General features: G+C 38.5%; 2 protein-coding genes across 2 annotated transcripts; one reads left to right on the top strand and one right to left on the bottom strand.

Annotated features, from left to right (window-relative positions):
- Positions 1 to 49,587: 49,587 nt before the first annotated feature.
- On the bottom strand, positions 49,588 to 50,048 carry LOC115766323. Its single transcript, XM_030710213.1, has one exon. It carries the CDS (start codon positions 49,958 to 49,960, stop codon positions 49,667 to 49,669), a length of 294 nt encoding a protein of 97 aa, XP_030566073.1. The 5' UTR covers positions 49,961 to 50,048; the 3' UTR covers positions 49,588 to 49,666.
- A 949-nt stretch (positions 50,049 to 50,997) lies between these two features.
- Positions 50,998 to 52,003, top strand: LOC115766279 (WAG22 antigen-like). The gene is made up of 2 exons (XM_030710146.1): positions 50,998 to 51,779; positions 51,912 to 52,003. The coding sequence occupies exons 1-2, from the start codon at positions 51,068 to 51,070 to the stop codon at positions 52,001 to 52,003; spliced, it is 804 nt and encodes a 267-aa protein (XP_030566006.1). The 5' UTR covers positions 50,998 to 51,067.
- The last annotated feature ends 20,086 nt before the right edge of the window (positions 52,004 to 72,089 follow it).

The following is a 72,089-nucleotide window of genomic DNA, read 5'->3' as shown; positions in this document are numbered from 1 at the left end:
GCCACATTTTAAAGCTGCTGCCAAACTTTATATACGTCCTAAAGTCACAGCTCCTGCGGGCCAGCCAGGACACTGGTCGTCAGTCCGTGAGGGTTCCGGGTTACGGGCACTCCCCGTTGCTTAAGCTGTCCTCCGGTCAGCAAAAGCTTGAAATGCTTTTCCTTTTGTCGCCACACATTGTTCGAGCGAACTGACTGTAAATTGATGACTGCACACGAGGAGCATGGCAACCGACTCGACTTCTAAATGTTAACCTTTTCTTTGTTGTTGGTTCCTTTAAAGTTCACTAAGAATTTGTAGCGTTTCCAGCGAAAGCCGCAGCTGCAGTGTTGAAGTGACCCATGTAATCGATAAACAACATTACTTGCTGATTTTTATAATCAGTTCAAAGTGTTAGCTACACCCACGCATAATTACCCACAAACACACCTAAACACACAGCTGTTCATTCATGAGAATCTCGTGGCATAAACAAAACAAAAAAAATGCAGCCAAGAAGCGAAAATGAAATTAAATGAGTGTGTAATTTGTGTAATTTGGCTGGGCCACAAGGTGATGGAGGGGAGGGGGAAAATGTTTTGAAATTTATGTGCATAAATATTTGTACACTACGTTTTTGGCTTAGTTTTGCGGCCAGTTGCCAGATTTCGCAATAGACACAAATTGCGGCCCATTGTGGCACGGTAACGAAAGGCGCTAAACAGTTGGGACATTTAAGCGGAAACTCTTGTTGTTCTTGCATAAATCAAAAAGACATTTCAACAAAAGCCTCAGTCATTTAATTAACGCATACACAAACCCCGTTTCTGTATACTCTGTAGCGATCGTCGGCGACAGATTGTGGTGCGGGGGCAAAACAAAAAAAACAACCTTAATACACAATATTTGAACGTGCAACAAATCAATAACAAAATAAAAGCAAAGCTAAGTAAAAACAAAAACAAAAAAACTACCTTCAGCAATTCAGAGCAAGGCACAACATTTGATTGATTTGTGGCAGCAGCAGCAGCAGCAGCAACAACAACAACAACTGTCGGTGAGTAGCCACACAAATAAATAATTAATGAGCCGTCTGTGTGCTTAAACAATTGCACAAACAACAATTTAAACGCAAAGAAAACACAACAGAAAAAATTAAGGAAAACCCGTCAAATTAACTAACCAAAAACCAGCAGAAAGTGCATCAAAATTGCTCCCCAACAAAAAGAATTAAACACAAAAACACGAAAACAGCACAGAAAAAACAATACACATAGACACATAGACACACACATCCACAACAAGAACAACAATGTAAAGGTGCATTTAATTTGTGCAAAAAAATAAAATAAGAGGAAGAGCGCAACAGAAACAGGAGACAACTAAATAAATGATGTGATTATTTTTATTTTTTCTTGTTGTTGCTATTGTTGTTGCTTTCGGTGTTTCGTGCGGCTTCTTGTGGCAAGCTGAAATACCTGTTTTTAAGCATTTTAAATAGGGCCAATTACTTAGGGGATAATACGTATAATACCTATTATTGCTTAAAAGAAAGCAGGCATTGAGTATTTTTAATGGGCACAGCTTTCACGGCATTTGAAATGTTAATCCTAATATAATTTCAGAGTGTCGATATTAATGGAAAACAGTTTATTTATTAAATAAATATATTAGATAAAGATAATTTATATAAAAACATAATATATCAATATTTGATTTTATATAAATATTTATTTTTATACATTTATTTTATACAAATTATATATAAATTGTTTCTATACATTAGGTCCATCGACTGTTTCTTAAAACAATTTCCATCAAGTCTAGGTTTTAGGACTGTCATTTCGAATATCTAAACCCCTTACTTCGTTTTTCTTAGTTGATTCTTTAGTTTGAAAAACTGCGAGTTATAAATGAATTAGATAAATTCATGGAGTTGGAGCCAACAAATGGCTGATATCATAAATACATACACAATGGATGACATAATAATCTAAAAACGAGAAATAAATTATGTTTTCGACACACCGAAGACTCGATACCCTTGTAGACATTTGCCTTTCGCAAATGTGTGAGAATAGTGAGCCTCGTAAATGCTGAGTATCTTGGAAAACAGAATATTTTGCCTACTTTTCGATCTATGCCAGCTATATGATTAAGTTGTGCGATGTTGATAAGAGTTTGCATGTATATGAGGAGCAGAGTGAGGCTTATGAATGTCGAGTTTATGTACTGACTGGAAAAGAAAGCAGGACCTATGCAAGAGTAAGACTTATGAATGTCGAGTATATGTACTGACTGGAAAAGAAAGCAGGACCTATGCAAAGGTTCTGGTTCTGGTTCAATTGGACTGTTGATGCTGCTCTAGAATATATATACTCTATGGGGTCGGAAATGTCTCCTAATATGCGTTACTCATTTAATGACAAACTTATAATACCCTCTAAAAAAGTACAAAAAGATTAATTAAAGTACAACAATTGAAGTACTGAACTCAAAAAACAAATAAAAGTCAATTAGAAATTTACTTCTAAGTATTTTTTCTAGTCGATTTAATGTGTTTTTTGTTAAATATATTTCAACTACAAAACTTGTCAAAACGGATGAGTGTATAGCAAAGCTGGGAACTATTGGCTTAAATTGAATGCTTTTTATTGGAACTAACTAAAAAAAAAACACAAGTATATTTTACTGCGCAAAATATTTATTTGTGCGGCAAACGTATTAAAGCTAGAAATGTTTGCGAGCTTTTTTATTAAAATTAATTTATTTAATTTATTTAGAGTGATTTTGTTTTTGGGCAACAACACAGATACTTTTAAAATTTCAAATATAATTAATTAGTTTAATGTAAATAGCAAACGGAATGAAAACAACAACCCGGCCCGAAGGCAGGGCATTTGTTGTGAGCAATCAAATAAGTATTTGCTGTACATTTCCAAATACATACGTTAGAGAGACATCGAGATATATATGTATATATGTATATGGGTGTGTATGTGCGCGTGTATGTGTGTGCACAACACATCCGGAATCCGAAGTAAGCAAATAAAATAAAATACCTGCAGGCCATCTACTCAAATGTAATTTATAAATGCGACAGACATGTTTTTTGTAAATCTGATCGGAATAAGGCAAACAACAACATCAACAACAACGAAATGTTATTCAAAAACGAAATAGAAAGATTGGCAGAAGCCTGAATACCCTGCATTTGTTAGCTAATCCAGTTGCTAACCAACGCTCTTTTTCTTAGCTGTGTAATATTTTTTTAATATATTTAGTATTATTGTTATTTGAAATTGAGTTTAAAATTACAAAAACATAGACCTTCAGGCTTATCTATATCATATTATTCATAAATTGGAATCCTCAAGTTGAATTATCCGATGGTAATGCCTGTTCTAGGTATCTCAATATCTGCCACATACATCCAGCCAATTTCAGGTCCTGATTAAGAGGCTGATTAAGATAAATACACATACTAAACCACTACATATATGTTTTATATGCCTTATACCCATACTATACCTATACGTATATGCTTTTTGAAGTCGAAGATACGAATATCCAGACTTAACTTACCCAGACTTAACTTTACTAAAGCTTCGCACTCAGTTGAATGGTCAACATAAGAAACACTTATTTTTAAGGAGGGTATCATGATTTTGTGCTAACGTATGTAACAGACAGAAGGAAGCATCTCCAACTCCATAGAGTATATATATTCTCGATTAGCATCAATAGCCGAGTCTGTCCGTATGTCCGTTCGTTAGTCCGTATGTATAAACGCATCCAAGGATTTCAGAACCTATAAGAGCTAGAGACATGAAATTTTGAACATAGGTCCTCATAGTGCCCATGTAGTACGAGTTTGTTATATATATAAAGTTCGATTTCGAAATCCTGTTTCTTAAGCAAATCTTTTACTTTTTAAGAGCCATGATTAATCATAGCGCTTCAATAAGTTTTTTACTAAATATTTCTTCAAGAAAACTAAAAAAGAATGCAAACAAATGGAAGATGCGACTAGCTAATTATGCACTCAGTTTATAAATAAATAAAATATAAATAGAGCTGTCAACATACATATATATCCATATTCCCATCGCAGTCAATTATCAGCTTACTCTATACAACTTTTGAGATCTATTGAGTAGATTATGTGGTATATCATATACTAAGCTGACAACTGGCGCACGACGCTAGTGAAATGTGCAACATTTCCCAGCTGCTCATGAAAGAGCAGATGATGATGATGATGATGAGGAAGATGATGATAATGAGCAGGAGGCTTGAGGTGCTAAGGAGCTTCTCTCGCGAATTGGCAAATAACTTAGTTAAACGAATGCGTGCTTTCAATGCTAGTTAATGGGCAAAACGTCGAGACAGAGGCAGCCAGTACTAAGAGAGGAGAGAGAAGGCGGCAGAGAGAAAGAGAGAGAGAGACAGAGAGAGAGGGAGAGAGAGTTGGGGCACAGCAACAACACAAATGGAGAGCGACAGGCAGCAACAAATTTAATTTCGTAAGTGATTTTTGGCAAGACAGGTGAAGGCGTCTATAAATATAGGCGATGTCATTATAAATTTGTCTGCCTGGGCTGGGCTGCACGGCTGGGCACGAGGCGCGCTAAAATTACAAAAAAATAATGTAAAAACAAAAGGAAAATCAAAATCAAAGCGCGCTGAGCGACACATGAATTTCAATGCAGACGCAAGAGTTACTTGAGGGCGTGGCAGGCGCAATAGCTACACAGCACAGCAACTAAATCAATGTACATCAAAGAGGTTGACTCGAGGCATAAACCGAACCATACACACACACACACACACACACACACACACACACACACACACACACCCACACACACACGAACACACAAGCAAACATAACTAAATGAAATGCGAATTTTATAGCACCGAATTCGGCCAGACAATCGACGGTAAAATGGGGCGTATGCGCAACGTAAGCGCACAGTTGAGCAGCCACGCCTCGTCGGCAATGCAATGTGACAAAATGTCTGCATTTATACTACACAACAAGCCGAACCACGTCCAGAACGAAATATCAGTTTTATGAATGTAATGAACCCAAGCTGAAGCCAAACCTGGAACGAAGTCTAACTTGACAAAATGTGATCGGTGCTTAAATTTTCGCTAATTATATGAAAATATGATTGGCAAAGCTTTTGACATTGATATTAACAAGAGTTTTACCACTCAGGAAAAATACCTTAAGAGCCTGAATCTGACTGCAACAGTTCTGAAACCCGAACCGAGACACCGAAAACATTTGTTGGTTTTGCCTGAAAACCATTTCACTCGAATTTCGCAAACTATTATAACTAGTTTTTAGTTGTTGTTTTTTGGTTTTCGTTTATGTTGTTTCGCTTGACTAAGCTCCATTTAAAACTTGCGCCAACTAGTTCCGAAAACGGAATGTTAATTAACTGCATGCTAAAGCAAACTCTGGGCTTAACTTTTAGATATATACGAGCTGCACGCACTTGAAAGCCCAAATTAGCTGGAAAAACACAGCAAAAAAAAAATATATATATATGTATATATAAACAGAACAAAAATAATTTACGAAAATGTTAAATCTGTTTGGGAATGCATTCAAAATCCTGTTCAGGTGCTGTCACAGACAGAAACAAAAACCAAGCTATGTCTTTTTGTCAGCAGAGGTGCGAGGTAATTGTGGTAGAATTTATGCGTCTGCGATTGTTTTTAATTGTGTGCGTGTGTTCGTGTGTGAGTGTGTGCGTGGTGGCCTGGGCAACTAAGTCTTGACAGCCGTAAAGGCAGATACTTGACACTGACAACAACCACAACCGACCACAGCAGCAATGCCGGGCCGAAAACAGATCGAGCCTTCCCAGACCCAGACAGCAGGCTTTGAAATATGAGCCGCATTTTGTGCGGTTTTTAGGCACGACGACACAAAAAAAAAATAGAAGGAAAATTGGGGGAAAAAATGAAAACAGAATACCGTAAACCAAACTCAAAACGGACACGAACGCAGACCCAGACTCCTGACTGCAGGACCTCAGAGATGGACTGCACGCATTTTTATTATTTCTTGCGTTGTTTTTCGGGTTTTCTACCCTCTATACCTACCGAAACTGAGCCACGAAGGGTATATTAGTTTCGTATAGGCGTCAACAATAGGAAAACGGATGAGGAAATTAAAATATTCTTAAGATTGAGATTGAAGATGAGTCACACTTGTGTGATTTAAAAAATCTTACTTATTTATCCATTTCAGTAAAATATCTGAATGTCGTAGACTTTAAAACACAAGACTAGCTTAAGATAAATAAAATAAAATAATAAATGAGGAAAGCCTATAAAATCGGCACGAAATTGAATAAAGCACATGTTTTTGGGCATAAAAAAGAACAAATTAATACAAAAAAAATGATCATGAGCTATATTAATAATATGTCCTTGCAGGCTCAAAGACACTGCGCGGCAAGGAACTAAAATTTGATTAGGGTTTGCTCTTTCAAATGATTTTATTTATTTTATTCTCGATTTCCAGATTGGATTTTGCAAGCAAATATCTGAGTTTATTTTTTAAGCAATTTGATGTGCATGAATACAGCTTGCATACAGGGTATTTGCTAGTCGAACATATGCAACTAGAGGCTTTCTTTTGGATATTTGCTTTCACACGCAGCACAAAAAAATTGGACAGAAAAAAATTGACACAAAAATTGATTTTCGTGCCTTTATCAAGCTGCTCTCCTCTCTCACCCCCTCTCCTTCTATCATGTTGCTGTTGTAGTTTCTCACAGAATGTTTCAGTTTTCTGTTTTTCTCTTGTTTTTTATGTTGTTGTTGTTGTTGTTGTTGTAATGTTTTTTTTGTGCGTGAGCCTTTCAATTTTGGTTGTTGTTATTGTGTTTGTTGCTGTTGCTTTGTTAAACGCCCTTTCGCCTTGCAGTTTCGCTTTGCTATCGAATCCCAGCTCCCCGCTCTCCGCCACACGCTGCTCTTCCCGCCTGTGCCCAGGCTTTCGCTTTTGGTGGCAACAGCAAATATTACGGCTTAGATGGGCTTTCATGCCCAGCCTCGCCTGTGTCATCTCCGTTGTAGTCGCTGTTGTCGATGTTGCCATCTAGTTTTGTTATTGTTGTTGCTGCTGCTGTTCTTGTTGTTGTTGTTGCATAAAATCCTCTGCTTTGAAGCTCATAGCCCATAAGCGTCTCGTTGTTGACGCCGTTGTAATCATGTGACACTTGTACTTGCCACAACGCGCATCATAAGCTTCCCACCGCCCACGTACCCAGGCCCTGCAAGTCAGGCAGCATAATTTCCACGCCTACTATGCACACACACGCACCGCCCATCGCATCAAAATCGAATGTTAATTAGTTATTTTAGTTAGTTGCGCCATCAAAGTGAGGCAAATTTCATTATGCTTGTGTGTTGAATGAAATTTGCGTGCGCGCCCGAATAAGTATGCAACCCTTTTCACGTTTATATAGCACACACATGCTCTCGCGCACATGGCTTCTTATTTTAGCTTCCAATTGTCAGTTTTGCCGTCAGTCAGCGCACTAGTTGCCAGTTGTTGCTTTTGACATTCAACAGGCGTCGCAGCGCCCTTTTAATACACCCTCCGGAACGAAAGGCTGCCAAAAGGGTATACCACTATAATACAACATTTAGGCGCAGCATAAAACAAACTTATATGAAATGAAATGTGAGTCCTTGCTACACAAAATTGACTCTGATTTTGCTCGCTTGCAATTCCCAACAAGTTGAGGCCTCTAAACGCATAGTCTGCTGAAAATTGAGCCAGGAGTTTCATGAGTAAGCTTTTAAAGGCAGCTTAGCATAAGTATAGAAATTGTGATCTAAAATCTTGCAAAACTATTTATACACCCATATGCACTGCAGGGTATTGCATAGGCAGCACATGTAGTATTTATTCGTATTATTTTGTTAACAGGTAGGCGTCAGCAATGTTTGTCCTTTGACATTTACTTTTGCCACAGCCGCACACTCCCGTGGCGACTCCCACTCTCTGACACAGCCAGCACTTACCTGGCATGAAAATGCCGCCAGTTTGTTGTAACATTTTGAATTCGTGTCACACAATTGACGCGTGTGTTGTATGCAAATCGAAAATCGATAAGCGACAGTACTCATCAGCCTATTTAAATCGATAACAGCAGACGCATAAAATTTAAACGAGCAACGAATTGGATTTAATGAGTTTTAAAACGTCAGCTTAGCTTGTCCAAAAAATGAAGCAACTTTAAATTAATATTTTTTATAATTAACTTAAGTGGCCTTTGCGGTACTATATAGTCTACTGGATTAGCTTTATATTTATAATAATAATTCAATTAATAAATTTATGCTTAATGACCATAAGCTTCAAATCAATTGGCTAAACATTTAGAAGACCATCATTATTTCTAAAAAAGTATTTGTTTCGTTTTAAACTGTTGGTATTGCCAATAGTTTATCAGCCAGTCAAGTTAGCTGGCAACAATCTAAGGAGCTTATCGATAATCGTCTTAGTGAACACTTAATGAGGCAATTGGCTACACTGAAGTTCGATAAATCTAACGCCACAGGCAAACGCCAAGGGCGCAGCAAAGTTTAAGCGGCTTACTTACGTTTTAGACTGGACGACTACTTAAATAAATAACTATGCAATAGTTTTACTCACATGTACACACACACACACACACACACACACACACTCACTCACTCACACACACACACATGTGTGCGTTCTTAATTGTTTTAGTAAATTATTTCAATAGCTTCCAGTAAAGCTTAACGAAAATTCGTGATTCTTTCACCCTTGTGTAGTGCTGAACTTTAATCGAAGTACTTTTTGTATTTATATACGTAGCTACTGGAGGGTATTGCGCGGCTTTGTACGTCCCATATTCTCGGTGGATTTTTCGCTATTGGGCTGACAAAGAAGACTTTGAAATCAGTAATTTCTTACCCATTTTTCGTCTTTTAAGCTTTCCAAATTTGCTAAAACATAAGTTTTCTTCTTTTTAATGGGCTGTAAAAAAATACAACTTTAGGTCTACATTTTTCATACAGGCGAAGCGAGTTAAGCAAAGAACTTGACACATGTCTCAAAAGTAATTAAACAAGGATCTTGAATAACAAAAAGTTACATATGATCGCTTTCCACCGAACTGTGCGGACCGTGATCATTAATCGGTCAGTCAGTCAGTCAGTTAGTCGGTCATACTTACATCAGGGCGAACAGCTAAGCGCATATTTATACATGTTTATATTTATGTATGCATGCATGTGCGTGTGTGTGTGTGTGTGTGTCGGCTGGCTTTCATTACGCTCGTTTGTTTATTGAGTTAGCAGTTTTCCTTTATTTTATGAAAGCATTTGGAAAATGTAATTTTCAATTTCAAAGCGCACAGCCTGCTGTGCAAATGGGCGTGACAATGCGAAACGCAACTTCTCCACCTCCCCCCACCAAACGGCCAGCATCATCCAGTGGCCAAAAGCAGGCGGACCAGTTCTCGCATTTCGGCCATGTTTTATGCGAGCCATAAAAACATAAGCGCCTTTAACAATAAAATACAATAAAAACATTTTTTTTCCTTATGCGACAATATTTTCACCCGAAGCGCGCACACTTTAGTGACACACACAAGCACACAAGCACACACACATACACATCAAAGATGACGCGAGCATTAAAATGCTTTTTGTTTCGGTGTTGCTCTCCTTTTCTTTCTCTCTCTCTCTCTCTCTCTCTCTCTCCCTCTCTCTCTCTCTCTCTCTCTCTCTCTCTCTCTCTCTCTCTTTCTCAGACTCTTTTTCTTTCTCTCTCTTAGTCTCACTCTCTCTTACTCTCTCTTACTCTCTTTGTCTCACTCTCTCTTTCTCATTGTAATAAAACTTAAATTTGTTGTGGCCCGCACAAATTGTTAATAAACCATACAAAATATAAACTGATTGCCAGGCGCTCATAAAAGCCTGCACACGACTGTAGCTGCTGTGTATGTATGCATGTGTGTGTGGGTGTGTGGGTGTGTGTGTGTGTGTGTGTGTGTGTGTTTGTGTGTGTGTGTGATGCCTGAAACTGAAACGAACATAGTTGGAGTGTAAGTAAACTGTGAACACACTCGTCCAAAGTGTCGCACTCGAGTAAGACTTATAAATAATAAACTTATGAAAGCGACTTGCGGGCGGCTCACATAAATAAAATAAAATAGCAAAGGCAGAAAAACAGAAAAGGCAACTACTTTTAGAAGCAGGCGAATGCACACAAAGCCGACTTGAATACACACACATATACACACAAATACCCACTAACACACAGACACAGTCAAATATGGCGACAATGAAATCGGCCGGAAACTGGATAACTGAGAGATGGGCGCTTGTGTTTGGGCCATGACTTCCCTTTGACATTTAAAAGCATATTGTAATGAATATTAACGCTCACGCACATACACGGAAATACCCACAAACGCACAAGCTCTATCTTTGTATGTATATATAAGTGTTCTATATATGCATGTATATTAATAGCGAAAATATAAATATATTCAAGCCATACATTGAAGCTCTACCTGCTTTCCTTTGGTATAATAATATTCCAAACTATAAATGAGTATCAGGAAAAGAAAATATTAATAATAATAAAATTAAAATATTTTGTTTAGAAACTGGGCCAAATTGATTTGTATACCCCAAATCCATTGAAAGTGACTGAAAGGGGTATGTTGATTGTAACAGACATAACAAGTAAGAGGTTCTAGTCGGGAGCTCCCGACTAGGGGATACCCTGAACCCACTTCTTCCAACATCAAATGCATATATATATTCTATTATAGAAGCTATATGTCAAGTTTGGTGACTCTAGCTCTTATTATTTACCAAAATTGTCCAAAAACAGGATATCGATATAGATTGTTATCGATTGCTTGGAAACGGAGTAAGTTATCAATTATCGGAAACAAACTCGATCTGCGCGGGAACTAGTAGCATCTACATCTAAAATCTAAAGTCTCTAGCTCTTATAGGTTCTGAGATCCTTGCGTTCATACATACGGACGGACGGACCAACGGACGGACAGACAAACGGACATGGCTAGATCGACTCGGCTATTTATGCCGATCAAGAATATATATACTTTATGGGGTCGGAGATGCTTCCTTCTGCTTGTTACATACATTTGGCTTTCGCACAAATACAATATACCCTTATACCCATTTGGGTTCAGGGTATAAAAAAGCAAATCCGAACCCAAAAATTACATAAATATATATATTCATGAGCAGAACAACAAACTGAGTCTACGCCTTGGTCTGACCGTCTGCCTGTCTGTCCCCTCTGTTGGAAAGATTTGATCTCGGTAACTACAAAAGCTAGATACTTTTTCTTTCAATATCTCTTCCCATATCATAATATCGATTTTGAGACATGGTTTTCTCAGGATAACTTGAAGATTATGGGAACTAGAAATAGAATAAAGGAGAATAATGTTTCGGCCATAATTGAAAACAAGCCCCATTTTTAAAGGCAGTGCCTTGCGCTTTGGTATATACACACTATTGTATGCTATATTTATGAGCTGAACATTTTATAGAAAACGGTATATAAACACCGAAGTAAAGTACGTAATTATTTCTCATAGAATCCTCCTAGTCGAACACTTCCGACTAGAGCACTTGCTGCTTCAATTTTAATTTGAAACATCCTGCAACGCGCTTGCTGCTCTGCACGCATATGTATTGCAAATTCAAGATATTCGCAGACGTGCCCGCACGTGGACTAACTTTAATTAGATTCTGATTCGTGGATTGCATCCATTGGGCCATTGCCATTTGCATTACGGTTAACGCAAATGCATTTTGTTGTTGTGTGGCGCATGTTGTCTGGATGAAAATAATAAGGAAAATATAAAACCCTGAGGCTATTTAATTTGCGCGAGCATACTAGCGAGGAGGCCGGGGAGAATGTGCTCGCGCACATGTGTTGAGGAAAGAAAAATATCCAAAACATAGTCCTGCTTACAGGCACAGCCAAATGCTAATGGCCAAAGCCACGCTAATGGAAAATTATATGCATTGCCTGTGGCAACGGCAACGACAGAGACAGAGATAGAGACAGAGACAACGGCATCGGCATCGGCATCGTGGGTGGCTTAATCATATCCTTGCCATATCCCTATCAATGCTTAACGCTTTGCCTAAGCAGCTGACAATGGGGCAGCAAATGTGAAATGCTCCTCGAGCAAACACTGGTATTAGCGGATAATAGATAATAGGGGTAACATGTACTACTGTGAATATGGCACTGTAATCTTTTAAATCATAATCAAAGGTTAAATCCTAATTAAATGTGCTTTGATGCTCCCAGCCAGAGCCACAGCCAGAGCCAGAGCCACGGTGGCAGACACAGTCTGCTGCTGCTGGCTGCCTGTGGCGCTTGGGGCAGGCAATGATGGCAGGCAGCGGGCCAACTGAGAACGGGTCCAACATAAATCCAAAGTTATCTGCAGCAATAAATCAGATTTAATGCGATTCCTTAGAGCAGTCGCTGGCGATGCAACACACACACACACACGCAAAAATTGGAAGAAAACTCAATATTCTGATTGTATATGAAAATTGGTCTCTTTTGTTTTTTATGAACCTCAACAATTTGAAAATTGTATTTCTTCTTTTTGTTGATCATTTGATTTAGAGCTGCGCTAAATGTAAATATATTTGCCATCAATTTATATATATTTAAAGTGAATCTGATTTGTTATGCCAGTCAATATAACAGCGATAATAATAATTGTTTAAATACTTATTTGGTTAACTCAGATTTGTTGTCATCATAAGTGGGAAGATGGTACACAATTTTAAATAGAGCAAAAAACATAATTTTGTTTATTTTAATTTTATATTGATATGCAAAATAACAACATTATTTCTGTTGTCGACCTTGCATAAAATTTAAAAGGAATTACTTTAACGATTTTTTAAAATGATTTCTCCAACTACATTCTTCACATTCTCCCTAATAGAATAAAAAGAATAGGCAATACTTGAGAACATATATTCTACGGAGGTTGTTTAACGTTATTTAAGGGACTTCGGCAAGCATGATATTTATACCTATTGAATATGAGCTTAAAATCCTCATACTGCGTTATGGGGCTCGGTTATAGATTACATTTTCCGGCCATGTGTTGTGAAAGTACCAAATTATGATTGTACAGGTTCTACACTTAAAAAAAAAAAAAAAATAAATAAAAAAAATTTAATATGAGTAAAAAGGGTACACTGGTTTCATCGGAATTTATGTAACAGTAAGAGGAGAGCAGCTGCGAGCATGAGTATGCAAGTATATGTTTTCTTGCTCAGCATCCATAAAAAATAAATAACAAGTAAGAGGTTCTAGTCGGGAGCTCCCGACTAGGGGATACCGTGAACCCTCTTCTTCCAACATCAAATGCATATATATATTCTATTTTAAAAGCTATATGTCAAGTTTGGTGACTCTAGCTCTTATTATTTACAAAAATTGCCCAAAAAACAGGAAATCGATATCGATTTTTATCGATTGCTTGGAAACGGAGTAAGTTGTCGATCATAGGAAACAAACTCGATCTACGCAGGCACTAGGAGGACCTACATCTATGGATTGTGCTTGTGTTTCTGTTAGAGACAGTCTTAGGCCATCTCCAAGACGGGCATGCCCGACTAGCACAAAATTACATACTTGTTGAACTTAGCTGGGTAGCCCAACCTAAGCTGAACTCAAACAGGTAGGGGTACTCGTAAGACCCCAATGATTGTGGTAACTGTCAGAGTTTGTCAAATGCTTGACAGTTATTGGCAACTAGCCGAACCCCGTTTACCTTTGGCTTTGGCCCACCACCAGATGCGACTGCTGGCTGCTGGCTGCATGAGGCGCTTGAATAATGACTGTAAAGTCCTTCAGCGCTGACGTGGCACTCGTCAAAGGTTTATGGCCATGCGAGTGCGATCTATGAGATACATTCACACATATTGCGTGGTTTTAGTGCTGCCAAATGGCATGTGGACTGCAAGACGCCTTTATATTCCTCATTTACGGGCGGCAGCGTCTGCGCATGCAGCTGTCACGGCACTAACTTGACGGCACTTTGACGCCTTCGCCTGTCAACCTGAGGGACCTGCACCTAGGCCTATGCTGTGATTATTTTTTGCGCCTACATTTAGAATTGGCTACGTTTGTGCTCATGACAAAGGCGGCCAGGAAGGTGAACTGGCAACCCGGCAACCCGGCAGCCCGGCAGCCCGGCAACCCGACAAACCGACAATCTGGCAGCCCGGATGACTTATACATTTTTTATTTAACTGCCCAGTTTTATTTGCCTAGGCTGAGAGCGTTCCTGCCTTGCCCGCTGTCGACCCATAAAAGTTCGAGGTGCGCTCGCATGGGTCTGGTGCGGTGGGTGTGTGTGGCTTGTGGAGCCATACCTAAGTCCTTAAGAGCTGTAATTTCACTCTCATTGTCCTGTTTCTGTTTGGGCGTAATCTTGTGCTTTGTACTTAATTAACTGTGCCTCAATCTAGTGCCAAATAGTGCCAAGAGCCAAGAGCCAACGGCCAACGGCCAAAGGCAGAACGCATTCGAGTGCAGCTAAAAGCTAACAGCCAAGTAATTTCAATTTGAAGCGCTCAACGTCAGGCACATACACGCGCTTAGGCACACATATACGCGCCCACACACACACACATACACACACACACACACACACACACACACACACACACACACACACACACACACACCCACACACACACACACACAGGCACACACACACGCCCACACACAGTTGGGAGTTCTGCGCGCTCCGTCTGCATATTAAAATGCTGTCAAAATTGCACGGCTAAACGTCATTTCATTTGGCGTTGCCTTCACTCGCAATATGCCACATGTTTTCTAATGGATATGCATGAGCCACACACGCACACATACACACACTAACACACACCCAGTTTTTATCTGTCAGCTGCAGTGCACGCGAAGATTATGGCTAATTAGTGCAGCCTGTTCGTTGGATTTGCCTTGCCTTCTGAGTGCACATTGCGCATACGCCGCCTAGGCCAGCGTCATGATATCATATGGAAACCAACAGAAATCACAGGCCCTGAATGCAGCGGAAGAGCCCTCATATTTAAGCAGCATAAAAGGTTTTCACAATCCGATATTAGATGTGGATAAAGCCGAGCAAATTAATAAAGTTAAATAATTTAACTAACGAAAAGTAAATAACAAGTAAGAGGTTCTAGTCGGGAGCTCCCGACTAGGCGATACCCTGAACCCTCTTCTTCCAACATCAAATGTATATATATATTCTATTTTAGATGCTATATCTCAAGTTTGGTGACTCTAGCTCTTATTATTTACCAAAATTGCCCAAAAAACAGGATATCGATATAGGTATCGAGAACGGACTAAGTTATCGATTATCGGAAACAATATTTATGCTGATCAAGAATATATATACTTTATGGGGTCGGAGATGCTTCCTTCTGCCTGTTACATACATTTGGCTTTCGCACAAATACAATATACCCTTATACCCATTTTTAATGGGTTCAGGGAATAAAAAAAATGAACAGAAAGTGTTAAGCATATGCAATTTCTTAAAGTTTTTCGAATCGCTAATTAGACACTCTCTCTCTCCCTCTCCTATAATTAATTGTCATTAAATGTGCATTTATTTCGATTTTTTTCTGTTTTCTCTTTTTTAAAAAATTCTCCATGCATATTTGAGCTGTTCGCGCTTGCCTTGGGCAATTACTGTCATATGGCTCGAATATTCAAAGTTTCATGTCGAAACTGGAGTATTAAATATGCATTGCACCCTGGGGTGGGCAGGAGTTAGGCGAGCGGCACTACCAAAGAGTCCGGGTGTAGGTAGTCCAGAATTCAGTTGAGCTAAATTGCGGGCCAGAGCAAATTCTTTACCTTAATTAAAAAAGTTTACAATTTCTTGCCTGGCTCAGCGACAACTTAACGCGCCTCTACTCCTGCGCCAGTTCTCTGTCTCACTCTCTCCCATTCTCTCCCACTCTCCCCCACGCTCTCTCTCTCTTTCGCACCATATCATACTGTCTCTTTCTGCAGCTTTTTGTGTCACATAAAAAGCAAGGAGTGAGTCAAAATGCCAACTGAAAAGCAATGAAAATACAACAAATTTATTTCTGCTCTCTCTCTCTCTCTCTGTCTCGCTCTTGCTCTCGCTCTCCTTCTCTGTCTCTCTCGCTCATACTGTCACACGCTTTCTCTATCTCGCCCAAGCTGGTGACTTGGGAAACCCTCGGGAATCAGCTGCCAAGTATTTACTTATTTTTTTCTTGCAGCCGTAGCGGCTGGTAAAAAGTTTTAAAATAAACTTGCGTCATAAAATTTTTAAAAGTTTCATTGCAAGAGGAATGTCACACACACATACACACAGCGAGAGAGAGAGAGGGAGAGAGAGTGAGAGAGAGAGAGAGAAAGAGAAAGTGAGATAGAAAGAGAGAGAGCCGCATACATGTTCACATAGCTTCACCAAATGTTGCATTCGCTTTTTATTAATATTTTAACAAAACAAAAAGTATATTTAATTTATTTCTTGAGCGCATCATTAAAATGAAATAATTTAATTAGCTCGCAAACAACTCGAAATTTGTAGACAAACTTTAAAGTGGTTGGTTAAATGTGACCAGCCAGCCAGTTTGCGGGTAGTTCGATTCGATGGCATAACATTCGGCTAATGAAATGTACAATTTATGGCCACTTGCCGGTTGCTGGTTTCCGTAATTTAATTAACATAAATATGGCTGCAATAATGTACTAAGCCAGCGCAATGTGAAGAAAAGCTGCTAACTGCAATTTAATTGGCAATTGGCCACAGGCAATTAGTTGCGGACAGCTGCACATGGACAAGCGCAATGCCAACAGCAAGTGCTTGTACTTACAGTCATGTATATGAGCGCATATCGGATGAACATGTATATATACATATATATGTATATATATATATATGTGTGCTGCATAACCCACATCAAGCAACACAATTGCTAGAGACAAGGGGGAAAGCGCAAGTAAAAGCGAGTATATTTTAATGGAATAACAAACTGACCAACACACACACAGACAAACACACACACACAAACTCACACACATACAGACACACACACACACACACATACACACACACACATACAGACACACACTTGCTACTTGTTTCTAAAGTCCTTTTGCCATTCGCTCTTTGCTCTGTTTGCATCTGTATCTCAGTTGCCATTTGTATCTGCATCTACATTTGCACTTCGCGGCAATCATTGGCCGGGCCAAGCGATGACCTCGAGCAGCGAATGCAAATCTCTGATTACCAAGCGAGCTTTTGGCCATCACTGGGTCAGTTGGCTTTAACATTCGCACGAGTTTTAGTTGTGTGCGCAAAAAAATGCAGCTTTTTGCGGCATTTAATTAAATTGCTGCGAGTCCAAATAATTGAATCAATTTATATTACAGCGGCTAAAAATGTAATTAAAAATTAAATTAAAACTTTAAAATTATAATAATAATAATATAAATTATAACTTTTATTATTAAATTTATATTATATTATTGTTGTTATATTATTTATATTCTTATTTTTAGTATTTTTATTATTATTGTTATTTTTTTTTCATAAATATTATTGTTATTTATATTATTATTATTATTATCAATATTGTTATTATTATTAAAACTATCATAATCTACATTGTTATCATTTTATTTTTTCTTTATTAATATTTTAATAATTTTATTATTGTTATCAATATTTTTATTATTTTAATTTTTATTAAAATTATTTTTTATATTATCAATATTATTATTACAAATAATTGTATTATTTTTTCTGCGAGTATTTCAGCCTGGATTTTCCTTAAAATATAAGAAACCCCTTTAGAACCTGTAATATTAAAAGGAATCTACCTAATTATGAGCTTTAGTTGTACTTGACATCAATTGAAAATGAAATAAGAGAGAACTGCAAGAGATTGCTTAGATTTCTTGGCTGTTTCGCCGCAGCCACCGCAACACTGCAGCGCCGCATCTCCCCCCTTCACCCATAACACTTGCCGTGTTTCCCTCTTTGCGCATTTACTTAATGAGCACGGCAAAAATGTACTTTTAATTATGTTGTAATAAAGATATTTCTCCAGCGACCGACCCAGCGGCAAGGCAAAAGCGTAATGTACACATCGCTTTGGCTCGCTCCCTTTCTCTTCTTTCTCCTTAGCCTTCTCGTTTTTCTCTCGCTCTGGCCATCTCTGTCTCTGTCTCTGTATTTCAGACTCTGTTCTTTACTCGTTTGCAAATAAAGTGCAGCATACTTAACGGCGCGCAGAGAACAAAAGCCAGGCCAAAGCGAGCATTTATTAATTGACTGGGTCAATTATGTATATGTATGAGAAGCACATAAGGTCTGGCTGAAGAGTAAAATACAGCTGCTCACCTGCGTGATACCCTGTGTGCAATTTAAGTGAAAAGCAAATTATATATTGTATATCGACAAATGAAATGGCTAAGCTTTGTTGGCAAGTTTATCAATAAATTTGTATATTTTAAAAAAAGTAATCAAATGAGAAACATATTCATTTATATCACATAATCAATTGGTTTAAAAAAAAAAAAACTGGAAGAATAAAAATGGAAAAGAAAGTAAAAGGTCCGCCTGTGCATACCCTTTCTGGCCTGCACATAACGGGTATCTTGAAGGTGCGAACGGAAGAGTGGGTTAAGGGTCGCAAGTGCAGCCAGCAGCTATAGAACGAGCCCAACAAAAGTGAAAAGTGGGCAGGCAAAAGGCATCAACCGGAAACAGGCCAAGTGAAATCATTTCGTATTTGTTGTTGTACATATTCCAGTATTTGCTTTTGTTGTAAATCAATTAGGGCTTAACTGGCAAATGGTAACTGGTAACTGGTCGAGGGTAACTGGTCAAGCGTAGCTGGTGGCCCGTGGGTGTGGCTTTCGGGCGTGCCATGGCCATGGCAAAAGGATTTTCGGGCCACTTTTTCTAATTGATTTTACTTGCCAAAAGGCTTGCCTGCCGCTGACTGTGCACTCGCCCTCAATACTCGTATTTCAAAATGGCCTAACTATTTTTATGACTCTATTGAAATTGACCAGCCAACATGACCCCTCCCTTGTCGCCCCAGCCCCACCCATCCGCACCATCCGTCGGCCATCGCTAGCTAGCCTTGCTCATATTTTATGCACTGCGCTGCCGCCCACCACAAAAACCGCAGCGCTGCAATTTGTTAGCAGAGCCACAGACAAGCCTCAGCCCCCCCTCCGTCAGCCCTTCAGCCCCTTAGCCAACGCCCAGCGAAAGCCTGAAGCAAGCGCAGCGAGGCAGCAACAACAGCGTCTGGTATATGTACATGTGCTCTATAAATATTGTTGCGCCATCAGCCTGGTCAACTCAATCAGACAACAGCCACAGCTGCCGCAGCTCAAAGCAACTCAGAGATGCGGGCTAGAAGCAGGACCATATCCAGAAGCGGGTGTCGCTGACGTTCGACATTTGGCGGGCCATTGATGCAGCGTCTATTAATGGCCACTGTGTCTGGGCCAACTATTGGTTCCATCAGCCAGCAAATAACTGGGCCAGCAGCTGGCGGCAGCATTCGCTCGGAAAGAATGCAAGTTGAATTTACGAGCATTCGTCAAGAAATTATATTCAATTAACTTCTACAAGTTGCTCAATTGTCAATCAGATGACACAATCTGGCAATTATAGAAGTACTAGCGGGTATAGCCCGGCCTTGCCCGTGGCACGTATGTTATAAAATCAGTGTTCTAAAAAAGCTTTGAAAATGATTTTGAAACTGATCGGACGAGAAACAAACATCCTTCATACAAACGTTTTCCACCAATTTACCACTGTTGCGTGTGGAATTTCCCAAATCGCTGAAACACGTTTTCATTATAGTCCAATGTCGAGCTTTAAAAATAGGGTTGAAGCAAATCGCACAAAACTTAAAATTTCACCCAAAAAACATCTAAAAAAATCTGCGAAAAATATGACGTACCAAATGATTTTTCATATAAATCTTTGGAAATGAATTTGACCGCGAAATGCCACCCACCAAATCTTTGACCCCATTGCCACCAAGAAGGAATAAATTTTTGGAAGAGTTTGGAACACCCCTCAAATAAATTTGAACAAAGAACTTTGAAATTGAGTTTGAGGCCAATCGGATGGTAAACAAAAAAGTTTCATACAATCGAATTTTTCCATACTTGCGGGTAGAATTTCCTTAACGCGCACCTTCATCACATAAGGTAACAGTGAAAATGTCAGCTTCCTAGCTCTCACGTTTTGGACTGTGCGTTGGTCACCAATCAGTTAGTCAGTCAGGACAAACAGTTTTATATATAGAGATAAGTATAAACATTTAACTGTCAGGCTTGATAAATACTTGTATGTCACGCCTTAAGGAGCTCAGTTTGAATTAATTTTACTTAAATCGAAGCTTGGAAATTCAATTAGCTGCAAAACTGTTTTGAACCGAGCTGCTCTGAGCCCGGAGCTCGTTTGGAAAGAAAGTCTGAAGAGAACGTTGCTGGTTTGAACCCAAGGCTAGGTAAACAGAAAATGAACACCAGGTTTATGAACCGCACTTTACGGCAGGGTGTGCACCGTCAACTGAACCACCGAAAACGTTTGCTGTATTTGCAGTCATGCTTTTAATAGAACAGAACAACTTTTTCTAATCACCAAAAAAGTATGCTATAAAAAAGTTGTGCAACTGAGTCGAGAGTAGAACTTGGAACATGGTCTAATACCTAATATAAGATATTCAAGAGGGGTTTGTTTTGACAATAGATATTTTTCAAAAGCGAAAATAGGAGATGTTTAAATATCTATGTTAATATGCATTTCGTGCTCTTAAAGTCCCTTAAACATATTCGTAGACAAAATGAAACAATTTCTTTTCAATCTGTTATTGTAATAAGTAACACTATTATTTAAGTTTAGTGTGTGCTGAAATTGATGGAAAGACTGCAAAAAGCTATGCCATATATAATTAAATATCTATAGCTTATGCGCGCCCCCAATCCCTCTTCAGCTCATCCCTCGCCCATTTGTGGCAAGTGAATTATTTCATACCATTTCTATGCCTTTCTATTCCCCATACACAATTCCCGGCTAGGCCGCACCATTTGCTGCATAAAATTTGCAGTGCGTTGCGGTTGCGGCGGGGGTCTGAATTATTGATTGGGATTTAATAAATTTAATTGCGCGCCCATCGCTTTGCCGCTTAGTGGCCAACAGGCACAATGGGCCAGGCAAAGTGGGCGGGACAGATGAACTGGACTTGGGGATTTGACTGAAAAGCATGGGGCTGGCTCTGTCCGAGATTGCATTTTGTTTATGGTCTTGTTTGTTTGTTTGTTTTCGGGACATGTCAACAATTTTGCTTGTCTGTTCGCTTATTAAACACATTTACATCGCTGACCGCGATGACCAAACATATGAATCAACGAATCGCCACATAACAACAGACGCACAGAGGCGACAAAGATAGCCGACCGAATAATAATTTTAATTTCCGCAAAAGGCTTAACTTGGATAAAGTTCGCAGCGCGGCGCAATAATTATGATGCGCAAATTATGAACCGCACAATAACAAGAAGAACAACAAATATTTAATAATTGGCAAAAGTATAATGGGTGAAACAATAAATGAAATAATTATGCGTAAATACGTGCCAAAACCAACTGATGTCAGCATGTATGCCCTGTAATCACGCGGAATGAGTCAAAAGATTTTTGCCTCTTAAATGAATTGGATAAATATTGTGTTATTTGCTGGGTATAGGACAAGGTCAGAATTGTTAAAGGAACTTTTTATAGATATTAAGTATTTATTAGAGAAGAAAACTGGTGTAATGTGGAGTAGGTTGTACTTTTGAACAAGGCAAACTAGCTTTGGACCGCGCTCTGAAATTCAATTTGTATTTACCAAGACTTTCAAATTGGGTGAAGAATAGCCTCATGGCAACCAGGACCAATTCATATACTTCTTAAGAAAATATTTTGACTCAAAAGATATTTATTTCTGCAATTTAGAAATCGAATTTGAAACATTTAGTTAGTTGAATTTATTTTAAATTAAATAATCATTTAAATTAAATATTACCGTTGCAAGTTGATAGAAATTTGGTGAACTAGGGAGCCTAGATTCTTAGAAATGATATTTCATCATATAAGCAAGACTTTTACTTAGTTCAATTCATGTTAAATTTAATAGTTATATTGCAAAAAGGTTGAAATTTAACGAAGCAAGGCTCAAACAAAAGCCTCGATTCTCAGAAATAAAAAAATAAATTGTAGGTATTATTGCCTTTTATAATTAAAATATTTAGTTTAATTTATGCTAAATTGAATAGTTACATTGCAAATTGATAAAAATTCAACGCAGCAGGGTTCGCTCCAGAGCCTAATTTCACAGACGCATCAAACAAGCTAAGAAACATTATTGCCTTTTTTAATTAAAATATATAATTTGTTTAATTCATGTTCAATTAATTAGTTCTATTGAAAGTTGTTAGATACTTGACACACCAAGGTTCAAACAAGAGCCTATATTCTTCTGAAACATAAAGCAAGCTAAGAAATATTAATGACAAGTATAATTAAAAATAATCTGAATCGGATACTTTTATGCATATGCCCTAGGCAAAATAGATCATGACGTTGACGGCGAGGCAACTCCACTCTCCTTTCGCTTTATTATCACGTATCTATATGCAGAAAAGTGCTTGGATCCTTTCTCTTTTGGTTGGCAATTGATAGTATTTCCGCTGTCTGCTTATAAATATTAAATATTTCAATTATATTCATGTGCAATGGGCTGGCCTCCAACCGATTAAGCAGGCGGCGATGTGCGATCCGTGTATGTGTGTGTGTGTGTGTGTGTCATTAAGGCCTATTCGTAATTCTTGTTTACAGAAATTTTCAATAATTTACTTAACAATTGACATAAGAAATGCGCAAATTGCTGTGTCATCTAATAAGGCGCTTAATGCAATTAAGGGGGGTTGGAGGGAGGTGAGTTGGGGTTGGCTGAATGGTGCTGCGGAGCGTGGCATGCGGTGCGGTGCGGTGCGGTGCGGTACGCTACGTTGGGTGGCCATAAAACAATGCCAAAGTGGCAAGATAAAAGCGCCAGATACAAAAAGGCAAACAATGAAATGGCCGCCGGCTGTGCGACGACCAAAGAATGAAAAAGCAAAATGAGCTGCGCCGCCAAATGAAGACACACGCCGATTGTGGGGTCACTTGACGGGGCAGGGTGGCGGGTTGGGCATTGGTGCTCGGCCTGACATAAAATGTTTAAATATTGTATTTTTATTTTTTTCTTTTTTGGCTGCCCCCCCTGCCTGTCCCGTCCACATTCTGCTTGTGTGGCATTTTGCGCATACTTTGGCGTTTTGTTAGAGTTTATCAAAAGCTTTTGATCTCGACTGTCTCGACGACTGTTTCGGCCGATGGACGCTGCCTCGCCCAAAAGAGAGATTAGATGTCCCCTACCCCCATCCATCTTCGCAAGTCCTTAAGGAGAGGCGTGTGCGGCATGTGGGCTGCGAGTTCAGGTTCAGCTCTGAGTTCGAGCTGTTCTGTGCTTGTGATTTTAGCATAAAAATTTGTTTATTGTTGCTGATATTTCCATGTCCCTCTCTCTCTCTCGCTCTTCCCCTCAGTCTCGCTCTGCCTCACTCCCCCCTATACAAATATTATGTCGGCTGTTTATCTTTATTTTTGGACCCGCTCCTTGTCCCCCCAATTTGTTTGGCAAAATATTTGCCATCCTGGCCTTTTAATGGCATCGGCACAGCCTGTCTTATAGAGCGTGAGAAAGAGAGAGGAACTAAGAGAGAGAGAGAGGAAGAAAGAGGGCGACGTAGAGCGCTCGCCGCAAATTGAGCTGGCCGCAGAGCAAAAGGTCAGACGAGTCAAATTTCTGCCCCTCATCCATAACGTGGACGACGCACACTTAAGCACAAGGCATGAATGTGCACAATTTTCATTTACCCAATGACCAAGAATGTGTGTATGCATGCGTGGGTGTGTGTGTAATAGGTCAGGAATATGTTACACTGAAAGTTGATTAAAGATTCCATTGCTCATTTTCCTTGAGTAGCCTGGAATTACTTAAATGCATAGTTGGATATTTTAGAACTCGGTCACGGGTCAGGAGAAGTTTTTTGAGCAATTGGGAATTCTCATGTTATACAATATGACTTTACTTGAATAAATATTCTCTCTTCATTGTTTTTAATAGGTCTTAATTAGAGTTATAAGATAATTTAATTTCAGGCTATGTGTATTTAGATTGTACTTTCTATTATACAAAATCGCAGAGTCTTATTATACCAAATAATCAAGTTCAAATAATCTCAAAGCTTCGAACTGGTAAAAATATCAGAATAATTTAAATGGGTTACATTTAACATTTCTACTATTCCAACTATCAGTTGTGGTCCTTGTTAATTCATTTATACTCATACCATTTGACAAGTATTTATCTTTATTTCGGTCAGTTTTATCTTAATAGCCAGTCGAAAGGCCAAAACCGAGAATAAGACGTAAGTCAACTGTCTGGGCTGTACCTGCGGTTAAATATAATGTTAAGGATAAGGCCAATAATGATGATGCTGAGGATGATGATGATTATGATGGTGATGATAATGCTACTGACAATCTGCAGAAGATGCCTAAATTGACTCGGTAGTGCAATTATTAATAATAGAGCCTAATAAGCACGTCTTAAGTGCTTCTCTGCAGCGGGCCAAGACGAGTCCTCGCAGGACTCGCTGGAGGCCGGCCAAATAATGTGATAAACTCGATTAAATTTTTTTTGGAAAGGGGCGGAGAGCAATAAAAACGCGCCATCATCGCAATTGCAGAGCATGAATTGCAGTTTAAGAAATCATTTTCAGGCTCGCGCACAGACACACACACACACACAGAAAGGCAAACACCTACACACAGCATACACACACTGATACACACATACACACATTTGACCATTAAGGTCGGCGACTGCGGCAATGGCGGCCGTCAACTCTGATGATGATTCTGCTAGATGGGATCCTGGCAATTGGGAAGAGTAAGGCAAGGCGGCTGTACTGTGTGTGCGGGCGTATAGTGTGTAGTGTGTAGTCTGTTGTGTGTGGCTGACTAAACAGCCGACGGCTTTGCCCCCACAAAGCGCAGCCGCAGCAACAACAACAATAGGAACGAACGACGACTGAAATATAAGCAAAAGCTGCAAAAGAACTGAAGTGCCTTTAAGGGACATTCAAATATGCATGAGGCAAGAAGTGGAAATACAGCGGGCGCTACAAGGGCCACTGGCAGCCGGGCATGAGCAGCAATCAGCAGTGAAATGAAGTAAAATACATATAAAATAAAAGAAAAGCCATAACACACATACCTACCATGCATACCGTCTATCGGCAAGGCACGTCGGACAGTCGGCGGATATAGAGCCGGTGTCAGAGTTGGGTACTGGGTTCTGGTCGGAAATCTTAAGCGCAAAATGAAACTGAAAGCAGCATAAAAATGAGCTTTGGCTGTTGCCATGCTGTTGTTGTTGCTGCTATTCACATACTCGCCTCACATGTACACACACACCAATACTCGTACACACACACATGCCTCATGGCACATGGCACATAATCAGACCCAAGTTCCAGTCTGTCAGAGTCTGTGGCCAGGCATCCGGCATCGAAGCCTTTGTTTGGCTCGGGGCTTGGTGCTTGGGGCCGGGGCTCTGTTGGTTGCTTGGTTAGCCGCAGGCGAACGCAAAGGCAAAAATATTGCAATAAAAGAAAAGTTAAATTGTAATAAAGCACCCAAGAGGCAGCAACTACAACAACAACAACAACAACAGGGCAAACAACAAGCTACTACTATGTAGCAGCAGGCGCGAAAATAAGAAAACTTTTTGTGCAAAGGGCTAAACAATTGCCATGTAACACTCACTCTCTCTGTCACACATACACTCTCTCTCTCTCTCTCTCTCTCTCTCTCTCTCTCTCTGGCTTCCCTCGCTGTCTCCCATGCCGCAGTATGCGCTACATTGGCCACATTTAACAGCAAAGCGCTCGCCAAGGAGCAAGGACCAAGGGCCAGAGAAAGAGATGGAAGAGAGAGTGAGAGAAAGAGAAAGCAAAAGTCAGCTTCAGCTTTAGTTGAAACTGGGGCTGAGGCTGATGCGAGGCGCTGCCTTTGGCGTTTGGCCTGTTAACTGGTCGGGGCACTGCGTCAAGGACTGACTGCCTGGATATCTGCAGGACAGACATGCTGCAAGGCAGCGAGACACACAGAAATTAAATAAGTAATTGTTGTCGGTCCTCAGAGTCGCCAACGCCCCTTTTGAATGATGCCATTTACGTGAAAGACGGTCAACCAACCAAATGGAACTCGAAACGGGGTGAAGGCTTCTCTTCCTAAACTCTTCATAAGAATCGCAACGGGATTTGCCAAGGCAACTGACAACTGCCACACATGTAGCCAGGACGTGCAACCGTTTGCCACGAAACTATTCAAAGTTGCACTTGCAAGTAAAATAAAATGTTTGAAAGGTGAAACTGTTTTGGATAATCGCATAACGAGAGCAGAGAATTCTGAGCCTACTTTTAGTAGGCTGTAAGAGAAGCTGGAATTATAATGGAATTTTATCCTTAAGCCGAATTTGCCTAAACAAATAGCAGAACCGAAACACGAACCAAACGGCATATTTATTTAGAAATTGACTTCGTTAAAAAAAAACTATTTTTGAGGCAGACTCAGCAACAAGCGACTAACTGGTCTTATCTTTATTTTGGTTTATGTTCAACTAAGTTTTCGTTCTTTTTTAATCTCACACGATCATGTAAAGGATTGAGTTCTACATAAAATTGTTCATAGAATATAAACTACATTAGGAAAATATTGCATATACGCATAGAATACGAACCTGAACAGATCAACTTTTCGAGCAAATCTAATTATCTTTAATCAAGTCACATATGCAAAAAACATTTGCATTTTACATGATCTGTAAATAAGTTTTACATTGGGTTTCGTTTTTCTTGTAATCGCTTAGCGAAAGCTTGGTAAAAAAATGTCCTTCGACTTATTTAATTGCCAGCTGGGCTAATACTCAGTTAATTTCGTATTTTTGTTTTTTTTTTATTATATTGCATTTTTTTTTTGTGTGGGCAAACGTGCTTTGTATGGCCTTTGAATGGGCTCCGGGGCGTGCCAAGCTGGGCGGCATAAGCTTATTAAATTCCATAAGGATTTCACATATTATAGCAGCTACTTACTGCAAGGATTAACCGAACATGCCGAGTTTACAAAGTTTACGCTCACCCTATGTAAACCTCTCAACCGCTCGCACCCAAAGATGCGCACACACACACACACACACATACACACTCACACAAACACACAGGGACACGCTGACGCACTCATTCAGTCACTTAAGCTCGCGCACACACACACACTCACACACACAAAGACACACCCATCTACACACTCACTTGGTTACACAGCCAAAGCGCGGTAGGAGGTCACGCAGAACGAGGCGCAAAGCTTTTAATGTTGACCAAGTCGTTGACACATATGCGGCGGCAGCTGCTCCAACTGTGCCAACAACCAGCAGACGCTACCCACCAGACACACTCGCCCTCGGTTGTAATCGGAACACAAAATGGGTATTTGGGCTATTTTAGACCCTTTTCATACAGATTAAAACACAAATGAATATCATATCTAAATATGTTGGGATTCTATTTTTGCATTCAATTCGATGAGCTCCAAAATTGTATGAACATAAAATATCAATATCAACTGTTTTAATTTAATTTTATGGATTTTAAATTGTATAAACATCCTGTTAAACAGACTATCGAAATGTTTTCATGTACTCGAATATAGACACAGCCCAGTTCTGTATTTCCCTTTCATATAAAAATATATATGCAAATATGTACTTACCCAAAAATTCACACATATGTAGGAATATTGTATTGATATCTACAGAGGGAGAGAGAAAAAGAGAGGAGTTTCATTAATTGGAGCGCGAGTATTATTTTATTGAATTTCAAGCACAGCTCAAAGCTGATTATCAAAGCATGAAAACCTTTAAATCTCAATCGAAATCATGAGAATCGCATAGAAGGGCGATATTTAAAAAAAAACTGTTTTCTTTTATCCTGGAACACAGTAAACAAAAACTTGAAAAACCCTTGTCTGTGCTACGGAAAAGAGAAAATGCATAGCGGTTATTACCTGGCATTGACCGGGTCAGATTTGTTAACGCTTTTAATTTAAAATAATTGTCCGACCATGAAAATATTTAAGTCTTTCTTTAATACTTAGAAGCCTTATCGCAATTTCCTTTAAGAATTATTTTGAAGCTACTCTAAAGAAAATAATACTCACATCTATTTCAACTTACATAAGGGAGTGGATTTTGTGGGAAATGCAAAACGTATCTCTAATGAATTGTCGAAAAGATTTATGATAATGAGTTTGCAGCTGTTCGGCTGGACTAGAAAAATATTGTATATAACAGTTTTCCACGAATATTACACAGTTGCCAATGCAATTTATCTAATTATCCTAAATAACTAGTTTGTGCTGGTTACGAATCAGTCAGCCAGTCAGTCAATCAGTCAGAACAAAGAGTTTAGTTGATTTAGATAAATATTTTTTGTATTCAAATAAACTCTCAATTTGGTGAGAAAAATATATTATATTAAGTTATATGCAAAGGGCATCATTTAGTCGTATTAATGCGACTCTGCTGCATATTAATATCAAAAATGTATATTTAGCCCAGCAGAATTTGAGAGCTTTTGACTTGGACTTGGTACAACGCACAGTCGTTTGTCTTAGTTGGCCTCCTGGGAGAACGCCCACTCCACTGACTTCCGATGCCCCCGACTCCTCTGCTATTCGCACAAACGACTACCGCTACTTAGCCACTCTCATTTCAAAATGGCCGCCAAGCCAAAAAATTTATGACACATTTGACGGGTAATAATTTTTGGCCGCGCTAAGACGCCACCAAAGCAAACGTGCTGGAGCCTGTCTAATTACTCACACTCACACTTCCACACACACTCATACAAACACAGGCACACACACACGCAAATAGGTGAAACGAACATCCGTTTCGGTCTATTTGGGCTGGCGAGCAACGAAATTTGACGGCCCAAAGAAAAACTTTTCAGCATTTAATTAAAATAAAATGTGCGGCACGTAGCGCAGCTGTGAACGGGATTTCGGGGCTAACTGCTGGGCATATTTAAATTTAGCAACATGCGCCCCGTCGAGCTGTCAATAATGGGTTAAACAAAGGCATGCGGCCTCCATTCGCGCCTCAGCTTCAACTCCAACTCCAGCTCGCGCCCTTGTTGCCACCTTGCGCAAGAGCATTTCTGACGACGTGGCATCGGGGCTGCTGATGCGCTGTTTTGTCAGCCAGTCGCAAACGTGTCATATGATTGTCACAAACGCGACTTTCAAGCAACAACAGCAGCAAGAGTCCCCGCCTCTGCTGCTCACGCACCCGCGCTCACACGTACCCCATTGCGTATGAGCAATATTTGCATATGCTGCTTGTTTGCAGTCGTTAGTTTTCAATGGACCATGAGCAAGCGCCTGTTGATTGTGGCAAGGCACGCCAACCAAATCCATTTCTAAAGGAAGAAAAAAAAATGCATAGTCAAGTGACACAAGCTATTCAAGTCCTTGAGTCCTTGAATATTCAATTGATTGCATTTCAGCTGACGATTGCTTATAGTCAAACATTGATGGGACATTTTAATGGTAATCTTTAAAAAGAGTTTATTTCCGAATTGGCGTTGCGTTTACGGTTTAATTATTGAGACATGCTTTAAATAAGAGTTGTTAAATAATTATATATTAAGAGGGTTTCGATACCTTGACTTTATCCTTTAACCCGTTGACACTTTAACAATCCAACTAGGCCATTTTTCGATTTGGGAACACCTTGAGAAGGATATTTAAAATGAGTCCTCAGCAAATTTAGTTAATTGCAAAACGCAATCTAAACACAATTTTAATTTGGCATGTATTTACTTGAATACCAAAATAAATATTTGATATTTTATGGAGCGTTTGAAGACTTTGCAATTAGAGAAGCAAACAATCCACAAATACACAATCCAAGCTAATCCAATTCAATAATCAAAGCAGTAGCTGACAAAATGAACTGAATGTGCAATATCTATGCAAAATATATTACATTTGCAAACAAAGTATATATTTATATATACCTATATATATATTAATATGGGACATATCTTGGTAACTTATTGATTTGAAAAACTTTGTTTGTGGGCAACACACGTGTGTGTGTTGTGTGTGTGTGTGTGTGTGTGTGTGTGTGTGTGTGTGTGTGTGTGTGTGTGTGTGTGTGTGTGTGTGTGTGTGAGTGTGTGTGTGTGTGTGTGTGTGTGTGTGTGTGTGTGTGTGTGTGTGTGTGTGTGTGTGTGTGTGTTTGTGTGTGTGTGTGTGTGTGTGTGTGTGTGTGTGTGTGTGTGTGTGTGTGTGTGTGTGTGTGTGTGTGTGTGTGTGTGTGTGTGTGTGTGTGTGTGTGTGTGTGTGTGTGTGTGTGTGTGTGTGTGTGTGTTTGTGTGTGTGTGTGTGCGCGCGCGCACATCCGAGTGCAATTCGCCATACAGAAGCAGCTCGAACCAACGCCTGCCAGTCTATCTGATTGTCCGTCTGTCTGTCTGATTGTCTGCCTATCTGTCTGTCTCTCTGACTGTCTGTCTGTCGCTTTTTCAGTCTGACTGTCTGTGTTAGCTTTTAGCTTTTTCTGTTATATTTATGACAACATTTTGCATATTACGCACATACACACATCCACATATGCAAGTGACAGAGATAGAGTAGCCAAGCCATGTTTACAAATATGCATATGCATTTATATAGCGTACAAATACATACACATGCACAGATATATATATATATATATATATATATATATATATATATATATATATATATATATATATATATATATATATATATATATATATATATATATATCTATGTTTGTGTGTAAATTTACAGGTACACTTATATGTATTGAGTCACGCTTATAGGTTACACATACGAGCCATTGGACAACCATATAAAGTGCCTGCCTTCACTTCAGGCTCTTACAAATACTCCCATGTGTACGTAGAAAGATACATAATGATAACAATATTAATAATGCTATAAACAATTTATGCAACAAACAAAAGCTAAGTTGTATTGTTGTCTAAGGAAACAAATTTGAATTGAAATTTTGTAATGCGAGGGTATTTAATAGTCGTCCGTTTTAGGCGTGTTTATTGTTAATAGTATTTAAGCCATTTAAAAGGCAAAACAAAGGAGAGAAAAAATAAATCAAAAAATCAAAATTATTTGCCGCCCACTCTGGGGTTGAATGGGTTTGCCTGACGTTTCTGTCGTTTTGTTTGGTGTTCTGTTGTTTTTCGGTTGTGCTCTCTACTTTGTTTAATGTCCTGCCCTGTTTTGTTTGCCAGCCTCGGCTTAATTATATTAAGGCTTTTATGACGTCGGACGCTGCCGGATGGAGCCCCGGTCGACAGCGACGTGTTTGGCAATACGCCGGCTATAGGCCTCATAACTAATTCATGCGAAAACCGCCTTACGCTCTATGCATATTCATGCTCCCCGCTGTCTATGCATGGGAATGGAAGTGGGCAGGGGCAGGAGCTGGGGCAGGGACAGCGGGGGACAAGTAGAAACACTGCCCGACTTGGGCGACTCATTCGCGCTCGTCAACACGTTCGCCTACTCAGCTCGCACCTGGGTGAGCCTAGTGGCTGCGGCACGTGCCCGGGTCAGGAGCTGCTTGGCGCCAGTGTCTGTGCTCGCAACTTTGGAGTTTAAATAATTAACACGGCAACTAAAGTCCCGCCGGAGCTGCGGAATACGGCGCAACAGTGGACAAACTGCAAAAAGGAGGGCATGTCCGTGGCGCTGGAAATGGAGTTGAAGATGGAAATTGGGATGAAAATGGCCTTCAAAAGGTCAAGTGTGAAAAGCGAAAAGAAAACAAGAAATTTGTGAAAACATATTCATGATGCGGGGCTGTGAGAGCTGAAGGGGCGGTGGCTATGGGTGGTCTGCATCTTAATCATAATTCGAAGTTAATTGACTTTGGCGCAATATATCGGCTCAAAAGCCCAGATCCGTAATTAATATTATGGCCTCTGCGCAAATTGTAATCCCTCATTTGCCAAACTGCGGCACACTCGCGTCCGCTCCATCTTTCTCGCTCGCTCTCTCTCCCCCTCTCTCTCTCTGTCGCACTCTGTGCCAGCCCCCGCTCTCGCTGTCTTTACCTTGGAAGTTGTATGTGGCTGCTGTGTTGTTGAATCGTGTGGTCGTCGCTTGGCCGTCAAAGCTCTGTTATCTCTGTCATTAGTCTCAAATACCAATGGGTATTAGTAGGTATGCGACTGAGGATTAGCCCCAAAAACATAGAGACGCACACACACGCACACACGCACAGCCGGCCACACTCAAACAAAAGACACGAACAATGTATCATGTTGTAAATTGTTTGCCTGTTTGCTTTACGTGCGTGTGTGTGTGCTGGTGTGTTTACCATGGAAATCAATAATGTCGAATTATTCATTCAAGTTTGCCGGCGCTCTGTCTGCAATTAATTTAAAATGAGCTGCCGTTTAAGCCAAATTGCGTGATATATGTACATTGCTGTCACTACTCGTTAAGCCACCCGCAACCCCTCGCCATCACCTCTAGGCAGCAGCGTGCGTCGGTTTTCCTTAAAAAGGAAGCGGCTGGCAAAATCCGATTTTACGCACCGCTAACAATGCCATCGAATTTTCAGACCAACATGGTGTATTAGGCATTTAAGCACTTGATTAATGCGACCCAAATTGAAGACCAAGCCCAAACCCAAAACCCCAACGTACTCTAGGTGCAATCCAAGCCCAAGCAAACGAAGCCGAAACTCAAAGTAAAGGTAAAAGGCGAAAACATTCCCAATCCTAAGCCATCCCCACTAGTTGGCCATGTCAGCAAATGGAAGGCGTTGAGCCGAGGCGATTGATGCTCTACTTGCAGCTTGGCACAGCTGATGCAGAATAATTCGGATACCGATTTTTCGGCCACCCCATGTCCTGCCCGGCAAACAACTAAGAAATAGCATGGGATAATAGTTAAACGGCAAAAGACGATAAAGAGCCAAAAAGTGACGAAGGTTACGGGAATTGTGTCAGTTGCAAGACGTGCAAGTATTATCGTACGACAGCTAGGACGCTTCGAATGGCACAGTGGTTAAACGCAGGGCTTGAACCCTAACCAAAATAGTCGCTGGTTCAATTTAAGCTACAAAGCGGCTGCCTGTCTTGGCGCTTGGTTGGTTTGCCTGCTTTTCTACTCAATTAGGTGAGTGTTTTATTTTGAACCAAAACGTTTGAAGAAAAATATGTCTTGGTTCGGGCTTCGGTTCGGCTTTATGGTTCGATTAGAACTGCCTTTTGTTTGATTTTTTATTGCAACTGGCTTGGTTTGATCTTCGCTTTATGGCTAAAAATAATTGGAGCAGAGTAACCGGTTGGTTTGATTCGAACCCGCTCTGCAGCATTGGATAAAAGGTTTTCATTTTGAGTGAGAACTACAAATCGTAAAAGCTTTATCAATCCCCCAGCAAACAGTTCTATGGAACACCAAAATATTAAAAGGATTTATCAGTCGAGTGTGAACGAGCAAAGACCCCCTGTATCCAGCTACGAGCTGCCCCAACAAGCAATCGAACTGTATTTTAAGCATACGCAGCAGAACTTTAATATGGCATTTCATGCCTTTAAATCTTTGGTAAATATGCGAATTTATCTAGAATGTGAAATATTTCAAGCTGCCTATATGCTATTGTTAATATTTTGCGATCGATGCGACTCATAATTTCGATTGTGTCATCGATACGTTGGCTAATTCGCAGCTTTTCTTTAGAAACTTAAGGCAATGCTTGATTGTTGTTTTCTTTTATATAAAGCTGCTGCATCTGTGTGTGCGTGAGTGTGTGTGTGTGTAGGGGGTGTCAGAATTGGGGTGTAGCCAAAAGTCATTCATGTGTTGGTATCTGTGACTATCAATTCCAAAAGTTGACACTTTGCTGGCTTTTGTTCGGGGCATTGTCGCAATCAATGAGCCAGAAATGTGTGCGAATCGGAGCCACAGACACCGCACACACAACATACAAAAGCGCGCCAAGAAAGCAATTCACTTGGACGAAGGCCAACCAACATGTGGCAAGGACACGGCAGCTCCTGGGCAAACTGTGGGCTGCTTGCAAAGCAGCGTCCAGCTAATTAGGTATCGTCCATTTTATTTCCCACATTGTTATTCGCTTTAATGTTTATTATTTTGGGTGGAATGACGGGCGCTAGTGCGGTGTGCAGACGATAGCTGTAGATGTCAGCTAATTGGCATTTGATTATGTATTGAAAGTGCGCGCATCTATGAACTTAATTAACGCCGTGCCGGGGTCCAGGTTGAGTCATTGGACTCGCATAGAGTCAGCGAAGAGAGAGCGGAAAGCCGCATTGATTTATGCTCTGGTTGCAGCTTCGTGCATCCGGCTATTTTCTGCTTGCTGGTTTCTTGCTTCCTGCTGCTCGCCGTCTGCTAATTGAAAGCGACCCATTAAAAAATATTTAAAGACTAACCAAAGACGTTTCAGTTGAGGTCTGTTCCCTCTTTCTATCCACGACTTGTTTGTCCCCATTGCAGTTAATAAACGCGGACACACTGCCCTTCGGTGCGCCCCTCAGCTTTCAACGTGTCAACGTGCCGCATTGGCCAGAGAGCTTGCAGCACGGACACAGACAGACTACATGCTCTGCTCCGTCAGGTACAATTCCAATGATGTCTAAATTGTTGCAACAATTGTTGCTATAAGCATCGGGATATATAGCCAAACGAGTCCAGTAACAAAAATAAGCCAAAATTACAAACATTCCAAATGATTTAATAAATATGAAATGATATTCTTAGTGTTAAGCCCAACTGAAAGGCCAGTCGAGTGTTTCTCGGGATTGACCTCTGGTTCTTTGCGGGTTGAACCCATTTGGTTAGTGGGTAAAGAATTTCGATTTAATTCTGAGAATAATGCACATTGCGGTTTTTTTGCGGCACCCAGATTTTGCATTGCCAACAACTACAATATTCGACCTACATTATTGTTAACTTTATTTTCAATTTTTGCATTTCTGTTTTATTTATTTTATTTTTTGCCTCAGGCATTGAGCTGAGTGCTTCAGAGTTCTCCGAATTGCGCATTTGTATATAAACAAAAAGTTGCGGTGGTAAAATGTAAATGAAATAATAAGCCCCAAATCTGATGAATTAAGTTGCTATTTAATTATTAATATCACATTTCGCTTGGCAAAAATGATAATATTTAATAATTATTTTATTTATCTCATCAAATTTAATAAACACGTGCAAATAACACAATTATACGCTACCTCGGATTGAAATGCAGACTTATTCGCATTATTAGATTATTCTGGAATTATTGTAACGCATTAAATTCGAATTATTTGCACAATTGTTCAATAATACGCCAAGCTAGTCGAGGATAAACTTCCCACTTATTAAATTTATTATTTCTTAAATTTGTATTAATTTGCCATCCATTAAATATGCCATATTTTTTTGCAACATTTTGTATGCTTTTCAACAGGATATTCAACTGTGAATAGCAACTATTTATAATTAATGGAATTATCTCAAATGCTGTCAGTTATGTTTAGTAGACAAATTTTGCGTATTAGTATTCATTGAAAATGTGTAAAAGAGTTATATTATTGTATTGTGCAGATGTAGGTAACACGAGACTTTTCCGACTTGCTCAAGTAAATATATAATAAGTCAGTGTCAATTTACGATTGTTCGTCTATCCGTTCGATCTTAAAGACTATAAGACGACAAAATCGATATTCAGATTAGTTTGCTTGAACACCAAATACCTATTCAAAAAAAAAATACAAATAAAAAAAGAGAAACTCAGAATATCTTCGAAACGTCGAAGATTTAATACCCTTGTGAACATCGCAGATGTCTGCTTCTATGCATCACACATGTTATTATAATACACTCTACAAGAGAATAACAATTCAGGCACTTTGATCGACACTCGGCGCTGTAGGGTATCTACCGACTTAGCTGCTTGCTTAAAAATATTTGAACTGTCAATAATTTAATTGCGGCGGTTGATATTGAATGACTTTTTGTTTGATGAAAGGGGACCTGATTTTTTCAACAGCGACATTAAATATAATTATTTGCATTAATTTATTTATGGTTATTCAAGCCACAACGAAACTGAAAACGAAAAAAGTGAAAAACAAATAAGAATTAATATATAATTGACCATAATTTGAATTTTAGAGCACGTTCATGTATAGACCTGCAGCTGACAGGGTATCATATACGGGAAATAGTTTGTGGATATGAATTGATTGATAAAGCTGAGGCCGGTTGGTGGCCAGGAGTTGGATTTGATGTTGCAAGCATTAAGCACATGTGCAAGCCGCCACCTGCTACTTGTCACCTGCCACCTGCCACGTTCAACCTAGGCCTATTCGATGGATATCGAATCAGTTTGCATGAATAAGGCCCACGCAGTTGCAACTGACCACCCTTTGCGGCCCATTGTTTGAGCAACAGCTGCGTGCTGCGACGCCCACCTGCTACCTGTGCCAACCATTAGCTAATAGCCAATTAGGTAATTAAGTGACCAAGGTGCAAAAACGTGACAACTGCAAATTGCCGTTCAAAACTAAGAAATACTTCATGTTTGCGCGAAGTGTTCTCTGTGTGCCCAGTTTATGAGCCGCATTTAGAAGGCGTTCGCCATCGATTAGCAGACTGTAGTTTGCTGGTAATTAAAGTCGCCGCTCGACATCTAATTACAAGTAGCTTTCACCCAAAATTGCGAACATTAAGGAAATGAATAGCAATTTTATAATGCAAAGCGGGCAAAACATTACTGAAGAAAAAAAATGAAAATCCCAGCAACTGAAATGCGATTTTAATAAATGCTGTGCAGCGCTTTGTGGCAGCAGCGACAAGGAAAGCGTCTCTAAAATTAGAAATTACAATTTGCGGCTGTTGGCTGCTCTTAAGGTCATGACACACATTACCACTGGTGCGCCACCTGGCGGCTAGGGAGCGAATCTGCATGACTTGAATAATTGTCGAGCCAGCAGAACCCGCTCCCAAAAGTACAGTGGCTCACCCAGCCCTTGAATAAGCGCAAAAATATTTTAAAATATTTTCGTATTGATATGTGCGGGAGAAAATTTTGAAAAATAAACTTTTTCAATACAATATTTACATCCGGGCTGTAAGTCCATGATAAATAAATTTAGTTCACTGTTCGAACCAAATTTCTTAGATAATGAAATGCGGTTCTCATTTCGAACTAAATTTTAAGGACATATGACTTGGTACAGTTTCGGTTGTTTTGTGGGGGTAAAATAGTATGTAGGTGCGATTCAGGGCAAGAAAATATATTGAATCTTTTCGAAATTGAGTTGAAAAGTATGTTTTGGTTCGAGTTCGGTTCGCCTTTCGGGCAATTAGCTTGGTTGACGGATCGGTTTACAGCAAAGGAAAAAAATAGTGGATCATGCCTTTAAGCCGGTATTGAAAATCGATTAGTAACCTTGATAAAAAATTAAACTGCAAAATGTGTTTTGATTCGGGTTAGTTTCGGGTTTTTTTTTTCGGCAATTAACTTGGTGCTAATACATAAACGAAGCTCGGTTCAAAATCGGGTAATCAAATTGAACCACAAATCATGAAACAGCTACTGACTTTCCACATAATATCGCTAACATGTTTACTGTAACAGATGTTCTAGAGGCAAGCTTTTGATAATATTTAATTAATATATTTTTCTCAAAGAAATTTCGATGATACTTACACCTAAAGTGCGACATCCAATCTTATAAGAACATATTTTATGGCAGATGTTTTTTAAATTTTCTTCTTGTGCTGCGATTTGTTAGGGTTATTCCCACTGTGCAGAACAGGCTGTAATTAAATCCAGCTTCAATTTATGATGGGGCGATGCCCCAAATAGGCATGCGGCATAAAGAAATTACTCAAATCCATCAACGCACGAAATGACATCAGCCGGACGGAGCCGTAGCAGGAGCCGGAGCTGGTGCTGAAGGTGGAGTTGAAGTTGGAGGCCGGAGCAGCAGCTGGAGCTGGTGTCTGGCCATATATATATACATATATATATATGTATATATATATAAATGTATATATGTGTGTGTGCATGTTTAAACATGATGGGCTGCGTCCTGAGCTATCATTAGCAAGTCTTGAGGCCTACCATTATACGCTTCCGGTTCTACGTATGCCGCGTCTCTGTCTTCATCTCCGGTCACGGCAACGACTCCGGCTCCCGTTCCGGCTGCAGCAACGCCTCTGCCTACATTTAAGAGTCGTGTTCGTCTTAATTTGGTTTCATGTTTTCATTTTGAGGAGCCATTGCCAACAAAATTTGCCAGCCAGCGGCAATAAAACTCAACAAAAACAAAAACAACAACAACAACAGCAGAAACAACAACAGCAGAAACAACAACAGTTTAGCAGCATTCAAATTGCCAGCGTCGAACACTGAGCTGGGAGCTGGCGTCTGGCCACAGTCACAGCCAGAGTCAGAACATCATCATCATTATGCTCAACGGGAAGCCCATCATGAACATCATTATCATTTCATGGTCATCGCCATTATGGACAGTGACAGCGCACTCGGAGTCAACGCTGTCAACGGGAATGCCCCCTGCCCCACTCGCAGCAGTACATTGTCAGCAACACGTTGCGCTGAGCTGGGCTGGGATTGGTATTGGGGTTGTGATTGGGGGCAGGGATTGGTGTTGGGCTGGAGCTTGCGTTTGGGGTTGGGGTTGGGGCTGGGATGGTCTGATGCCACGACTGGGACTGGGACTGCAGAATTCCGCTGCCCGTGTCTAGTGCTTTATATTCGCTGTAACCCTATGCCAGGGTTGTAGCCATAGTCTTTGTTGTTGTTGTTGATTTTATAGCAGTCGGCCAACTTCAATTTCATTTTCATTTTGTGCTATTTTGATTTTGCTCAACGACCTGCTCATCTCAATGGCGACAGCGAACCAACCCTTAATATACCCTTTCTGAGGACATTATAATTATGTCACGAATGTCAAACATCTCATAAGTTATATATATATATATTCTTGAAAAGTATCAAGACTTCGTCTTGGGTTACAGCTTTGAGTCGTCATGAATCGTTACATAGCTTCGTCTTTTTGGTTCCGGCAATCGGAATCGGACTAATATATCATATAACTACTTTAGAATCGATCCATGCTTCAGTTTCCCCCCAACATATCTGCATAATTTAATCGGCTATCGTATAGCTCATAGAGAAACATTCGTTTAAAATACATGTATAGCTCCTAGGGCAACAATCGTTTGAAATTCGTGTTTTTGCATAGAGTATTTAATCTTCGGTGTTTTAAAAGCCGTTTCTCCTGTTGGTTTTTTTTTATTTGGTATTTTATTCATACACAAATTAAATTCAATTTCTGCAGAAACACTTGAGCTGGGAATTCAAGAGCTCTAGCTCTGAGTGGAAGCTGGCGCCGGGGTCTGATTTTGGCTGTTGTCTATTTTAAACGTACGAAGAGCATAAAGCAAAGCAAAGGACAACGACCGAAGTGGGCTCTATTATTAGAAAGAGTTCAATTAAATTTGCACCACTCCACACTAAATTGAAGAGAATTTAAGCATGAAAATATGCAGAAGGTCCCGTACCAAATATTTTATGCAAGACTCAGATTTAATAAGAGCCTAACTTCAATTTTTAAAGGCATGCCGAAAATGGAAATGAACGTTTATAACAACACATCTTTTATGTATATGATAATAGCCGGGCAATAAATTATGATGCATATTATGAAATTTCTCCAAAAGCTCTAGCGGAAAGCTATTTGTGAAATTAAATTGTCTCGAGCCACAGTTCGGCATCTTAGTTGTTGTTTCGAGTCATTAAAACTTTACCACATCAAATACCAAATGCGTTATGCGTTCCTCAGCTACAGATGTAAACTTCGGTTGGCGTTGTCATGCATTACGCATACGCTCCGTGCACTCAAATCGTGTTTAGTGCGCCTCGTGGCGCGTGCAAAGCTCGTAAATTAATTTTTATATCCCTTTCAATTACATTAGCCCATCGATAGGCCGAACGAACAACTATCAATGCATACTAATGAGAAATGGGATTGGCTAGAAACCCCCCGATTGCTTATCATGAGCTTTTGTGGCTTGACTGGGTCAATTCTCTCAATTGCCCAGCTCAAGCTGCCCGTTAATTGCTGTGGTTGTTGTCGTCATTACAGTGTGTAATCAGTGCTGGGCAGCAGCGGCAAAAATATGTGCATTAAATGTTCAACTTAAAGCCATTAATTTTCGACCAGCTCGGCTTTGGACGCCTAACAGTACAGGTGGACTTAGCTGGCGCTGTCTTGCAGCGGGAATGAGAACTCCGTAGCAAAGAAAAAAGAAATGAATACCATATATACGATTACGCAGCTGCGTACATTAGCAAAGAAAGCCAACGGCTGCCTTTTATGAAAGCATTTGAATTAATTATACCAAGTAAAAGTTGTGAAAATAGAAAATGTTGCACACCTGATGTCTGAGACAATGAATGCCAGACAGACTGGCAGGCAGCCTAGGCTGCCAGCCCTGGCTGGGCAACCGAAACGGGCATGCCTACCGACACAGCAGCCAAAGGCAAAACTCTTAACGTTCTGTGCCCAAGCCGCACGTTAATGTGTAGAGACTCTCAAGAGAAACAAACATACAAGCATAAAGGAGCTGAAAGATACTCGCCTACTTGCTGCAAGTAGTTGCTGCCACACATTCTGCTTACGTGCGAGTTTGTGTAAAAGCCGAACTTATTACCTGTGGGCGTGTGTCCTACTCTGCCGCTTACAACCTGCTGTCTGGCATGTCTTACTTTCCATAAGAATCTGGCACATACACAATGCTCCAGCCTCAGTGTATCTATCTATTCATCTACTTACACACACTGGAGCACACTCATGTAGGTTACATATTATCCCATGTGTGCGTTGCCAAATCCAAAGTTCTAAGACAGAGAGCGAGCACGAGAGAGGCGGGAAAAAAAGAGAGAGAGAGAGAGAGAGAGAGAGAGAGTAAATAAGCAAAAATAAAGCCTATTTATTGCTGCTAATGTGTAAGCAAAATTAAACAGTACAATATTTAAGCCCAAAGTATTCAACGTACACTCAGAAAAACACCAGCCCGAAATCGCCTCTTAATCGTGCCTTAGTCACTTTGCTTCATTTTAAGAAAGAAAAGAAAATATTTAAAAAAAATCTTGTAATTTTTATATAAAGAGCAAAAATATAAAATATATTTCAAAATTATAGTAACATTTTTATATTAGATTTCATTTTATTTTGAGCCAGGCAGATTTTCTTTTAGGGACTATCGAGCTGACAACTCCTAATCCTAACTAAGTTGATCGGAAAGAAATACATAACATACAAATTCTAGAAATCTTATGACTCTTTTAACTAGACCAAAATTTATTAAAGTTCTTGCAACCTTTTATTTAATTTGTTGATTATTATATATAACGTTTATAATTTGTGTATGTAATAATTACGACATTTAATATGAAAAATGTGAATCGTAATTAGTATTTACACATATACACGTTTTATTTATCTGGCTACCCTGAGCCCAACATCTCAAATAATATATTCTTTCTTCGGTATTTTAAAATTTTTCTGAATTCCCATTTTATTTTGTGACGTGAACTTGCTGAATCTTTGAAACACGTATGCATTTATAATGTATAGCTATGAAAATTAGCTGGATGAATTATATTGAACTTTTGCTTGTACAATATTTTACCTCTATTTAACTAACAAACATACATACAATAATAATTAGAATAATTAAAATTATAATAATCACCATAAAAATAATACGTATGTACGTCTAAGCTTAATCTTACTTTTAGAATATTTAGAATAGAATAACAATATGAAATATCCGTACTTTTGCCCGCGATTCAAGCTCAGACTCGCATTGTTTAGTTGCCTGAACAACCGAAACACTTGGACAATTATCATCTCGATCAATCTTCACTCAAATAAGCGCCGGATAAGTATCTGATACAACTCCAAATGCTACTTATTTTTGTGAGATAAGAAATTATAGACAACTTTATTTTTATACAGATCTATTATCTTGTACCTGAAACGTTTACTATGAAATCTTATGGGCGTATAGAGGGTTTTATAAACGTTTTTTGTCACACACACACTCAAACATTGAAACGCACAACTGTACAGGACCACGGAGAAGTAAACAAACAGCCGCTCACTTAGAAAACGAAACCCCACTCGACAGTTTTCAGTTTTTTTTTTCATACTTTTTTTTTATACCATTTTGTTGCCAAAAGATATTCGAGCTCTTCAGGTGGTGACGTTGGCGACAGTGCAGACGGAAACACGTGCAAACTCATAAATACGTCAAGTGTTTGTTGCCAGTGCGCCCTTTTCAGTGGGGCTGAAGGGGTGGGGTCGGTTGGGTGGGTTGGGTGGTTGGTTGCTGTGAGTGCGTTGCCAGGTTAGACCCCAACTGCTGCTGCATTGGCCACGCAAGTTCACTTTCAAGGTTTCGCAAATAAACGAGCAAAAAACGCAGCGCACAGAAATACGATAAAAACGTTTGGCATCTCCGCCAGTCTGCCACGCCCACACCACTACCTAATACCCACTTGCCGCAACAAACCACTGCGGCACCTTTTAGCACAGCTCGCGCGGGTGTGTGTGTGTGTGTGGGGGGGGGGGGGGGGGGGGGGGGGGGGTGGATGCGCGGCCATTTTACCAAAGTAAGCTACAGATTGCAGCAGCTCACGTGCAGTCCGTGTACGCGTGTCCTTTGTGTGTATGAGTGAGAGTGTGTGTGAGTGTCCTCTGTGTGTGTGGGTAGTGTGCGGAGTGCTGTGCATTTTGTTGCTGCTCTGACGTCTAAGTAACATATTTATCCTGTTGACGAATGCCACAACATTGTTAATCGGCAAATATTTACTGCCTGCCACAAGATAAACCTCATCCATTGTCCGCTTCAATTGAAGAAGAAGAGAGAGATATCAACAACTGAATTGTTTCTATCGGGACGAGTTTTTGTTTGCCACTTAGTTATGCATAGTTTCGGAAACGGTCTTGATCTACAAACTAAACCAATCTTCATTCTTTAAGGGGGTATTTTCCGAAAAGCGTGAAACATATTTCAAATAAACTTATGAGCATATGCAGATCATTTTAAGCCCAGTTTAGGATCAGCATTAAAATACGAGTCTTTAAAGCCATGTCCTTCTGCCTATCTGTCCTTTTCTCCGTCTAAGAGCCAGAAACTAAAAATGTCTTGTATGCATATGAAAAATCCTTAATTTCAGCCTAGGGTTTTTAACCACATATCGGAAATAATAAGAGCTAGGGGCATGTATTTGGTAATTCGGTGCACATATTCTTCGATCGTGCTTCTTTAATGTCAAAGAAAAACAAGCCATCATAAAAGATATATTCAAGGGCTAGAATAAATATATAAAAATCATAAAAATCAATCTACAATAGCTCCGTTTATGAACAGTTTATATTCCACGGAGCTGAGAAAAAACTAGCTAATCCAAAGCAGGCAGCCTTTTACGCATTTTCGATTGGGCAAACCGAAAACCGCATCTGCATTGTAGAATTTAATAAAATTTATATGCCCAATCAATTCCCCAGTGTGCTATTATTTTCACACAAATCAACAGGGCTGTCATAAGTAAAGTGCAAATAAAGGAGCAAACAGTTCATTTAAAATGTATTTACCAAATATTTGAAAATACCAAAAGTAAACACTGGCTATGCATTTTGCTTCGACCTGAGCTGCAAAAACTAGGGCATAAAAGTGGGAGCAAAGCGTAATAATTGTCGGCTTTTGTTAAAATCAAATAAAACAGCTTGCCAGAACTGAATTGTTGTAATTTGGGGTTTCGAGAACAAAATATAAGAATAAAAATAAATAAATTGAAGGCGAAATCCAAAAGAGCCTCTTATGTCGCTTATCGATTTGGTATACATAGCCTGCCTTTTGAAACACCACAGGCCATTCAGGTGTTGTTTATACATTTGTATGTAAGAGGCGGAAGGAAGTATATATATTCTTGATCAGCATCAACAGCTGAGTGAATATAGTCACAGCCATTTGTCTATATCTAGTCTCGCAGCTTAAGGGCTATACCAGTGGTATAGGGTCATCTTTTCTTGCAGAGGAGGCATATATAGAAATCGGGCAGATCGAACCGTTATATCATATAGCTAACATAGCAATGATAGGTCAAATATGTTCTTGTATAAAAAACTGCTTTGTTTTTTTTTTAAGATCTGTTGATCAAGCTCGGCATTTGAGAGCTTCAACATCCTCCTTCTATATAATTAAATTTAATCTATATCGTATATAACAATTTCAATATAGAGCTATATGATAGCGCACCTAAAACAAGAATTGGTCGACAAATTAGTCTTTGGAAAAATATTCTGTTTTTCAGATATATTTACCGAATACAACGATTACGAGCTTCATTATTACATTTGCTAATCTACAAGACCATAAAGCCATATTTCTAATAAGGTATTTAAGCTTTGACTTGCTAAAAATATCAGATTTTTCTTGTTTCAGAGGCATCAAGATGTTGTTGAAATACATATTAAAAGGGTCGTATATATATTTATTTTTATCTTGATCAGCATCAACACAGTCGAGTTAATCAATGCGTGTGGTTTAGCAAATCCTATTATGTCTCTGTCTGCCTAACACAGGGCATTGCTCGTCGGTCCGCACACAAAGCAAAACATAAGTACTTCATGCCAGAATAATTTCAAGTTACTCGAAATTCCAGCAAAACTTATTTATTGTAACTAAACCCAGCGCGAATATTTGATTGGCTTTCACAGCTGACAGGCAACATAGTCAGAATCACATAAAAATCTACGTGTGTGTGTGTGTGTACACCACTTGTGCGCCAACCAACTAAGTGGTATTTCGTGCAATTTCTCAAGCATAAACAATACGCGGGAAATGCAATATGGAAAAACGAAATACACCAAGCAGCAAGAAAATTAAAATGGTATGAAAAGTGCATCAGTGGCTCAAGAAGCAGGTCAATGTCTGGCGCGACGTTCCGATGCTCTCTTGGCTGACGACTTGTGCCAGAGAACACGGTAATTTATTATGCAAAATCAAAATATGTTTACCGCCATCTTACACACACACACACAAACAATGGCTGGCATTTCTGTTGAAATTGGCAAGGCAGCTTCAGATGCTGCTTCAGCTTCCACTTTGGATCGGATGTGCTTGAGTAGCAGCTCGCAAATAACTCATTGCATAAATTTAAGCCAAATCAGGTCGGGAATGCGTGTGTATGTGTGTGTGTGTTGGTGTGTGCGTGTGAAAAGCTGGCCAGAAATGGTCAAAAACAACAGCAGCAGCAACAACAAGAAGCCCATTGTTATAGCTATTTGTACGCCCGGATATTTGTAAAATAATGTCAACAAAAATCCAATTTCCTTTTACCTTCCCTTTTGGAATATTGCGCATATTTTCAGAGAAGCGATTGCTTGCATCAGGCTTCCTTGTGGTTGTGTGCGATGTCGCACGTTGGAAGAGGCAGAAGAACAGCATCGCTTCAAGAAAGTGCACTTGACATTTGAGCTGGGAATGCGTGGCAGTGTCTTGAGAAGTGCAAGCACCACCACAATCACCTTGCACAATAGCTGTGGTACGTGTGCTATCAATTAGCTACACAGGTAACTTGGGTACGCTCGCGACGTGGCAGCTGCCGGACCACTTTTATGTTGCCATCATCATTTTTAGCTGCCAGACTCGCACAGTTTAGGTTTACCTTTTTCGTATTTCGGTTTTCTTGACTGGCATATCCGCTTTATTCGCCTTCCGGCATCATAAACGTTGCCCAAAAGCTGAACCGTAGCGGAGCAACTGCAGCCGCACACGATTACTGCCTGTGTGTGTATTGTTATAATAAAATTCAGCTTCATTTCCTCACGATTTGCTTTCTTTTCTTATGCTCAAGTGCTTCTAAGTATGCGAGTCCCATTGTTGTCCTCAACATTTTATATAGCACCAACAGCAGCAGCAGCAGCACCCCAACCGTCTATCGTCCGTCGTTCATCGTCTCCTGCTGCTGCCGCTGCTGCTGGTTCGCTGCCATGCACTTAATTTCCTCTGTTCACGTCGTTGATTTTGCCTTCCCATCGAAGTGTTTGCCTTGCACTCCAGTGCCCAGCGCCTGCCCAGCTTAGCTTCTTCGAAGAGCGTCATCTGACCTTCATGCTGCCTACATGTATATTGTTGGCAACCCACGTTTTCCAGCTTTACTCTGTCCTGGCCTGTGCTGCTTCTTCGTCCTGCTATTAACCTCTGTGTTACCACATTATTATTACCGCTGCCACTGCCATTGCCACTGCTGCTGTTAGTGCTGTAGTGCTGTTGCTGCTGCTGCCGCTGCTATGTAAACTATAATTTATTTCAATCCCATTTTAATAGATATTTATGCATTGTTTTCCATTCTCTTCACTCGGCATTCCGACATTTCCGACATGCCAATAAATTAAGTCTTCATGTTTGATTTGTTGACAGCTCATAATGGCGCCAAAGGAAATAAATATTTTGCATTGAAATGAATAGAAGTTCTTATGAATGCAAATTAGTGAGTCGAGAACACAAAAGTAAGAAATAAGACAACTATATGCAACAGCAAAACAAAAAATATTGTAACAAAAACATTGAATTAAATAGTTGTGAATTTAATAAATACTACAAATAAGCATACATAAAGTCACAGAAGAAATTAAGCGGCGTTGCCCGGGTAAATGAAATAATGTAAAACATACAAAAATCTTAAATTGTTTCTGTATTTCGCGTCAATCTCGGACGGATGGAATGCCCGCTCAAAATAAACACCCATTTATATAAAATTTTTATTTATTAATTATTGTGATTTATTTTTATTTATTTTCTGTGAATAATAACAAATTAAATTTTCCGGCTGAATTTGAACCAGCGCACTCTCTTTTGCTAGTTCAACCATTTTGGCTAAGGAAGGTGCCTTAATAATGTCAGCTTCCTAGCCTCTCCAGATCAGCAATTAATCAGTTATTTAATCAATAGGTGCCTGGCAACTAAACTTGAGTTGCCTTTTTGAATAACCGACTCATAGATGGAACAAAGATCTATTCGATTACTCAGAGCGACATCTATTTTAGGCCTACCTTTGAAAAACGGGTAGCCAATATTTTAAAGTTCTGATAACGACTGGTTTCACGCTTGATTAAAATATTTATAGATGATCGTTTTATTGAGCTACTAAGTTATTATTATTTTTAAATGTACTTTCAAGTGCTTGTCAAGAACTACTGTTCGCTTAGATAATTTCACAATATTATCCCCATGATAGCCGAATAATGAAATGCTTTTTCATCAACAAGCTTCAATCACTCGCTTATGAATAACAAGAACAAGTTATGCTGGTGTCAGGTGAGTGCTTGATTTGACATGGAAGCATGCGAAATGGAATTACTTATTTGTAGATTGCGAATGGAAAACTGAGAACTCAACTGCAAAACTATAAACACATTCGTTTAAGCTCGTTTACAATTCTGAAAAGTCCCGAAAATAACAACAACGAAAGCTGCAACAACAGCAACAACAACGAAGGCGCACTTCAAGCGCTTAACAAAGCGGACGTAAGTGCAGACAATTTGTGAAAAATTAAAACTGTCCGAAAAAAAGAAAAACAGCGAAACGAAGTGAAAAACGTTTTTGTAGAGGACGCTTTTCAGCTGCTGCTTGCGTCTCCATTTAACAAGAAAATCACATTAAACGTTGCCGTTGTTGTATTCTGTGCGAAATGTCGACAACAAAACGGGTGAAATGCATAAATCATTTTGTAAGAGGGCGGTGAAAGGTGGGTGGCAAAAGCGGTTGCAGCTGCAGGTGAGCAGCAGGTCGCATGGCAGAACAGTTTTTGCCAAAGAAGTCAGCCGTGTTAGCAATTTTGCCAAGTGCCAGGCTATGCAAGCACACAATCGCACACAAACACACACACAAAGCACAGATATATATGCATACATGAGTACTTATAAGGAGCAACCATAAGCTGCGTCTCAAGTACCTGCTCCTCCTCGTCCCCCTTCCCCACCTACCAACACTGCCGCTGTTGTTGCGCACTTGCATAAGTCTATCAATAAATAATAAATTTGAACTTCATTCAATTTGCAAGAGCAATACGCTCGAGAAACGCAACAGAACGCCATGATGCGATGCCAATGTAAATTGAAATTGCAAAGCAATCGATACCCATACAGCTACTGCTGCTGCTACTGCTACTGCTACAGCTGCTGCTACTGCTGCTGCTGAGTACTGCTGATGCATTACTGTTGATAGCGAGGCATCAAAGATGCAGTTACAGCAGAACAGCAAACAACTGAATCAGCTGGATTTAGCCAAATCGCAATGAACACTAGCTGAATCGCATTGAATTGTTGCAGCTAAAAGCAAACTTTAAATATGGCCCAGAATATGATAAATATTTAAATATGCAAACTTACATTGTAATCCATACTGCTATTGATTCAAAGCTAAATTCAATTATGAATATTACAATTGGTTTTGACTTGCATAACATAAGTAAAGAGAAATTAGGTTAGAGTTCAAATTCCTGTGCACAACTGCATTGAAAGTTTAACATGCGCTTTAACATGCATGGCGCTTTGCATCGCAGTCGACTCTAACTGCTTAATAACATACTCTGCTCATATTCTAGATTCGAATTTAAATTCTTGGGCACAACTGCATTGGAAGTTTAACATGCTATTTAACATGCATGTCACATTGCATGGCGTATTTGTAAATTGCAATTAAATGCGCTGCAGTTGAGTCTAACTGACTCAGTTTTATTCTGTTTATATTCTAGATTCAAGTTCAAATTCTTGTGCACAACTTGATTCACAGCTCATCAATCAGTTGGGAGGAGTAATATTCACTCTTGTCTGGTAAATCTTTCAAAATGTGGCTTTAAAAGATATACATTTTTGTTGGCTCGCTTCCTTAGGTCTTTAAGGTCTTTAACAAAATTTTAAGATTCGAGCTCGAAAATTGTCGATATCGATTCTACTATGTGCCCGTCACCCACGTTCAGGTATCCAGCTACATTTCAGAAAACTAATATACTCGTTTTCACTAGGCAAACAGCTGTTACGATTAGCTAATAAATCCGTATTATAAAGACAAGCCGTACATTTAACCTCATTCACATTGCAATTGAATTGAGGAAAAAAGGACTTTCGAGCAGTCTACAGAAATATCTCAGCTTTCAGCTTGGTTTGAGCTTGGTTTATTTAAATTTGAGCTTATATTTAGATAATTGTTATGTCGCTTGATCCGTATCTATGCTACTTGCTGCGATCATAGCAAGGATACGGAGCGCAGGGTGTTGCCAGATTTGAGCTATTGGACGCAGGTGCCTCTCCACTAAGACTCTCATTTCCCTTACCGGGGGTACCCTGACTACCGACTCCTTTGCCAGCACTTTCCGATCCAACAGCCTCAACACCGCCAACTTTCGGAGCTATGCAGTCCGGCGAGCATTCACGAGGCAGAGTTTCGGGAATGGCGCATGCCTTGCTTGGGTGGGGCCCAATGTAGAATGGATTAAAGGGTTTGTCTTCGTCTATATCGTTTTTCATTTTAGAAGGCCACCGAATACGGATTAAGGACAAACAAATAAAAACAAAACTTTTGAAATTTACACGGACTGATCCGTTCGGACTTAACTAAATAAATGAACACTAAAACCCTACATCGAAAGCAATTGCCAAATGAATTTCGCTACCTGGCTTGCTTTGATCGAATGCTTTATCTTTATCTATTACTAATGAGAATCTGAGCAGAACGAATGTAAAATGAATACACTGCATATTAATATTAACGGCAACCAGCTTCGAGATCTAATAAATTTATTTTAACTTTCATTTTTCAGTCTCTTTTGTTTTTATTATTAATTATATAATCAAAATAAGAAAAGAAAATATGTGTTAGAATAATGCATTTTTTGATGGTTTCGAACCAGCAATTTTTCACTATTCAAGTGCAATACAAAAACTCTTCAAATTAAAGCTTTACAATATAGGCTAGTTCACGTCTCTAAATTGGGTTGAATATGCCAGGTTCATATATGCATATACGTGATATGTATGCATGTATTTGTCACAAACATGCTGACACGCAGTCTCTTACACACACACACACACACACACACACACACACACACACACACACACACACACACACACACACACGCACACACACACACATACGAAAAAGCAATTGCTGCTGCTGCTGCTGGCTGTTAAAAGTAAACTAATGCAAACCTTATATTAATTTGAATTAACAAGCTTCTGATATTTTGTCTTGTTCTCTCTCTTCCCCAATCTTTCTCTTTTTCTCCTCATGCAGATGTTGAGAATTTAAAGTTGAAGTTGGAGCAACTGCTGACTGCCAGGCGCAAAAAACGCTTAAAGCAAATATCAAAAGCCAAACGCAATAACTAACGCCTAGTCCCAGCCAGAGTCTAACCCAAGAGCTTAGATCGTAGAGCGCAGACCGCAAAAGTGGCCAAAATGTAATTGCATAAAATGATCGCAATGCAACTAAAACTACTAACAAACCGAATCGACAGGCGCCTAACACGTAACTAGACGCGTCGATCCGCTCATCTGCTCCGCCGATCCGCTCGAGCTGCGACTGAGACAGCGACAGCTACCGATCCTCCAGTGCTAAGTGCAGAGTGCGCAATGGCCGGGCCTCAGGTGCAGCATACGCAGCGACCAAATAGCGCCTACTACACAGGTCTCAATGGCAGTGGCGGCTCCAGTGGCGGCGGCGGCGGCGGTGGCGGTGCCGGCCCTGGTGCTGGTGGCATGGCCAGCAGCGCCTCACATACGGGCCTGGGGCTGCATGCGCTGCGCCAAGTGTCCAACGAGACGGAGCTAATATATCGCGGCAGTCACAGCAATGGCACGGTTAACGAGCTGCCCGGCGCCGGTCATGGACGCCAGCTGCCCGGCGCCATGGGCAACAGTCGCATCATACAGCAGCAGCCGGCGCACAGCTCGCGCGACAACATCGTGAGCAGCATTGCGGGCACGGGCAGCTGTGCCACGGATGCACTAATTGGCACGATTGCCACCAGCGCTGGAGCCGGAAGCAGCAGCGCTTTGGCAGCGTTTAGCAGCAGCGGAGGTGGTGGTGGAGGTGTCGGTGGTTCTGGTGGCGCCGGCGTCCATCTCAAAAAGTCCAGCACACAGCGCAGCATTGAGATCATTGTGGATGCCACGCAATGCGGCAAGGAAGCAGCCGATACGGACGATGTGGAGCAGGGCGAAGGTGGCGGCCAGGAGTCATCCTCATCGGTGCGCAAATCCTCGCGTCATCGCCACCGGCCACTGCATCGACGCCTGATCAGCTATCTGCGTAATCTGTTCCAGGGCAGCGCAGCACAGAATGGTAAGCAATGTAGCCCGGCCGTTTCCCGTTCACATCCCTTTGATCTTTAGTTTTTTGCAAAACTTTTAAGTTGTACTCATTCTCTCTCTCAATCTCTTTCTGTCTCTCACTTTCTCTATGTACCTTGTTTAGCACTGACTGCGCTCCTCTTGGCCTGGGGCTGTATCTCCAAGCGTAAGCGGATTCCCCCTTTCCATCCGCTAACAACCCCGCTCTCGCGTTGACTAACCCCGACTAATGCTACTAATGTGGTTCATGTCACAGCTCCGCTGCTTCTTTAGTATCCACGCCCATATCATATCTCGCGGATGCATCGCCTACTCTAAAAGGAAAAGAAATGTTGCCATATAAAAATGCATGCATTGTCGTTGGCAGTTGTTGTTTTTTCTTTTGCCACTCGCGGAGCGTCGATAATACTTTCAAAGGATTCGACAATTGTTCTCGCATAACCTGTGATTAGTGTGAGATTAATACCCTGCTTCTCACTTATCTGATGTCGCGTGTCCTTCAAGCATCAACTGGCAACGCTCTCTTTTAAAAAAGGCTGCACAATAGTTTTGAGGTGAACAGGTTCGAGCCCCGAATTACAAAATACTTTTTACCATGAACGATAAGCCAAACCAGCCAAATACTGGATTCCTGGTTTTGGAAAACCAAGTTCTGGTTTGGTCTGCAAATTACAGTCTATATGTATGGTCTAACACTTGTAAGAGAGCCACATCCTAAACGTAACAAAGTATTTATATATAGACTTGCCTTACTTAACTCTTTGTCTTGCGCACCTATCTTTAGGCGTATACGTTATTTGATCAAGGAAGATTTTCGTAGGACGGAAGTCTGAGTTACAGTATGTACAGGGTATCTGGCATTTCTTGTTGATCGCTCCAATTTTCTTACTTAAAGAGCACACTACACGTTCTCGAGAAATTGTTGAATGCTTTCAAGTGTCATTGCATCGACCCGGGGAGAACTCACGTTCTGCTGCTGCCAGTTTCAGTTCCTTTGTTGTTGTTACTCTTCTTTTTGGGGTCGCTGTGTGCTTTGGCATCATCGAGCTGTTGGCAAAACGATGAGGTTAACATAAAAGTTGCATGGCTCGTGCTCAAATTGAATGCAGGTTTTGCAAAATAGCGAATCGATGGGAATGACAATACGAGCATAATATCTCCAAGCTGCAAGCTGAATTGTTTATTGAGCAGCAGTCCTGGTAGGGAAGATATGGAGGCGGAGCATCCTGACAATGACAGCTCTTGGAAGCAGCAGATATGGAACGTGAATCGAAACACTCGAGTGGTGGCATTCGGCGGATCTGGCAGTCAATGGCAGGAAAAACTTTTGCACAGACTCATCCAGTGACAGCCGCTCGAAGGACATCCGCAGCTTCGCGTGCATATCCATATCCGTAGCTCTGCCGAAATGTAGACAAATTTCAATCTACTTTGCCACCGGGATCGGATTTTGGCTTTTGGCTACCCCCGAAATGAGCGTCAGATTTTCAGCTCCGTCTGGTTTGGCCAGCGATGAGCAGCGCAAAAGTTTTATTGAAAAAGTTTGATGAATGACAAGTTGGCTTCCGCGCCAGCTCGCGACCTTTGCCCCACCTTCTACTGCTCCTCCTCCACACAGCCTCTTCTGATAAACGACTTTTCGACAATTTTTTGTAATATGGAAAATGATTTTGCACTTAAATCATTGCCGCAATTTGCTTAATTTCATGAATTAAAGTTTAATGTGCGGGCATCTCAAAATGTGCGTTGTACAACACCGTCTCAGCCTAATAATAATTTAACCAATTTATAACTCAACTTATTCAATATTCGGCTATTTAACATTTAACATATATACCATATCATATGATATATCTCATATTTTTAATTATTTACATTGGTCGTCGGCGTAGAGAAACGAATTATGACGCACTTTACAACACTATCACAGCTATCTGTAGCCTGTACGTCTTAAAAATTGTTAAGACAGGGCATAATTTTTTTTTGGGCATACTATATAACAGATCGCCATGTTGTGTTTGTCTTCTCATCTGTATGGTCCCATAAATCTAGAGAAATGAAACGAAAAACATAGGTTCTCCCATTGCCCGTACAGATCAAAATTATATCAAATCATTGATAACAGATTATGAAAGCGGGAGTATCTAGCTCCTAAAAATCCGTATAAAGATGCGTTCATATAGAAAGGCAGACAGACACAGTCATACGGACAATAGACTAACGGATAGATAGGCGGACAGACAAAGACTGGTATGACATACAGACAACCAAGGTTAGACCACCTCGATAGTTGATATTCATGACGAATATAATTACTCTTTTTTAAAGAAAAGTCACATACATATGCCTAAAGACAAGACATCCGCTCTTATCTATTTCCAAATGGACACAGGGTATAAAAACAAAATATTCAATAATGATTAGCACAAATCAAATATTCAAAGATTGTAACTCGTTTTGGCTTTTACAATTTGCTTCCTGCGTCTTTTGTCCATTTTTCTTTGCCGTGCAACTTTGCCGCTGGCTGCATTTTATTGTTTCCTTCGCCCCAGGCCAGCTCAATCACAGTGTCGCTGTCGTCGTTGCCTTCGCCGTGGCAGTCTCTCAATCTCCATTTTCATTTCCATCTTTATGTCCATTTCCGGCTGAGTCCATTCACTGGGTTTGTTTTTGTTGCTTGGCCTTCTTGACTTTTTGCTTGAGCTTTGGTCGTCGTTTCTGCGCTTTACTGCACTTCATAATTTCTTCATTAGAGCCACGCCCACGCCCATAGTCACGCCCACTTGGATACTCTGCTTAATTGAATTCTGCGTCTGCATTTTGTGGTCGCTTCAATTTGTGCACTTTATGGACAACAAATGAAGGTCCTTGCATTGCCTTGCAGCACCCGTCCGACCGCCCGCCCATAGAATGCCGCCTGCTTTTAATTATTATTTCATTATTCGTTGTTTGATATATGTGTATATATACATATAATTTTTTAATGGCAACTGCGACATTTTAAGTGCTTGTCTGGCTGTGCGAGGCACCGGATGAGGCCGACTTGCCAGCAACTACTTAGTGCGACACTTGCAGCTGGCACCTTTGAGGTGCCCCCAACAGCTGACTATCTTGACAGCAGCCTTACGCCTCACGCCTCACGCCTTACGCCCTTCTCCTTGCTTGGCGCACTTTCACTGCCTTTCATGGGCATTCAGCCGAAAGCGCAAGAGGTTGCCAGGACACTTTGTCCTTTGTCTGTCATGTTTGCTTTTGCTTTTTCTCTGATAATTTTTTTATTTTTTTTTTGTTTTTGTTTGTTTTTTTTTTGCCCTCGCTTATATGTGTTTAAGTGTCAGGGCTGCCGCATTTTAATTTATTTAAGCGCATTTCTGTGCGGCTTGCAAATGAGTTAAGTGCATTTCGCGCCCAGTTTTTTCTCATTTATTTATTAAAATTAAAGAAAAAAATTGTTGTACTTCTTTGAAAATGGTTTTGCATTCATTTGCGTGTGTGTGTTTATCTAGGTAACTGCAATAGCAACAGCAGCAGCAAAAGCAACCGCAGCAGAAGCTGATTTAATTGCAGATTTGCTTGCATGCAATTATTTGGCAATTGTCTGCGCAACGCAGTTGCAGCAATAAAACAAAGCAACTGCACAAAAAACAACAACAAATCATTGCCTAGAAATGAAAATACAAATTGTTTCATTTTAACAACTTGCAAGCGGCAACAATGTGACGCGAACGCGCCACAAAACTTTATCCTTCGCATTTCTTTCGCATAAAATATTCCACATACGTCATGTGCGTCCGCTGTTTCAGCTATGCCAAAATCTGCGGTTGTAAATTGCACAAAATTTAACGTATTAAACGCCAGTCATTGTCTAAGATGGTTTTGCAAAAACCCCATTGCTATTGAGGCTGGAAATGCTGTAGCAAACAAAAAGTTTGCATTTGTTGCAGATTGTTGAGTTTGGTAGAGTCTCAGCTAAGCGTAGAACTCCATTAAAAGCTATCTATTATATATATGTATAATATAACTTTTCGTCCTGTCTAACTGATTTCTGCAGCTGAGTTTTCTACTGTAGTTGCCTTGAATACTCGCCAAGGAGCTTTCAAGCATTTCACGTGCAATTGCGAAAAATAGGTGGAATAGGAGAAGACATATACCATAGATTTCAAATTCATTTTCAAAACTCTAGAAGAATGCATTAAAGATTTACCGACTTGGAAGCATCCAACCCATTCCCGAAAAATAGGTGGAAAACTATTTTTAACAACTTTCTTATTTTCATCCCACATGTTGGATAATTTAAAGCTGATAAGTTGATTGCGAAAAATCCACTCCGCTGAGTTAAAATAAGTTCACATGCTGGCACATAACAATTTAAAATTTCCCACGGCCAGAAAATGGGTGACAAAGTACCGTTTAAAATATGAAGACAAACCTGACCTAAGCAAAGCCGGGTAATTACCCGGCTACAAATTTGGATCTATACGTGCTTGGTACCATTCGAAATATTACTTATAATCACGATGAACATATTTTGATTTAATAAAAAACTATGAATCTGGCATATTTCATTTTTTTTTTTTTTTGTAAAAATGTCAAACTTTGTCAACTTTTGGTAAAAACAAAAATTGTTCGAAGCTATTGAACTTTAAATTTTTTTAATTATTACTATATTTATTGGTTTCCCATTTGTGTAAAACTTTTTGAGATCGATTGAGAATTACGAAAGGTTTAGCGTATAATGGCATTCAAACCCAAAGAATGGCAAGAACTAACTATTTAAAAATTTTAATAATGTTTCCATGACACAAAACAAAAGCCCCCTGCCTACGAAAACGTTGTGGACAATCCATATTGGCTTTAAGGTCCCGAATTTAATAGCGTTGTGTAGACTTTGATTTGGCAGGGCGATTTTTTTAATGATTTATGACATTTTGTATTCGACTGTCATATGAGCCAAGCGTTTGGGGTTGGATTTTTATCTTACAAAGTCAAATTTAATAGGCATCCTTGAAGCGAAATACATGCATGCATAAGTAAACAGCACTCGTTACTCTTGATAACTTGTTCATTACTCCATACAGAAGTAGTGGCAGCCAGAACAATATCTGTTTGTATTTTACGAGGCATCGCATTTACTTAGTTTTAACGATTTCATAAAATTTTTTTTATAGATTCCCTTCGTTTTGACAGTCCAAGCCAAGTTATCTGCCAGCTTTCGCCCTTTCTCTCTCTCACTGTCTCGCTCTCTTCTCTTTCTCTCTCGCTCTCTTTCTTTCTGTATGAGTTGGCTTTAGTTTGCCACGCCTTCCATTTCATTTTAATGATGACGACGATTCAGTTTGCGTTTTTTTTTTTTTTTTTGCATCCGCTTATCAAAAAAAGAACGAAAAGCTATAAAGCTGCCAAAGAAGATAGCATGTGTGTGTATATGCGTATGTGTGGGTGTGCGTGCGTGTGTTGTCTTTGTGCATTTGTGGGCGAGTCTATCTGAAAACGCTTCGATTGGGCGCGTATCTTCAAAGGATTGTTTGACTATAGCAAGTGCTGACTTCTTTATCCTTTGCTACATACATATATGTGTTCTTGTACATAATATATCCATTTTCTTTTTATTAATTTGCACTGTACTGCCAGCTGGGGCGCGGATGCGAGTGGGCTATGGACGGTGGGCGGTTCTCTTTGCACTTATCGACACCCGGCACACTTGAAATTGAACGAAAGTAAATATTTTTACAGTTGCAGTGGAAAAACAGCAGCAGGCATGCCTAATAAAAAGCACTTTCACAGTCGCTGCATTACCCACACACCCAACCGCAAGCATACGCACCCACGCCCAGACACACACACACAGACTCTGATGTGGTTTGCAACAGCATGCAAAAATATTTGCGCTTGGCTGACGGCGGCGGCTGCTGCTTCACGAGTGCTGCAGCGGAAACGGAAACATGACACCTGCGCAGCCACACACACACACAGCAGCATCAGCAGCGGCAGCGACAGCGGCAGCAGTGCAGAAAAAAACAAACAGACAAACAAACCGAGTCGAGATAAACAGGAACTTATTATGCGAGCGCATGCAACATGGCAAGTTGCAAGAGCGCTGTTCGGGTTCGCTACAACAGCCGCATTCCACTAAGTACGTGTGTGTGTGTGTGCATACGTGCTTGTGTGTGTATGTGTGTGTGTGCTTTATCTGCAATTACAATGACAACATGCAGCGACGGCTTGAAGCTTCGCTCGCGGTTTGTATATTGTTATGGTTGGTAATTGCCAGCAACGCCACTGACCACTAACCACGCCCCTAACGTGTCAACTAAGCCCACACACACACACACACACACACACAAATGAGCGGCATGTTTGCACGTTCTTCACACCTTGACCTCAGCAGCGGCAGAAACAGCTGCAGCATCGAAAATGAAAAAAAAAACAAACACCAAAAGCAGCAGCAGCAGCAACAAAACTGTGGCCTGTTTTTAGGTGCTGGGCGCTGTTGTTGAATTGCGAGCCCCTTTTAGTCTGGTTGCGAGCCTCAAAAGCCAACCCGACACCAAAAGAACCACCCCACAGCGAAACCCACATGACCCGCTGCCTGACTGGTGGGCCGAGGTCGCACAAATAGCTTTGTTATGCTCGCAAATAATTTAGACATTTTGTGTGAATATTTTCAGCTGCTGTTTGTTTGCAAGCTGATAATAAAACGCAAGCACACATAGAGAGACACACACACAGGCATATGTCACTTGGGGCAACTACAAAAACTAAATGTTGGAGCCAAACAAACAGCGCATGAATATATATTCAAATTAATGCATTTCATCAACAATTTGCACAGCCTGGCAACTCTGGCTACCACTCAAAACTCTGGTAAATGGCAAGGCGGCCATAGCTGGCAACCTGGCAGCTGAGAGCTAAAGATATCTAAAACTAAGTTTACGAATGCAAGCGCATTCGAGTGTGAAAATGGCCACGTATATATATATATATATATATGTGCAAGCCATAAAAAACAAACATCACGCACAGCAGAAGAAGCAGAAGAAGCTCAAGTAAATGCAAAACTTTCATCCCATATGAAAATACAGCTCCCAATCCCATGATTCTGACAACTGGCACAGCGCAACCTGGCCAGTATCTGGTTATAGGAACCACGGTTATGGACCTATATGAATTGAGCATCAGGAAACTATGTAAATACATGCAAAGCTCTACAAGTGCCACTTCTAGCCAATACAATTGTACTGAATACTTCATACAGTAATGATAATACAATACTTTCCAGCTGCCTATATGTACGTTTGTCCATATTCCTAATTTAAACATATTTCTTAAAGGATTACAAGTTAAAACACAGAAAAATTTCTACTTACCAGACGCAGTTAAAGCTTGCCGAACGATTGTTGCTATAGAATCCATACATATAGAAGTTCGATCATGCAGATCATGTTGGGAAAATAGTAAGATTTCTAATTGCAGAGTTTGGTCACGGTATAATGAGAAAACCGAAAAGTTGTCCATAAAGCTTAAATTTGTCTGGCAGCTAAATGATATAGTTATCCAATCCGTTTGATTCCAATATATGTATTGCCTGCAACAACGAGACGAATATTAACTCGACTGTTCATACTTTAGTTGGTCGGTGACACTTGCTTCTATGCCTTACATATTTTGCTAGTAAAGATTTGCGTAATATATGCATGAAAATATCAAAACTGTACTTGGAATACTTAAGATCAGAGTAGACAACATGCTGTCGAAGCTTATTTGTTAATAATTGTCTCATATTTTCAATAAGGGCTACAATCTGCAAAAGGGGCTATTAAAAGGCCACATTGTAACACCAGTTCCATACAAAATATTTGAAATACTCATATAAATTTATATACATAAATACATAACACATATATACATATACATATACACATATATATATATATATATATATATATGTGGAGCATCGATAATAAGGACATTTTTTGTATGCTGCGTTGGTTATGGGGACAATTCGCTCTTTTGGGGACTGACCTTAAAATTTTTAGGACTGGAATGTCTCTTTTGGGGACTTTTCATAATTCTTCATAATTCTTAGTTCTTAGAAGAAACCTAAGGGTTAATAAAAATAACAATACCTTTTCTTAACATTATCCAACCAGCACTTTGCCTGTACCTCAAATACTATAATTTTTATATTATCTTAAAGTTGGTCCACTTTATGGCGAGAAGATTTTTCGGGAACACAGATTTTAAATGCGTTTGCTGACATCTGCATAACTATGATGTAATCTGATTAGGTTTATTTTGCATGCATTTGATCATTAAAAAAGAACAAAACACAATTCGTACGCTAGTTCTCCCATAATATATGTTTTTTACTAATATGTATATATCCTCATTTGGTCGATGTGGCAACTCTACGAAATGAAAATGAAATGAAACAAACTCCATTTAGGGTAACGTGTTTTATGGGGACTCAGTTCCCGAAATACTCTCAGTATATAACACAAAAATTGTTCGTTATAATGTACTTTATATATAAGGTAAGTTTTAGGGACAAAAACGCAACGTGTATTATAAGGACACAGGAACGATGAGATTTGGTCCAGTTCACACTTCAATTTAGTAAATAACAGTCAAATAGCTGTCCCCAAAAACATACTGATTTTATATAAATATAGAGACTCATATATAGAGGTTATGAGGACTAGGGAACAGTGAATTTCGATAAAACTCACTAAACTAAATAAATATAACGCGAAACCACATAAGACTCAGCAATATTTTATTAAATTTATACATTTTAAATTTAGTGGCAGACTGGCTTAATTGAAATTAAGAGTCAAATTTATTTTGAATGTAGTTTTGGATCACTTTAGGTTAAAGTAAAATTAATAATGTGAATTAACATAAATGACGTTATTAAATACATGCATTTAAAATGAATTTTTTTTTAATTCCAAAATTTTTTAACATAAATTAATATTAATATACGAAAAAGTATAATCCACTTATTTTAAATATGGTCAACATATTTATTATTTAATCTATTTGCGGAGTTCCTTGATTTAGCCTTGCGCTGATTATCTATCCATGTTTTTACTTGCGCCGGTGTCCTACATTTTAGATATGTAGAATTATTTATAACTGTGTTGCATTGATTAAGTGACGGCAATCCTTTAAGCGACAACAGGTCGCCAAAAGCCTGGTATATTTCTTCACGCTCTTCATTCGACCACCGGTTTCTTATCGTTTTTCCAAATGATGATCCTGTTAAATAATAGAGTTTAATACAATTTAGTGTGAAAAAGAATAACGTTTTAGTAATATAGAAAAATATTAAAAACTTTGCAGTCGGTTGCAACCGTCGCAATACTCAATCATAGACCAATAACAGATTAATACAGCCTACCAGAACAATTTATTAGGTGATATCAATTTTAAACATTCGCCACGCACCCAGTCAATCGTAGGCAAACTAATTTTTATCGATCTTCAGAGTAGTCCATCAATAGTATTCATGAAAAAGTTAGTCAAGCTCTAAGATTCTGTAAGATTTGCGATTGTGCAATTTAAAACGATTTTTAGGATTTACAACGCCCCCAGTGGTCGTCATTATATAATTGTAGCACTTTACCTATCGTGGATATATACGTGTATATATTTCAAGCCCAAAGTTTCTAACTTCAATGGGCCCGCAAAATAAGCACGATATATTTTTTCACTTTGCGAATGAGGATAAATAGGACAGACTAATCGCAATGCATGTAAGCACGTGACAAAAATATGTAGGTTGCAATTCAATACTCACTACTTGGACGCTTTCCTTTTGCATTGGATTTTTCTACAATTTCATCATCGGAAATATTAAATTCGCTTTCTGATCGCTGTTCAGAATAATCTGATTCCGAATCCTCTAAAGGATCATCTGCAAAATACATTTTAAGTATAATGTAAAAACATTGACAATAGGGCTTATTGGATAAGTAATTATTAGATAAGTTAAAATATTATATTCTACACAATAACTACACTTAGTATCACTCACAACCTTGATGAATATATTTACTCACTTTCTTTTAACTGATCAAGGGCTACTGTGTTTTCATCCTCAACATTATTTCCAAGAGCTGCCATAAGCATCTGGGATACTTCGGCAATCTCCGCTACTGTTACAGGGATTCTGTAGATTTCTTTGTGTATATCTTTATGATGACCCATAAAATTGGCAAGCCTATCAATTTGGACATCTTCGACGTTAAGCATCGATGTATAGGTAGCTAAATGCTTTCGAAGCATCGTTCCCCTTAAGGCCCCTGGGCAGCGAGCCCCACACTCCAGGGCAAATCTTTTTAGAATGGGGCAAGCCCGTACATACTGCTTTGCTAAAGGCTTGGCGTTAGGCACGCTAAATATGTAATCATTATTTTTCTTAACACCAGCTCTTTTACGATATTTAAGAATAGTTTCAATACAATACTTGTCAAACGGTGTGAGCAGCACTGGCACAGTTCGATTTAGTTTTCCACGGATAGTCAACCTTGTGTATTTTTGAGCAATTTCTCTAGTTTCTTTCGTGAGACGGTCGAAGTTTTCTTTATCCACATTTTCATCGATGGCGTGGCCTGTTAGATAGTTCTCAATTGTTAGTCTTTCAATTTCACCAGCTCTACGGCGGTTAAAAATTTGAAGGCCAATTAGTGTGCTTTGTATTAACGATGTCCATGACAAAAAATCAAACTTAATTTTCAGCACACTAAGAGAATTTTCAGACTTTTTTATCACATAATCAAAAAGTTTTTTGATGTCTTCTTTACATGGTAAGATAGTTGGTAGAGCTCTCTTTTTCTTTGACTGATCTTCTATAGCTTTTTTGTTTATAAAAAGAGGGATTTCGGTTTCCCATAGAACAAGAAAATCTTTAATTATTTTTTTTTTTTCATGATTTTGTGTTTTTATGCAATGAGTCCATAATATTTTTGCGCACTTTTTAATTAAAGTTGTAAGGTTCGTTGCGACTGAAGGTGTTTTAAAAAACAACAAAGAAGAGTCCCACTGAGCCACTTTTCTGATACAAGATATCATTAAATCCAAATGTTTGGGATTAATGGCGTCTTTAAGTTCCTGTATCTCATTGGGTTCAGATTTTTTTATTTCACATAATAGTCTGCTTAGCAATCTCATGTTTGCTCTGATCATATCGTACTGAAGTTCGCCGTGCTTCATAGATTCTGCGTTTGCGAATAAAACAATCAATTCATCATATATCAGATTCCGAGAAATTGGATCATCATTTAAAACAGGCATTATTTTTGTGCGCACAACGTCGTTTGCACTTTTATGCATAAAGCCGGTTTTGGAGCGACCTTGTTTAAGCAAGTCACGAGTTCCTTTCTTATGATCGCTGCCTTTGCAATTATTAATATGACTTCGTATTGTGCTTTTGGGAAAAAATCCAGAACATCCCTTGCAACATATGAAATCAACAACTTCATTTTTAGAATTAACTCGCTTTTGACGGGGCACGATTAGAGTTCCATTATTTAACGATGCATCGATATTATGGATATAATCACCATTTTTTCTAATTTCATCAATAAGTAATCTCCGAGTTTTGTCATTTTTCGGCAGGCATATGAATTTTTGTACTTGCGGCTCATTTTTATGAACAAGCTGCAAGTGACGAGCGAATTTTGTTTGCAACTTATTGCAAAATAAGCAAAAATGTTTCTTACAATTTTTTTGGGTTTTCGCAGTTTGAATAATCAAATCCCTGACATCACTTAGTGGAGTTTCAGTTGTGTAAGTAAAAACTTGTTTATTGGTTGAATTATTTAAAATGCTGGACTGGTTAGTTATATCCGGAGTATAACTGGAATCGAATCCATGAGTGGAATCTGGACAGTTAGTATTAAGCGATTGAAATGTATCATTTATCGTTGAATGATTTTGATTTTTTGCCGATGAATCTAGCCTATCATAGCCAAATTCGTTAAGTAGTTCCAAAGATCTTCTATTAGTCGATGAATTTTTAGTTGTATTGATAAATTCTTCGGATGCATCTATTTGAATATATTTAATAATAAATATATAACGAGGAATCCATATTAATTATTACTGGACATAATTCAATATTTTAAGTAAATATTTCGTATCTAATATAGTAGCACCAGGAGCTGTGCCTATATACATATTTAAGAACATTTATTTTACTTAACTTTCAGACCTGTAAGGATGTGATAGTATGACATAGTGTATACCTCCACTTCACTTGCAGTTAATTAATCATTCGGATGTGTCTCTATTACATCTTATATTTTAATGTATACAATTATTTTTATATTACGTTAAGCAGAATGAACGTTATTAAAAAATGTATATCTGTACTGATCATGATAAGCATTTTATTTATATATAGATAAATATTTATATTTTTCATTACCTTTACTAGAAACATATTAATATGAGACGAGAACAAGACAGCTGATAGGAACACAAACTAGCTGGAACGAACACGAATCAGTTAACAAACTATAAATTGGGTGATGTCAAGTATATAAAGTTAGCATTAGTAAATAAATATTAAAATTAGCAAAAAACGGTTTAGATATGTCGGGAGGCATATAGCTTAAAAGAGAATATACTAATCCAAGTAACGCAATGACGGATTGTTTCTTTGATATAGTAATTTTATGATAAGTTAATCAGATCTTACCAATATGAAAAATTTTTAATTCATAACATATAAGGTATTGAATCTTTTAATGTATATCTTCAGATTCTGGCTTTGAAACTGTGCTAATCAAAATTATACACATTTAACGCTTAAAATTGTGAAGGATTGCATTTATTTGCTGTGTCACTATTTGACTTATCTTTAAAAGTCAAATTTAACATTAGAATTTTAAACGGACATTAATATTGCAAGTACTGGATTTATCTTCATTCGTTGCTGATTCACTTTCATTTAATTTAGTGCCTGCTTCTAGTGTCTATAAATATTTTAGGTATAAGGGAAAGTTTCCTTTCATTTTTGTTTCATAATTTTGTGTTTAATTGCAATGAGTCCATAATATTTTTGCTTACTCTTTTATTAAAGTTGTAAGGTTCGTTGCGACTGAAGGTGTTTTTAAAAAAAACTTCGAAGAACTGAGCAACTTTTCTGATACAAGATATTAAATCCAAATGTTTGGGATAAATGGCGTCTTTAAGTTCCTATATCTCATTGGAATCCGATTTTTTATTTCATGTAATAGTCTGCTTATCAATTTCATTTTTGCTCTGATCATATCGTACTGAAGGTCGCCGTGCTTCATAGAGTCTACGTTTGCAAATAAAATAACGTCACTTGCACTTTTATGCATTGGGCAGGTTTTAGATCGACCTTGTTTAAGCAAGTCACGAGTTCGTTTTTTATGTTCGCTGCCGTTGCAATTATTTATGACTCCGCATTGTGGTTTTGGGGAAAAATCCAGAACATCCCTTGCAACATTTGACAAAATATTAGTCTTTAGAGTTAACTGGCTTTTGACAGGGCATGATTAGAGTTTCGTTATTTAATTATGCATCGATATTATCGATTTTATCGCTATTTTTCCAAATCTCAATAATAAGTTATCTGCTAATTATATCATTTTTCAAGGGTCATAAAAATGTTTTTACTTGCAGCTAATTATTATGTACGAACTGCAAGTGACGAGCTAATTTTGTTTGTAATTTATTACAGAAAAAGCAAAAATAAAAGTTACAATTTTTTGGGTTTTCGCAGTTGGAATAATCAAATCCCTTACATCACTTAGTGGAGTTACAGTTGTGTACGTTGAACCTTTTTTGTGTTGGAACACTTTATATAGTGCTGGACTTACTTATATCCGCAGTATAGTTGGAATCAACTACTTGGGTGGAACGTAGATAATTAGTACCAAGCGATTGATATGTATAGAATGCTTTTGCTTTTTTGATGGTGAGACTGGCCAACAAGAGGCCAGGCAAGGGATAAGTATTTTATTTATACATTTATTTCTTTTACATATTAATATAAGACGGACACAAGACAGCTGAATCAAACACATAATAGCTGGAGCAAACACAAAACAGGTAAGAATCCATAAGGTGAGTATTCTCAAGTATATAAAGTTAGCTTTAGTTAAAATATACAAATATATATAAATAATATAAATAATATATAATAAGGATGTACGTCAGAAGGCATATGGCGTACAAGAGAATATTCTAATTTAAGAAATGTAATGACAAATTGTGTATATTATATAGTATTTTTATGATAATTTCCTCAGATGTTGCCAATATGATTAACTCATAATACAATTTAAGACTGAACACTCAATAATAAATATATCACAATATATAACTCTGCCAGAAATTTTATGCAAATGATTTTTTATTTAGTCCTATTGGGCTTAATTTACTTATTTGCATACATACCGAAAGCTTCAAATTGGCCCGGGTTGCACTTATTTGTTGTGTCACTTTCTAAATTAAAGTCTGCTACTGGCGCGCCTTTAAAAGACAATGTTAATTAATTAATTTTAATATGACGTTAGTGTTTTACTTACTGGATTTATCTTCGTTAGTTGTTGATTCACTTTCACTGAACTTAGTGGCTGCTTCTAGTAATTCTATAAATATTTTATGTATTATTAATTTAAAAGTAACAAAATTGTTATATATGTACACACCATTATTAAGTTTCTGACATTGCTTCTCCAATATTTCTCGATCTTCTAAAGAAATATAAGAACATATACATACAAATACATATAATTATTGAAGGGAGAAATGTCAAGCCCAACTTACCATTCGAATCAATAATTTCCGCTTCAAAACTGCCTTTGCTGAATTTTGCAATGCAAATTTTACACCCTTCGTCTATTTTAATTTTTTTTTTTGGCAATACATAATATTGCTCGCACTTAATTAAGAAATACATCCTCTCGCACGCTTTCCAGAAATTTAATGGCGCCAAGTTTTCGAGCTACGCGACGAGTCAACACACAAGTCAAGTCATTTCTGTAAATATACTTTTAAGGCAGCTCTGCACTATCAAATTGAATACTCGAAACGCGTTCATTTTGCTCGTTTAATGGTAATCGATATTTATGCAATTAAAATAAGAGTAAAATAAGATGTGAGAAATATATTTGATTGATGATGGATGGTGATCACGAAAGCGGTCATAAAGAATAACTGCTAGCGGAAATAACTGTTTTAATTGGGAAAAAAATTAAGCCCTTTTTTTGTTAATAGATTCTTATTTTCATGCTACTATCGATATCTTACTTACATGTGAAGCAAGGTTTGTATTACGTCATAATACAAATAGAAAATACATTTTACTCTTCATGCATTATTATTAAACATTTCATGTTGCTTAATTAAACTAAGTTAATAATAAAAATTACCTATAGATGCCCGATTAATTGTAAGCATTTTTAACTAAAGACTCTAACTTAAAAATACGTTTTACATATATGGGCCTTGTACGTGATTTGAGTTAATAAAAAAACCAAGCTTATAAATAAAAAATTTGTTTTATTTTTTTATACTAAAATCACGTACAAATATATTTATAACAAAATTTTATTAGGTAAGAGTCGATAGTTAAATTTTCTTACGATAACTTGACTTTGGTCAAGATATCTTGAAAAAAAAAATTATTTTTTCTTACAACTTAATTATCGACCAATCGTTCCTCTAGCAATTATATGTTATAATGTTGCTTAATTAAACAAAGTTAATAATAATGCTTATATTTATAAAATACATGTTTGTCTAAATTACCGATATATGCTCGATTAATTGTAAGAAAATTTACCTAAAGACTCAATAAAATATATTTTAAATATATTTGGGCATTTTATGTATTCTGAGTTTATTGAAAAATAAAACAAATATTTTATGTGTAGGCCTTGTTATACCCTTGAAGAGGGTATTATAATTTTGTCGTGAAATATGTAACGCATAGAAGAAGACATCTCCGACCCCATAAAGTATATATATTCTTGATCAGTATCAACAGCCCAGTCGATATTGCCATGTCCGCCTGTTCGTCTGTCTGTTTCTATGAGAACTAGTCTTTCCGTTTTGAAACTATTTTTATGAAACTTTGCAAAAGTTCCTCTTTCTTATGCACGCAGAACATATGTTAAAACAAGTAAGAGGCTCTAGTCGGAAGCTCCCGACTAGGGAATACCCTAAACCATCTTCTTTCGACACAGTAAAGGGGAGGGGGTGATATATATAAAACGAAAAGATACTTGATATATACATTCTATTCTGCAAGCTACGAGTCAATTTGGGGACTATAGCTCTTATTATTTGCCCAATTTTCTCAAAAAATCAGACTTCGATATCGATTTTTATCGATTACATGGAAACGCGGCATGTTATTGAATATCGGAAACAAACTCGATCTGCGCGGGACCTAGGAGGTCCAACAGCAAAAAATTTCAAATCTCTAGCTCTTACAGGTTCTGAGATCCTTGCGTTCATACATACGGACGGACGAACAGACAGACGGGCATGGCTAGATCGACTCGGCTATTGATGCTGATCAAGAATATATATACTTTATAGGCTCGGAGATGCTTCCTTCTGCCTGTTACACACCATAGGAAATATCGGTCGAAAATTACGTTGTTGTATGGAAAACATTTTTGTTGTTCAAGATATCTTGACAAAACTCGGCACCTATTAGTTTGACTAACTCCTCCTCAAAATCATGTTAACATAGGAACATTTTAACATATAGCAGCCATGGGGACGATCGGTCGAAAACTAAGTTGTTGTATGACAAATTTTTTCGTATTTTAAAATATCTTGACCAAACTCGGCACTTATTAGTTATACTATACTCCTCATATATACGCAAAATCATGTCAACATCGGACCATTTTAACGTATAATTGCTAGAGGAACGATTGGTCGATAATTAAGTTGTAAGAAAAAATAATTTTTTTTTTTCAAGATATCTTGACCAAAGTCAAGTTATCGTAAGAAAATTTAACTATCGACTCTTACCTAATAAAATTTTGTTATAAATATATTTGTACGTGATTTTAGTATAAAAAAATAAAACAAATTTTTTATTTATAAGCTTGGTTTTTTTATTAACTCAAATCACGTACAAGGCCCATATATGTAAAACGTATTTTTAAGTTAGAGTCTTTAGTTAAAAATGCTTACAATTAATCGGGCATCTATAGGTAATTTAGTGAAATAATTATTTAATATTTATAAGCATTATTATTAACTTAGTTTAATTAAGCAACATGAAATGTTTAATAATAATGCATGAAGAGTAAAATGTATTTTCTATTTGTATTATGACGTAATACAAACCTTGCTTCACATGTAAGTAAGATATCGATAGTAGCATGAAAATAAGAATCTATTAACAAAAAAAGGGCTTAATTTTTTTCCCAATTAAAACAGTTATTTCCGCTAGCAGTTATTCTTTATGACCGCTTTCGTGATCACCATCCATCATCAATCAAATATATTTCTCACATCTTATTTTACTCTTATTTTAATTGCATAAATATCGATTACCATTAAACGAGCAAAATGAACGCGTTTCGAGTATTCAATTTGATAGTGCAGAGCTGCCTTAAAAGTATATTTACAGAAATGACTTGACTTGTCGTGTGTTGACTCGTCGCGTAGCTCGAAAACTTGGCGCCATTAAATTTCTGGAAAGCGTGCGAGAGGATGTATTTCTTAATTAAGTGCGAGCAATATTATGTATTGCCAAAAAAAAAAATTAAAATAGACGAAGGGTGTAAAATTTGCATTGCAAAATTCAGCAAAGGCAGTTTTGAAGCGGAAATTATTGATTCGAATGGTAAGTTGGGCTTGACATTTCTCCCTTCAATAATTATATGTATTTGTATGTATATGTTCTTATATTTCTTTAGAAGATCGAGAAATATTGGAGAAGCAATGTCAGAAACTTAATAATGGTGTGTACATATATAACAATTTTGTTACTTTTAAATTAATAATACATAAAATATTTATAGAATTACTAGAAGCAGCCACTAAGTTCAGTGAAAGTGAATCAACAACTAACGAAGATAAATCCAGTAAGTAAAACACTAACGTCATATTAAAATTAATTAATTAACATTGTCTTTTAAAGGCTCGCCAGTAGCAGACTTTAATTTAGAAAGTGACACAACAAATAAGTGCAACCCGGGCCAATTTGAAGCTTTCGGTATGTATGCAAATAAGTAAATTAAGCCCAATAGGACTAAATAAAAAATCATTTGCATAAAATTTCTGGCAGAGTTATATATTGTGATATATTTATTATTGAGTGTTCAGTCTTAAATTGTATTATGAGTTAATCATATTGGCAACATCTGAGGAAATTATCATAAAAATACTATATAATATACACAATTTGTCATTACATTTCTTAAATTAGAATATTCTCTTGTACGCCATATGCCTTCTGACGTACATCCTTATTATATATTATTTATATTATTTATATATATTTGTATATTTTAACTAAAGCTAACTTTATATACTTGAGAATACTCACCTTATGGATTCTTACCTGTTTTGTGTTTGCTCCAGCTATTATGTGTTTGATTCAGCTGTCTTGTGTCCGTCTTATATTAATATGTAAAAGAAATAAATGTATAAATAAAATACTTATCCCTTGCCTGGCCTCTTGTTGGCCAGTCTCACCATCAAAAAAGCAAAAGCATTCTATACATATCAATCGCTTGGTACTAATTATCTACGTTCCACCCAAGTAGTTGATTCCAACTATACTGCGGATATAAGTAAGTCCAGCACTATATAAAGTGTTCCAACACAAAAAAGGTTCAACGTACACAACTGTAACTCCACTAAGTGATGTAAGGGATTTGATTATTCCAACTGCGAAAACCCAAAAAATTGTAACTTTTATTTTTGCTTTTTCTGTAATAAATTACAAACAAAATTAGCTCGTCACTTGCAGTTCGTACATAATAATTAGCTGCAAGTAAAAACATTTTTATGACCCTTGAAAAATGATATAATTAGCAGATAACTTATTATTGAGATTTGGAAAAATAGCGATAAAATCGATAATATCGATGCATAATTAAATAACGAAACTCTAATCATGCCCTGTCAAAAGCCAGTTAACTCTAAAGACTAATATTTTGTCAAATGTTGCAAGGGATGTTCTGGATTTTTCCCCAAAACCACAATGCGGAGTCATAAATAATTGCAACGGCAGCGAACATAAAAAACGAACTCGTGACTTGCTTAAACAAGGTCGATCTAAAACCTGCCCAATGCATAAAAGTGCAAGTGACGTTATTTTATTTGCAAACGTAGACTCTATGAAGCACGGCGACCTTCAGTACGATATGATCAGAGCAAAAATGAAATTGATAAGCAGACTATTACATGAAATAAAAAATCGGATTCCAATGAGATATAGGAACTTAAAGACGCCATTTATCCCAAACATTTGGATTTAATATCTTGTATCAGAAAAGTTGCTCAGTTCTTCGAAGTTTTTTTTAAAAACACCTTCAGTCGCAACGAACCTTACAACTTTAATAAAAGAGTAAGCAAAAATATTATGGACTCATTGCAATTAAACACAAAATTATGAAACAAAAATGAAAGGAAACTTTCCCTTATACCTAAAATATTTATAGACACTAGAAGCAGGCACTAAATTAAATGAAAGTGAATCAGCAACGAATGAAGATAAATCCAGTACTTGCAATATTAATGTCCGTTTAAAATTCTAATGTTAAATTTGACTTTTAAAGATAAGTCAAATAGTGACACAGCAAATAAATGCAATCCTTCACAATTTTAAGCGTTAAATGTGTATAATTTTGATTAGCACAGTTTCAAAGCCAGAATCTGAAGATATACATTAAAAGATTCAATACCTTATATGTTATGAATTAAAAATTTTTCATATTGGTAAGATCTGATTAACTTATCATAAAATTACTATATCAAAGAAACAATCCGTCATTGCGTTACTTGGATTAGTATATTCTCTTTTAAGCTATATGCCTCCCGACATATCTAAACCGTTTTTTGCTAATTTTAATATTTATTTACTAATGCTAACTTTATATACTTGACATCACCCAATTTATAGTTTGTTAACTGATTCGTGTTCGTTCCAGCTAGTTTGTGTTCCTATCAGCTGTCTTGTTCTCGTCTCATATTAATATGTTTCTAGTAAAGGTAATGAAAAATATAAATATTTATCTATATATAAATAAAATGCTTATCATGATCAGTACAGATATACATTTTT

This window comes from Drosophila novamexicana, unplaced genomic scaffold, assembly GCF_003285875.2.
Source record: "Drosophila novamexicana strain 15010-1031.04,08,12 unplaced genomic scaffold, DnovRS2.1 tig00001089-arrow-arrow-pilon, whole genome shotgun sequence".
Taxonomy (NCBI): domain Eukaryota; kingdom Metazoa; phylum Arthropoda; class Insecta; order Diptera; family Drosophilidae; genus Drosophila; species Drosophila novamexicana.
The sequence above is the reverse complement of the archived record's forward strand: the minus strand, read 5'-3'. Positions and strand labels throughout refer to the sequence as shown.

What these genes read in the sequence shown, in the direction of transcription:
- LOC115766323 (XM_030710213.1), bottom strand. Translation starts at nt 49,960, where the DNA reads ATGAAAAACGATATAGACGAAGACAAACCCTTTAATCCATTCTACATT.
- LOC115766279 (XM_030710146.1), top strand. Translation starts at nt 51,068, where the DNA reads ATGGCCGGGCCTCAGGTGCAGCATACGCAGCGACCAAATAGCGCCTAC. An exon ending in GGGCAGCGCAGCACAGAATG is followed by an intron (nt 51,780 to 51,911) that starts GTAAGCAATGTA and finishes TACCTTGTTTAG; the next exon opens with CACTGACTGCGCTCCTCTTG.